Genomic DNA, 60,948 nt, shown 5'->3' on the forward strand with positions numbered 1-60,948 from the left:
CGTTTGCCTCTTATGTTTGAGGCGACATCACGACCCTAACGCACACTTACAGCAGGGACAGGACTGTGGAAGAGGTAGAGGGGACCAGGAAGAGGCAGAAGAAAGAGGCCAGAGGCAGGAAGAGAGGGTGAGGCAGAGAGGGAGAGGGCGGGGGAGAGAAAAACCGAGAGGGAGAAGCATTTAGAGGCTGAGAGATGGTAAGAGGCAAGTGGCAGAGGAGGCAAGAGGCAGGGGGGCGGCAGAGAGGAGGGCAGAGGCACAGGGAGGGCAGAGGCACAGGGAGGGCAGAGGCACAGGGAGGGCAGAGGCACAGGGAGGGCAGAGGCACAGGGAGGGCAGAGAGCCAGCAGCACTTGGGATCCTCAGGGGGGCTCCATGCTCCAAAGTCCCCTTAAGGATTTAAATCACCAAAATGGAGAGATGAACAGCCTGGCTGATTACATGTCTAATGCTTTCTGCAGCTCATCACTCTCTAATACCCAAGAGGTCCACACACACAGACACAATCATACACACACACACTTCTTCTTCCACTTTGGGTGCCACACACACACACACATGTGCACACACACACACACCCCTTTGTAGACACACTAACACAAAATCAAACCAACCTTAAAATCCAACACAAAGCTCAGCCCCATACTATCAATCAAGAGATCATGTCAACTGTCATTCAGAATGATGTTCAAGCTTCTCACCTGTCATCAGAGACTGAGATTGTCCGGCTACGATTATGAACAATTACATCAATGGATTCTGTATGTGCTTTTTCCCCCCAATCTATCAGCAGAATGGTCCACACGCTGGTGGACATGGGTGCTGGAAAGGACTGTGAACTGCTGCACAATGGAGTAGTAATTGGGTAATTATTCTGTCTGGTCACCATGCATCACTGGCCATATGACCCTACAAAAAGCCATCAGCCGCCAGGGGAAATGGGCTCCTCCTGCAATCAGGGCTGCGTCTAGTTGCACAACATCCTTCCTCCACAACAGCACTAAGAGTTAGTGCTGTTGTGGAGGAAGGATGTTGTGCAACTCGCCACGTTTAGGGAGAGAGGCTGCTCTTGTGAGCGGATAGATGCCATTATAGAGCCACATGGTGTCTGCATAAGAGTGTCAGCGTGTGAAGGGTTGTTATGAGGTGAATACTTTAGATGGAGCCTGGGATGCGTGTGCGACACCTGTGGAACATTGGAAGGTTGAGGGTGCAGTCTTGGGGGTTCCCATTTTAGGTTCATGGATTTTATGGGAGAAAAACGTACAAACAGACGCACGCATACTCGCACACGTATGCATACATAAATACACACAAAGACACAGACACACTTTACACACAAACAAACACCATTGCATGTTTGATGCTGTAGGTGTTGTTTGCCGTCCCTACCCACACACAATTCTCAACGGGGGATCATTTATCATTACATCTTAAAATCAATCAGGCATGTTACCAGGTTGCCCGGGGGGGTGTACGAACATGGCTGCAGAAGCAAGAATACCCAACAAGAATATCATCGTGGATCAAATTGAAAAGGGTTTGTACTCCATCAAGACAAACCCCTCGCAGCATTGCTAATACCATTATTGAGGTAAGAGCCGCCCTGCCAATAACTATGATTAACATGCGGCGCTCGGAAGCGTAACTCTGCTTCGACATCCATCCCTCCTACAGAGAAGCCCTCGAAAACAGGGAAGCCCTCGGCAACAGAGAAGCCCTCGGCAACAGAGAAGCCCTCGACAACAGCCTCGCCATCACTCTCCAGAGCAGCGGCCTGAAAGTCCGCTTGTCCCTTCCCCCTCAAACTGGAGCTCCCAGGCCCCAGGGGAGTTTTAGGGACGACCCGAGAGATGTGATGCAACATTCCAAATTCGAAACGAAATGCAAATTGCGTCACGTTTTCATCATATCCCATTAGCCACAGTGTGGTGATGACCACAAAAAAAAACCTCTTCGGTTCAACTTTCACAGAACAGGAGCGCATCTCAATTGTCAACCTGTACAGCGAGCGAATGCACAGATCGACCAATCAACCCCTGCCTGTCAGCTCCAGGGACGAGCTCGCGGTATGTTTTCCACGGCTGACTGGAGCTGCTAGTGAGAAGCATCTGTGGGGGTCCATCCCTGTTGATGACGGCCAGAGTAATGACCTCATCACACAGAGTGATTTCATCTCCCTCCCGGAGGCCCGCCTCGACAAAGCCCTCGATGAAGGCCATGAGGCGAGGGTGACCGGGGTGCAAGCCGTGGTGGAAAACCCCCGGCACTTCCTCACGCATCATCAGGAGGGTGACGCCGGGGTAGGGAGCCGCAGGTGAGGCGAGACGTGTTCCTGCTTTCGAGGTCGAGGGGGTTGGCGTCACCTTGGGAGGGGATTGTGTGTGGAGGGGTGGGGGGTGGGGTGTGAGAGGGTGTGTGTGTGGGGGGGTGGGGGAGGTGAGAGGGTGTGTGGGTGTGGGAGGCGGTGGGGAAAGTGATAGGGTGTGTGTGTGTGGGAGGGGGGGGAGTGGTAGGGTGTGTGTGTGTGTGGGGGTGGGGTGAGAGGGTGCGTGTGGGGGGGGTGGGGGAGGTGAGAGGGTGTGTGTGTGTGTGTGGGGGGCGGTGGGGAAAGTGATAGGGTGTGTGTGTATGTGTGGGGGGGGGAGAAGGTGGAGGCGGATGTTGACAGCTCATCCTCCATCTACTCATCCTGATCCTTCCTAGAATCCCGGGGTAAGGATCTGCCATGACAGGCCCAATCAGCTTGGACATAGCCAGCTAGCAGGCTAATAGTCTTTCATGTCCGATTAGTTTAGGTGGTGCCGCTGCATCTCCTAGGATACAGGGCTGTCATAGGCAGCTCCTACCACTTGAGAGGGAAGAGGCGGGCTGATTTGGGATGCCAGGGAGCTCCCAGTCTAAAACACCGTCTTCAGAGGGGTTACATTATTCAGACTCCCCGCCTGCCTCTTTGCAACACCTCATCGGGCCACAAAACAGCCGTGTGTAGAAAAGGAAAATTGAAAATGATTTTTTTTTTTCTTCCTTGAAACAAAATAGCCGAAGCTCGAGTTCACCGTCAGACTCCCATCTCTGGGTCTAAATAGCGGGGCTGCATTTCAGCTGTGTCTGAGACAAGTCAGTAGGGGTGATATGGCTCTGAAAATGCTTTGATAAAAATGGGAGCCTTGACCAGTGAGGCGTGTGATGCAAATTAAATCCCTCTAACAGAGAATCTGATTGAAGTCAGAGAGGAACTGGCCAAGCTGAACACAGACCCCACAAGCTCATCATCCCTGCCTCTGGCTCCTTGGACTAGCTACAAGATATCACCCGCCAGCCAGCCCCACGCGGCTGTGGCAGCCTCATCCGAACGCCTCACTCAGAGGGCCGCGCCGTCCTCATCGCACGAGGCAGGGCGACTCTCCGTCCTTGCAAGGAGCCTATCGTTTCTCGTCCCCCCTCACTTTCCACAGGGCTTAAGAGTCAACACGCCATGGCGTCCGTAGAGTATGTCTGCCTTTGTCATTTGAGCACGTGTGTGGAGGGGAGTGCCCACGCTGACAAGGCTGGGTCGAGGCACTGGTTTAATGGGATCACATGACACACGACAGAGATGGGGCATGTGCACTGCTATGCACTCAACACGGGGAGGAGGATGACGAGCTGGGCTCTGGAGGTAGAGAAGCACTCTGCACGGCACAGCGCTGGAGAGCATCACAGGACGGTGGGGGGGGGGGGGGCAGAGATGGACCAAACAGCTGAACAGGACAAACGAGAGCAATGCAGAACAGTACTGAACAGAGCCCTGTGCTCCATGTGACAGATAATGCCAATTCCCAGGCCCAGAGGTACATTAGCCATGCTTATTTAAACAGCCTGACTGAATATTGCTCTTTAAATGGAATAAAACAGTCCCATCAGAAGCGGCACACTCCAATCCCTCCAGTTATGGCTTCCCACTGCTCAAAACCTCCCTTCTTCCTGCGCTAGGCTGGCCGACTTGATTAACACTAAGTGAGGCTGACTCTGTGCAAGGCGGGAGGAAGATAATATGATAGTGTTGGAGGTTGGGTTGCAGGCTTGTGGGGAGAAGACAAAATATGGGGGATCTACATAACCTTTCATTTCCCCTCTTTTAACCAAAATTGGCCTTTCGAAAAGGAACACTCCGTCTGCCCTGTTTGATATTCCCCTCACGTCCTGATCCACTCTGCGCTGCAACACAGCCACAGAGAAAGAAGCTAGTTAGAATGTCCCCAAAGTGTACTGGCCATGCCCACGCCAGTATGATTAAATATCACTGATGAAATGGATGACTGCATCGGGTGAAGTGAACCACAATGTTCAAACTTGGAATCTAGTAAATATATATATATATATATATATATATATATATATATATATATATATATATATATATATATATATATATATATATTTATTTTTTTATCAATAAAAAGACAAATAAGAAAATAATCTTGGTTTTCCAACTGAAAATCAGAATGTGAAAGAATCCACAGCAATTCAAAGCTGGGCCAAAGTTCAGTTTAGCAGAAAGTCATGTTGTGTCAATGGCTGTCAATAAGTCAGCTGGTCTGAACTAGGCTTGACTGGGTTGAGGTGGACCGGTCAATTGGCTTCACCAATTGATTGCCAACAGCTTCTTCATATCTCTCGAGCCAAGTCACTTTGATTAGATGGGCGACATATATCTTAAGGCACTCTGAATCATAGGGTCAAAGGACATTCGGGACCCATATAGCTGCCTTTGAAATACTCCCTGATTGACACGTAGCCCTTTGGAAATTAAAGAAATATTTGACATAGAGCTGGGGTTTATTTTAGACACAAATCTGAACATGGCAACACATCGACCTGACGTGTTCTGAAATATGGAAGCACACAGCAGAGTGACACATATTTATATAATGTGTTATAATTCTATGGTGAGCGACATGCACTGTATTTTTGTTTGTGTGCACATGTGTATGGAATGTGTGTGTGTGTGTGTGTGCCTGCCAGCGAATGAGTGCGCGTGTGTGTGTGTGGGCCGGAGGAGACTAGCACCTCGTTACCACAGTTACGTTATATTTATTCCATGTGTCATGTCCCTACGGGCTGTGTGTGTCCCCAAACAATGACAGCTATCAGTGACATGACTGCAGTGCCACACACATTGGTGTGAGAGAAAGGGAGAGAGAGAGAAAGGGGGAGAGAGAGAAAGGGAGAGAGAGAGAAAGGGGGAGAGAGAGAGAGAGAGAGAGAGAGAGAGAGAGAGAGAGACTGTTGGATTGCATTGGGAGCTCAAAGTGTAACACATTCCTGATTGGAGTTTTAACCAAACACACCAATCACCTATTCAACCACTACTGCTGAACAGCACAGGAAGAAGGAGAAACACAAAGTGATTATTCTGCAAGGGTTTTATCACAGCCAGCGAGAGAAAAATGGAGAGAGGGGACGAGAGAGAGAGAAAAAGAGATAAAAGTGGGGAGAGAGAAACCGAGAGAAAGCGAGAATGAGAAAGAGTGAGAGAGAAAAAGAGATTAAAAAATAGATAAATATAGAGAGTACATCCTCATTTTCCTTTCCAATTTTCAGGAGCCCGATGGATACAGCCCTTGAGTGACACGCAAGTGGATGTGTCAGTGAAAAACGAGTTTCACATATTCAAATTGCGAGCACAAGTCAAACTCCAATAGTGTACTGCTCTGATCATGCACTTTTCTCATCTCTCCTGACAGATTGTAGATAAGTCCCACCTAGCCTTCAAACAGAGTTGACTTGAAACAAAACATTAGTGCTTTGTCTGGGCTTTCTTTCCTCCAACGGTATACATTGATTGATTGTCGCAATAATGATCACGCAAAAGGCTCTCTGAAGACCGTAATGCAATGAGAAGGTAGAGTTTGCCACACACTAAGCTTCACACGGCTAGATCTCGCTGCTCTGTCAAAGCAGCTAGAGGTTTGGCCTTGTGGAGCTGCCGTCTCCAGACGGGGAATCCTGATAGCTTCTCCTGGAAGCACATTTCTGAAGGCCTTTGAGGAGGCAGCCTGAGTAGAGCAAGGACTGCCTGGAGCCTGAAAACACAGCTCCCAGAGGGCCGCAGCCTCCTGTGTTCCCTGGCCAAGCGTCTGTCTGGGAGACAACGGTCCAGCATGGGAGTGGAGCTACATGGTCCAGCGCCCGCCCCCGGGGGGCCGCAAACCACCACAGGAACACTCCGGAAGCTCCCACAAGAACAGAACTAACTAAAACTGTAAACTTTTACAGGAGGAATCAATTGTGTCTCTGAAAACATTGTGTTTGTAAATGTATAGCATTGATGGGTATGACTCTTCAGCAAATCATTCTCTTGTCTCTGTCGGGTTCATTTTGTAGTGCTTGACTCGTCTGAGTGCTTCAGTAAAGCTTCCCAATTTACGCTAAGGGAGTGCAAAGATCTTTTCTATTAAATGCGTAACAATCGACAAAACCAATTCCCAACGCCAATTCCCCTGGCTTTTACCATTCTTCTGGCTTTTAAAAATCCACTTATTGTACAAGAATATTTGAAAAAAAAGAACAAACTACATAAAGCAACCACCAAATGTATCTTTCCATTCACCTCAGAAACTTAATATTTCTGAAAGTGGATATTTATTATTCATTTGTGGGGCTTTTGTATTAATTCCAACCACAACTCACTCTTCTCTGTCACATTCAGTTTGGCGTTGTTTGCTGCAAACAGTGCAAACACACTGTTTTCCCCTCCCCAGGATCACTTAAACATGATATATGCTGCATTTAATAATGCATGTCTAGCAGTTTAGAAACACAACATAACACAATGTTAAAGAGCCTGTTTTCACCAATAAATCTTTTATATAACCAACCTTGCTTTGGAAGGACCCAGAGCGCCGGCTCATTATGAACAAGATGTTGTTTCATTTTGGCACCTGCGGTGAACAACACTCACCTTGTTTTTCATGGCCTACAGCCATAGTGGATCTATCTTTGATCAATAATAGGGCATCAAGGTGAGACTGAAGCAGGCTTCCTTTTTTTATAGTACATAGCAGTCACAGGCTGCTCTCGCTCATCTCATGGAAAACAGTGGCTGGGAGTAGCTGAGGACAGCTAGTGCTGACATCATAGCGCCAGGAAGCCAATATGCACCATGGCCGTGGATAAACGTATACAGCAGGGGCCTCTGCGACCCCAGGGCGTGTTCAAAGTTCTTGTCTAGTTCCCTCTGCCTTGTGTGACTGGACCAATCGGTGTGTCCTCAGCATGTTTCTGTCTGGGGGGGGGTGTGTGTGTGTGGGATGTGCAAGCGTGTATGTGTCTGTGTGTAGGCGTGTGTGTGTGTTGTCAGCACGCATGTGTCTGTGTGCCTGTGTGTGTGCCTGTGTGTGTGTGTGTTTGCCTGTGTGTGAGTGTGTGTGTGTGTGTTGGCAGCGCGCGTGTGTGTGTCTGCGTGTTCTTCTCTCTCTTCGTCCACTCCTGTGAGTTCTCAGTGGCGTGCCTTGTGACTCAATTCCGGGGCTATGGCAGAGCACTGGTCTGTCCTGGGCTGTCACTTCCCATCAGGCCTGAGTCAGGGAGACGGCTGAGGAGAGGGCAGTGTGTGAGCAGCGTGGTGACGAAAGAGCCTCTGACAGGGACTGACAGACACCCTGCTTGGCCCCCCTGTTAGAGCCCTGTTGACTTGACGGGGAGCCCAGTCTGCCGGTGCTGCAGAGAGGGTGGCAGCGTGCTGCTCCAGACACACAGAGCGTCTGCCTTTCCACTCTATTGATATTCGTCCCTGCTGTGGCCTTGCTACATTTACAAGTCATCATAGGCAGCCTTCAGCCACCATGTATAATGGAATGCGGTTGCACTCTCGCTCCTCTCCTCTCGTCTCTTTTCCTGCCTCTCTATCAATCTCTCGCAAAGCTGAATAAATTCAAGATGCTCACACACACACACAAGAACGCAATCCTGCACACACACAAGCACAGAGAGGCTTGCACACCCGGACGTTCACACACACATATGCACACACAGTTGGAAAAAGATTCCCTAGAGATTTCCACTAAAATATACTGGTCAAGCAGGGACAGAGCTACATTATTCTGAGTATGAACTGAAAACACTTTTCAATTTCAACTTTCACTGCAGGAGAAAGGCCTCTGATGAATGCAGAGCACATACAATTTGAGGGTTACATAACAAGCCCCACTCTGGGATTATTAGACGTAAGGAAAAATGATTTTACTCTGGGTGTCAGCAAGATTCCTCATAACCTAATCTCTCACTGCAGTGAACCATCAGCATCACAACAGAATGAGGCTTACCACACTAAAGATTGCCCCCCAAGGAGGACGCTGGCACAAGGCTGTCAGGGAGTTTAGAAACCCAACAGCAATCTAGCAGTGAAAACTTGAGAATCCTTCTCATACACGACAAGATCCAGCCCTACATGGGCTCTCTTGGCACCTCTCCGCAAAAGCAGGGCTGTTCTGTGCGGGAAAATACCAATGTGCAGTGGTGAAAGAGATCCGAGACATGAAAAAGGGGGTTATTGAAAATCAGAGCGCGGAATACACATTCATATTCTCTCCCGGTCTTTGCTGTAATCCATAATGCGGAGAGCCAGGGATGTGAAAAGTTCACCAAAACCCTGAGCCTGCTTTCCTTACGTAACGTCCTTACAAATCCACCCTTAGCGACGAACGAGGACGCTTTCTGAAGGAGAAAGGGAGACATTGAAACTACAGCGGGTTGTTGTTTTGTTGCATGTGTTTGTGTGCACACGTGTGTGTATGTGAGTGTGTGTGAGAGAGAGAAAACAGTACATTTAGGCACTGCGTTGCATGCTCACTAGGATCGGGTGTATCCTCTTTAGAATGGAGGGGCTCCATGCTCAGCCACAACAACAGCGCTAACGCCAGCCTCTGAGAGGCTGTCTGAGAGGCTGAAAGGAACAGGAAGGGAGGAGGTCGATGTGGAGGGGTGGAGAGCTCTGTCTTATCGGGCCACACAGACCGGAGACCCCATATCCTTGCATTCCTCCATCCCACTATCGCTCCATCCCTTCAACCCTCAACCATTCCACCCCTCTTCTCTCCATCCCTCCATGCCTTCTCCCTCCTTCCCTCATACCCCCCCCCCCCATCCCTTCGTCCTTTGCTCCCCCAATGTCTCCATCCCCTATCCTATGTTCCTTCTGACCATTAGATACAGTGCCAGTGCCATCACTAGAGCTTGCTCAGTGCCATTCAGCAGGCCTGCCAGACTGGGCCAGGCTCCTGTCCTTGTCTCGGCATCACAGGCACAGTTATTTACGTTTCCATTACCACCGTGGATGCATTAATGTCTGGTTTCGGGCATTTAGATATTTTACAGCCTTGATCGCTAAACTGTGGTGCAGCAGGCGAACGGAACCCTAATCTGTTGTCTTGTTCATCTGTTTATCAGGACATGTGTGTCTGTGTGTGTGTTTGTGTAATATATCTGCTGTATCTGTGTGTCAATGCCTTCGCCGAAGCCACTGAGTGTGTGTGTGCTAGCATGCACTTGTGCATTCTTGTGTGTCCTTTGGCTAGTGTCTGTGTCTATGCCAGTGTGCATATATATATATATATATATATATATATATATATATATATATATATATATATGACCGGTCATTCGACAAATGGGTGATACAATTTTTTTTAAATAAAACCTTGTTCAGGCACACACCCATACAACAGATGGACATACTTACCCTACCAGACCCAACATGCACATGTGTTTGAGTACACATATGCACACACACACACACACACATACATATATATATATGTGTGTGTGTGTGTGTGTATATATATATATATATATATATATATATATATATATATATATATATATATATATATATATGTGTGTGTGTGTGTGTGTGTATATATATATATATATATATATATATATATATATATGTGTGTGTGTGTGTGTGTGTATGAAATGAGTTTGTTTTGGGAGCCAAACCTCATGTCAGCAACGGTTGAGAATGACAAATCTCCTTTCTTTATCTACAGCCATGCAGCTCCACTGCTTCCAAGCCACGGCCATGTTCTCCCTGTCTGTGTGACACCTGAGCTGGGTGAGCCTGTTAAACTGCCCTGGCCCCCAAATGGAGTTCTCATTTTCAAGGGGAATGGCTCCATGGCATAATGTACTTTGTCTTGGGGAATGACTTTTTCTGGCCGTTTGAGGCTCCTCGGGATGGACATGGCTGGCTGCCTCCAGGGAGACAGATGGAGGACGCTGGCGAGGCTGACACATGTTGAGAGGCTGTGATGAGTCAATGACTGAGGCAGGAGCCCAAGCACTTTGTCTGCCTGATGGTGGGGTAGGGATGGGTGCAGGGACCACGGCAGGGATGGAGGCCTGGGTATGACCCAAACCCCCAGTACAGCACAAACCCTCCTCTGGCTCCTCTCTCCGGCCTGAAACGTCTTAGAGGATGTGGCATCATCTGAGCCAGGGCTCGCAACTCACTTTTTTTCCCCTCACTGTCCCAGTACCGTCCCGAAGTGCAAAATGAACCGTCCCAAACTGATCTCGACCTGTCCCTATATGTAAATTATTGTGCATCCATACAGTCGTGGGGCTCAAATCAATTTTGGAATTTCAATGTGAATATTTACACAACAGTCCCCGGGAAGACGAGACACTGTTCATGCCGAGCCTTGATCTGAGCTGAACATCCCCCAACCAGACGATGCTGACTAGCTGAAGCCTCTAACCACCTTTAAAATGCCTACATGCTGACTGCTCAAGAACCCCCCCCCCTACCTGGAGAGGTGACTTCACACCCCAGTGTGCCCCCCAGCAACCCCCCGCCCGCCCCACACACAAACACACACTACCTACACCCACGCAAATACACACACACCAATCCCGGGACCACTGCACCATGGCAACAGCCCCCGGTAATGGAAACAAGGGCAGCAGTCGACTTCGGGGCCCGGCTGAATAATTTAGCCTTACGGGTGACAGACCATATGCATATTCATCCTTTTAACGGCGCGTTTTAGCTGCGCCTTTCCTCCATGTGCCGTTATCTCCACGCAGACCGTCAGGACACACCTACCACTTCAAACCCCGGGAATATCTGCATCAGGTAATGACTCCTCTTGAGGAATACAAAAAAAAAAAGAAATCATTAGGCAGCACCTGAAGGCCACGTTGGGTTTGCTGCAGGAATTTATTAAGGACGTAGGGAAGGAACATAAGCATTGGCTTCACACTGTATATCGGCTGACGGTTTTCTATATGATTAAAGCAAGATTGATATCCTTACAGGCTCATACAATAGGGTGCCGTTTTAAAATAGCCTACTGATTGTGATTTAGAAGAGTTTCAGGGAACGGATCCTGACACAAAATGCCAGTAATGAATACGTGCAAGGCCATGCATACATAAAGGATAGTAATACACTCATTTATATGCATAGCTTCATAGCTTTTGTGTGGACTGACAGCTTTTCCGATGATTTCCGAAGATTCACAGAATCTTGCCCCAATTACAAGAACAGTCTCATTGTCTGATTGACACGTAGATTAGACCTTTTTAACAGCAACACTTGCTCAACTATGAGGTCATCAACCAAGCAGCGTGGCACTTGCCACTCAGTTCTACAGTAATGAAAAATACATATAATTTACTTTCAACTTGTCTGAAGCAAGTTACTAAACAACAAGAACTCTCAAGAACATATACTGTGCAGAGGAAATGGTAGTCATATATGCAAAGCCGAACAGCTCTAAAACTACTGTTTACCACAGGTGGATGGCAATTTTCAGTTGTTTACCACATCATCAAGGTTTCCTTAAATATGTTGTAGTCTATTTGCTCGTAAACAGCTTTTTTTTACCCAAGGCAAATAGTCATTTTTGTCTTTTAAAGTCATTTCTGCCCCAACCAGGTCCATTCCAAAGCACCATTAGCGCCAGCAGAGTCAACAGTGGTCATGCCCATGTGGGAGAAGGGGGGGGAGAGAGAGAGGAGAGAGAGAGAGAGAGAGAGAGAGAGAGAGAGAGAGAGAGAGAGAGAGAGAGAGAGAGAGAGAGAGAGAAGAGAGAAAGAGAGAGAGAAAGAGAGAAAGAAGAGAGAGAGAGAGAAAGAGAGAGAGAGAGAGAAAGAAAAGAGAGAGAGACAGGACAAAGATGTAGCGGTAGCACAGATGACCCACATTTGTGTGACTCCCTGTGAATGCACAATGAGGCTGCTAGGCTTGTTAGCACTCTGCTGGGGAGCTATGGCTGATGTGAGCCACGCGCTGGGCTATCTCTGCTAACCCCTCCGCAATTCTATTACACTTGTTTATAGCTCCTGGCAAACGGCTCACCAAAGGTACTCTGGCTTCTGGGAAAAGGGCAGGGTTAAAGGGGGACGGCTACTTAGCATCTCACAAGGAAACTGAGAGGGCTTACAGAGACAGAGAGAAGAAAAGTCAAGATAAAAAAGAGAGAAGAGGAGGACAGGATATAAAGAGTGACAAAGACACAGCCCGGTCAATGCTAATACTAACATAATAAGACACAGCCCGGTCAATGCTAATGCTAACATTATAAGAAAGGGACAAATGTACAAATACAACAGAAAGACTTTGAGACAACCCCTGTCCCCATGCCACCTGCAACCTCAGACAGAACAATAAGTGGGCTGGTTGGTTTGTCCCAACCAGCCCACTAAGGTCACCTTTACGCCAGTGAGAAACATGGGCAAAAGTTTGGCTGTGGTTCCATTTTTAACTGGCCTGAAAAGAAGGGAAACAAGCCTGGAGTTGGAGCCCTTTTCCCCTTCAGCAGTGATCCATCGGTCTCTGTTTTACTCTGTGAGTGTATATCATGGTTGCTCATCTGCCTCAAACCAACAAACTCATGCACACACTCACACACTCACACACACTTAGACACACACACACACAAGCAGCCAAATACCAAAAGGTCAGTGAGAAAGAGGGTGGGGTGTGATTGTAGGAATGTCTCGGCCTTTGGGCTTGTGCTGTCCAGTGCGGGAGGTCTGGAATAAAGTGTAAACCAGCATAAACAGGTCATGAGTCCGGCCACGCATGGCTGGCAGGTGCACCTCTCTCTTCCAAGAGACCAGGAAAATAACAAATAAACCCAACTGAAGAGTTGCGAAACTTCTAGTGGCAACTTTGGAAGCAAAACTAATGGTGTGTGGACTAAACACAATTATACTTGGATCCAAGATGAACAAATCAATGGTGAGTCTTTGGTCTTTGCAAACAACTTGTGTGATACTGCTGGAATATAGAACAATATTTACCTCCTAGTCATTGTGGGCCTTGTAATAAATGACGCGTCTTCTGAACATTGGTTGTGCTGAACACACTTCACTTCTGGCAGGCTGTTTATACAAACTAGCTTATTGTTATTTTATTCATTACTTCAGGGAGTTGAGCATATGATTCTGCATGTGGAAGTGAGAAGACTCTCTTACCAAAAACTCCCATCATGTTGTTGGCATATGAATACAATTTTTGTATCATGTAACTATAAATATTTGAGTGAATATCCTCAATATCCACATGAAGCAACTTTTCTGAAGGCTTCCAACTCTTTAAATGTGGTCAGCTCACCATTTTCCTCATGGCCGAATAAGAGCCCCAAAAGCATCATGTCACAACTACACAACAGTGCCACACAGTGGAGAGGAGGGGGAATGCAGTGTGAAAAATCAATTAATAACACTGCAATTGCACCATACTGTTCTGGGATTTTTTTTTAAATACACGTTGTCTTCTTGTTAACATTCCTATGGTATTCATGGAAATACTACTAATAGGATTTATTGGAGCAAATCATTGAGGATGTGGGTCTTTGTGGAAGTACATCCTTGTCTACCATCTTCCTGTGTGTGAGAGGATTGTGGGGGAGGAGGAGGATAGAGTACCTGTATTGATCTTTGGTACTCACCTCTCTCAGGTTTATTAGAAAATATAAATCCTCCACGCTTCCCGAGCCAGGCAGAAGCCTATGGAGACACATACACACACGGCAAGAGGAGGGAATTCAGCCCAAAAATGACAATTCTTTTTATAAAAACAAGGATCCTCCTGATATTAAATTAGTAGAGAATTATATCTCAGTGTCAGGTAATCAGAGACAGTCAAATGCAAGTCTGAGTCTATCGCTTCAAGTAGATACTGTGAGAGACTTTCACTTAAGGAACACGGCTTAGTACTCTACACACCTAAGTGTGTGTGTTGTGTGCTTGTATGTGTGTGAGTGTGTTTATCCTACTAGAAAAATATTACGTTCTATAAAACTTCACCATAAACGGTTGGGCACAATAAATCCAAAGACGAAATATTAGGAGGAACCAATAATCTTTCTGGACTCCTTCCAATTTTCTAGTAAAAGCCACTAGTCAGGATGACCTGACCATTAAAGATAAATATTATTACAGGGGGAAATGCTGCAATTCCCCACAAATGAATGCATTTTTGACTGGGTACCATCTTTAACCCAAGCGAGCATGTAGTTAGATATTGGATCATTTTGCAGACTGATACTGTTTTATAAGTATAATGTATGAACAGCCTTGTAAATTACAAATAATCAAATCAAATTATGCATAAAATATGATAATGGGTAGTGTCTTTAGGAGTGATGGCAACAGTTAAAATAAACAGTTAACGCATCTAGTGAGATGCATGTTCAACAACACCTTTATTTTTAGAGAGATGGTTGTTGGAATAATCTTGTCTTGGATCAAAGTCAGGCCAATGCATGCACACACACACACTAACACACAAACACTTAACATACCTCACATATCTCAGGTATATAAGATATAATATACATTTAGAAATCCATACCACTTCTGGGGACCATAGGCCTAAATCTATCTTACTGATGTTTCTCTAAGGCAAACTCCATATTTTATTAATCAAAGAAAATACACAAAGGGATATATCTCCAGCAGAATTTCTCCAATTAGCCTGAGAGAGAGCCGGTTTGGGCTGGGAGATCCTGGCAGTTGAAACCACAGAGGTCCTCACACCATGCTCATCGACACGCACGGTCTACCCGATCTGAGTCCACACTGCTTCTCACTCAACAATTAAAGAATGCACACCGCCTCAGGCTATTTCATGCGTTTATGCACTAAAACCCACTGGAAACCTTCATCCTTTACCAGAAATACGTCATTATGAATTGCTAAAAAGTTATGCAGCACAGGATCTGCTTTTAAGCCTAAAATCATATTAGAATAATTGCCTCTGGAAGGGTTATGCTGCATGCTGTGTTAAAAACATCCTGAGGAGCAGGAAGAAACAAGGCAGGCTGGCCCTCCCTGCCTCACACTCCCAGATGAGGTCATCAACCCCAACCTGCCTCTATGGTAATGATGCAACAGAGAAGCTTTTTTGGACACCCCGTCCCTTGTGACGAGAAGGCCTGTGAGAGGGAAAGGGGGGCGGGGGGGGGGGGGGGGTCAGGGGAGGAAAACCTCACCCAGACGAAAGGGAGAGAGGTGAGGGTGAAAAAAAGAGAAAGAAAATAAGGAGAGGGAGAGAGAGAGAGTGAGAGAAAGAGGGGTCGGGAGCGTAAAGGACAGATAGAGAGCTATGGAGGGAGTGTGTGTTTCCAGGCACAGGGGACTGAGCTGGAGCTGTGTCTGTAGCGCTGTGCCTTTAAAGCGGCAGGCCCCTCCCTCCCCACAGCAGAGCGGAGAGGAGCAGAGCGGCAGAGTGTTGCTGGCAGGAGCCTGAGCCTCATGATAAACTCTGGCATCAGCCTCCCTTCATCCGGCAGTCAGCGAGGACACTCCAGGGCGCAGGGGCCGAGAGACAGGGACAGAAAGCGTGAAGAGAGAGCGTGCGTGAGAGAGAGAGAGAGAGAGAGAGAGAGAGAGAGAGAGAGAGAGAGAGAGAGAGAGAGAGGAAGGCGAGAGAGCAAGAGACTGGCAGGAGCCTCCTTGGTTGGACAGCGATCCAGCGCTCTTCTCCACAGCTCCGCGTGCAGTATCTCAGCTCTGCAGCCCAGGTTGGTGGCGCCTGCCCGGCAGGTCGGCTTTTTCCCTCCCAAAGCACAGGCACTGGAGCGACCGTCGCAGCCAGGGAGACAGCCTCAGCCTCCACGTTATCTTCATCCGGATCCCCTCCCCTCCTCATGCCTGGTCCTGTACTCCCACCTACCCTCCTCCTCCTCCTCCTGCTGCTTCTCTCTCTCTCTCTCTCCGCTGTCTCACTGTGCTATCAGGGCCATTCCTGCCGCCCACCTACCCTTCTGCCTCATCCTTTTCTTTCACCTCCACATCCCTCCATCCCCCACATTCCCTCCTTCTGCTCCTCCATGGCTAGTGAATGAAATCACCCTCTGACTGAAGCTGTCTCCTCTGACAAGACAGTAAGTGAAAGGGGGAAGGCGGTGAGAAAGAGAGAGACACAAAGAGAGAGCGAGAGAGAGAGAGAGCGAGAGGAGTGTGTGGCAGCGTGCATGTGTGAGTATGTGGCAGAGAAAGAGAGAGAGGGGAAGAGGGTGTCAGTGTGTGCGTATTGGTAGCGGGATTGAGTCTGCTGAAGAATTAGCAGGATATGTGTCCTTTGGATGAGCCTGATGTGCGTGCAGGCAGTGCTCAGCCCCGGGCACAGCAACACAATGTAAAGGAAAAGGTGAGTGTGTGTGTGTGTGTGTGTGTGTGTGTGAGGGAGAGAGATAGTGTGTGTGTGTTAACGAGGAGAGGTGGAGCAAGTCCTGCTGAGACTGGAAATGCATTTTCACAGCAGCTCAAAACCGTCAAGTTCCAGCACCGCAGTTAATTCCTGTCTCTCTCTTTCTCTCTCTCTCTTTCTTTCTCTCACCCATCCTCGCTCTATCGCTGTTGTGCTCTATTTGCAGTGCCACTGAGCCTAGAGAGAAGAGAGAGCGAGCGAGAGACGGAACGAAAAAAAATGGACTGCTCTCCACGCCGATCCTCCAGGTGTCATGTGTGATTGGCCGACTTGCCCTCTGGCAGTAGTGTCCTCCAGGATTCAGCGTGCGTCTCTCTCTACCCCAGCCTGAGCAGAAGCCTTCCCCTGGGATCTGCTCATGGGATTTATCTCTTCCTCCTGGATAGCGCAGGGGTGTCTGTTTTTTAAACTATCCAGAAAGGGAATCGTACACCGCACAGATAAGAAGTGCAATAATGAATCAATCAACACGAGCAGGAAGACTGGATTCCCTTAGCAACAACTGAGAGAGAGAGAGAGAGAGGAGAGTCGTGCCTGTTTCTGCCCCGTTTTTTTTTTTTTTTTTTTAGGGAGTGGGGAAACAGCCCTGCAGACTGGACCTACGATTAGGAGCGAGCATGAAGAAGGCCGCTGCATGGGCACCAAGGACACGCCAGTTGTCCTAGCGCCAAGGGAAGGTCTCGGCCTTCTGCCTCCTCTCTACTCCACCGACTCATCACCACCATGTTGATTTGTCATTCCTCCTCAGCAAATTCTTATCATGAGTCACATGCGGCTCGCTTAGAAATCAGTTGATTCGCCCTCCCCTGCCACCTGGAATAAGCCCTGCTGTGGAGGAGATTGGACGGCGTTCACACACGCTCTCTCCCAGGCAAACAAGCACACGCTCACAGACTCCCTCACTCCTCCCACCTTCCTCCTCACGGACAGAAATGAAGGACATGTTTCGGTCATCATCTGCATAGGGGGAAACGGATGTATGCTGAAGTCCTTTTGATGTGGGCTCCTTCAAAGATTAGTCTTTCTTCTTCCTTCTCATCAGAGAGAATAAATATAAAGTCTGTGGCACAAGACACTGGAGGATCTCTTGTTTTGAAACGGGATTTGTGTTCTCCTCCCTAAAAACAAAAGCCCCTCTGAGGGATGACATGTATAAGGCTAAGCTTGTACTTGCTGGCAACCGATAATGTAGAACAAGGCCGATTAAAAATTTAGATACTGCTGGAGTTGTATTTTTCTATCATGCTTGGATATCCTGCTCCGCGGCAGTGCTCCATATGAACCGTTGACTGTGAAGGTTGACACTCTTAGGAGCTTTTTTTTTTAACGTACAATACACACAAGGCACGATTCAAAGGTTAAAAGTCACTGTGCAGTACCGCGTGCGTCGCTTGTCAAGGGGAAGTGGAATTCAAAGAGAGGAGCCTGAATAGGAAGGCGGTCCAAATTCAACTCTTCAGAGACCGACCCAAACGTATCCACTGACACACACGATGAGTGGGCTCTCCAGCCTCAACACTGTTACATAAGAAGTTTTCACACCGATTTATCTCACGGTTTCTAGTTTTTTTTTCCTCTCCTGCCGCTCTGTGGATTTAACACGATATTTTTCCCTTCCATGTTTCGTTCCACCGCATTCTTGGTACGTTCGACCAGAGGGCATGGCTGTCGGAGGGTGAGCCGGGGAAGAGCCTGCGGGCCCAGGGAAGGTCTTTTGGCTGCCCGGGTGCTTTTAAAATGTTGAGGTCTCCCTGCCTGGCCGGGGCCCTTGTTCGGATAAGTAGCACTGAGGCTCCTTGCGGCCAGAGACATGGACCCCGACTCGGCTCCCCCAAGCCCTCAGCCCGCTGGCCGCTGGCCCCACGTCGCCCTGTGAAGGATGTCCCTCACCAGAGCTCAGGACCGGGACACCTCTGAGACGCCCAGCCCCAGAGAACGCATCCGCAGCCACATGAAGATGGTGATCAACCAGCTGGAAGGCATTCTCAAAGAGCTCAAGGATGTGGCCAAGGAACTCCGGGAGGTGAGGCCTGGGGGGGGGGGGGGGGTGGAAGTGCATGCGTTACTCTGCCGGCTGGGGTTGGGGCCTGGGGATGGGGGAGGAGGAGGAGAAAGTTAGGAAGGGAGGGCGGGGGGGGGGGGGGGAGATGGGGGTGTTGGGGGCGGCTGGTGGGAGGTGGTAAGCATGGGGGAGGAGGGAATGGGGGGGCGAGAGGGTGAGGTAGGTGGTGAAGATGAGAGTGGGCTGGGGAGGTGGTGTGCACAGGGGGGGGTATAGAGGGGTGGAGGTGTTGGTCATGGAGGCGGGATTTGGAGGGTCGGGGGAGGGGGGGGGAGGCATGGCGAAAGGTGAGAGTACTCCTTAACAGAGTCTGCTCTGGATGAAGGGTAAAACGTTGTTTTGCTGTGCGTGTGTGTGTGCGTGTGTGTGTGCGTGTGTGGGGGGGCTACTTTGATTTCCAATTTGAATTGAGATGAGATCCCTTTGGCTTTGATGCACGGGGCAGCAGAGAACACGAGATGCTTTCGGAATCTGCAATCAGCCCCGTTGTCCTGACTCCAATCAAAGGCAAGGGTATCACTGGGGGAACACGAGTGTCATTCAGCTGTATAGCGAGACACCTTCATCCGCTGGGGTGACTTCATAAAGAGACGTTCCACAGGCTGCTAAAGAGGCCAAGCCAATCTGGGCTGAAACCCAGAGGTGGGCTGAGGCAAGACAGAGGACTTGGCACTGCAATAGTTATGTAACCACTTCATTATCAGCTGGGTGCCTACTGTATTTTCACAACTGTCATGGTAACGCGGGGAAAAAGATTTGAGAGTGCGTACGTGTGTGTGCGTGCTTCAAAGGGAGGGGAGCAAAGCAAGATATTGCGTGCGTAAGAAACAGTGTGTTCCTCTATGTGCTGTACAGGGAATTTGGGGGGGGGGATGCAATGTGTCAAGGGTTTGTTTGTGAAAGTATGTCTGTGCATCTAAGTGTTTGTGTGAGTGCGTATGTGTGGGAGAATGTGTATTTAAGCGTATGTGTGTGTGTGTGTGTGTGTGTGAATACAAAGCCATCCTGACCATCACAGTCACAGATAGATCTCCCCCCTGCAGTGCCATCACTGTGAGCTCCTCCTGCAGAGCTCCTCACATACACAGAGGGAGAGAGAGAGAGACAGAGAGAGAGAGAGAGAGAGAGAGAGAGAGAGAGACAGAGAGAGAGAGAAAGAGAGAGAGAGAGAGCTCTAATTAAACCCTTCCTCCAGAGTATGTCCTTTCTCTCTCCCTCACTGAAGAGTGGAGATCTGACACCATCCCCCCACGTCTTATCTCCACCCCTCCAGTTATTAACTACGAGCTTACATCTGATCAGTTGTAGCCCAGGGAGGGAGGGAGGTGAGGGGGAGGGGCCGGGAGGCGGAAAGGGGGAGGGAGGAGGGGGGTGCACACATTTTGACCAGGACTCCCATGGGAGAGTGGCAGACCAGGGGGTGGTAGAGAGGGTCGTAACTCACTCCATCACCTCCGAGCCGTTCCAACCCTACCCCGCTCAGACTCCAGTCCCTGGCCCCCGCCCAGACTCCAGTCCCTGGCCCCCGCTCAGACTCCAGTCCCTGGCCCCGCTCAGACTCCAGTCTCCGGCCCCCGCTCAGACTCCAGTCCCTGGCCCCGCTCAGACTCCAGTCTCCGGCCCCCGCTCAGACTCCAGTCCCTGGCCCCCGCTCAGACTCCAGTCCCTGGCCCCCGCTCAGACTCCAGTCTCCGGCCCCCGCTCAGACTCCAGTCCCTGGCCCCGCCCAGACTCCAGTCCCTGGCCCCCGCTCAGACTCCAGTCCCTGGCCCCGCTCAGACTCCAGTCCCTGGCCCCCGCTCAGACTCCAGTCCCTGGCCCCCGCTCAGACTCCAGTCTCCGGCCCCCGCTCAGACTCCAGTCCCTGGCCCCGCTCAGACTCCAGTCCCTGGCCCCGCTCAGACTCCAGTCCCTGGCCCCCGCTCAGACTCCAGTCCCTGGCCCCCGCTCAGACTCCAGTCCCTGGCCCCGCTCAGACTCCAGTCTCCGGCCCCCGCTCAGACTCCAGTCTCCGGCCCCCGCTCAGACTCCAGTCCCTGGCCCCCGCTCAGACTCCAGTCCCTGGCCCCCGCTCAGACTCCAGTCTCCGGCCCCCGCTCAGACTCCAGTCCCTGGCCCCCGCTCAGACTCCAGTCTCCGGCCCCCGCTCAGACTCCAGTCCCTGGCCCCCGCTCAGACTCCAGTCCCTGGCCCCCGCTCAGACTCCAGTCTCCGGCCCCCGCTCAGACTCCAGTCTCCGGCCCCCGCTCAGCGCTCCCTCTTCCATGAAACGACACGGAGGGGGGGGGGTTACTAGGGGCACGTGCTCACAAGGAGCCCTACCTCCCAGTAGAGTCCGTGCACCAAACCCTACGGGTGCCATAGTGATTGATGATTATGGGATGCCAGCATGAGGAATAATGCTGGTTGGAGCTATTTATAAACAAAAACAGAAGCTCTATTCTGCCAGCCCATATAACCATTTATATCCCTATAGAGTAGAGTCTGTGTGCTGCAGCCAGAGCATATTCCTCACCCCAGAACAAAAAAAAACTGATTGCATTAGCCAGAGTAACACTAGTGTCAGTAGTACCACTATCAAGCAGTTAGCTTCTCTGGCCTACTGCAGACTGTATCAAAGCAGAATGCTGGGACTGCATTAGTGTTCAATGTACCATCAGATTCATGAGCACCTAATGTTCCATAAAATCTCTCATTCTTGGCCACGTTAAATGAATACATACAACCACTGTCGTATAAATGAATGATACGTCTGCAGTCGGATATATTGAAACGAATAAGTGAATAAGTATGTGCGGGCGGCGGCGCGTGGCGTGTCTGCGTGTGTGTGGAGGTTCTGCGGGGCTGGGCTGGCGTGGCGGCCGGTGATGGGGAGGCTGAGATAGAGGGGATGGGAGAGGATTATCCCCCAACGGTGACCAGGGAGCTCTCAGGGTTAAAGCTGGAGCTGTGGTTCACGAGTGAGTGACACCACGGCAGGCAGAGCTGCCCTGGACACGCCCAGCCCAGGGGTGAACATCGGGGGGGGGGGTTTATCTCCGACATGCTCCAGGGGCTGGGTGCAAGGAAGGCCACCATCAGCCAGTCTACAACTGCTGAGGATGGGGGCGGGGGCCCACTAGCTAGACCCCACAATGCTACACAGGCTAACACACACACACACAGGCTACACACACGCTAACACACACATAGACTCATTTGTGGTTCTGAAAGATGGCTCTGGCACTTGACAGTCGTGTGTAGTGTGTGCAGTGACAAGGAGCAACGCAGGTAGATAGATGCAACGGATACAGATGAATTTAGTTCTAGTGTGCTACAGTATATTGTATTCTGTTGGTTATTTACGTCAAACTAAATCAAAGCGTAAAGAAGCCATCACTACCAACAGTACATGAGGCAGCCGCATCATGGACTTCATAGATCATATTTACATGTAAAGGAGAAACGTATTATTGAGCGTACTGGTAGTCTTTCAAGATAGGAGCTTTCAAAACCACATTACCATTCAAATGTGTCATATTTATGAATCCCATTACTCATGTGACAGATAGACTGAAGGAGATGCAACAGGAAAGACTCGGGTGAAATACATTGATAAAGTACTCCAGGCTGGTTGTAAGGGGATGACTGCAGTGGCAGCTGTGGTAGTTGACTCATTTGGGTGTCACGTCATTCTTGGCCTCAGTATTTCTCTGACAGTATAAAATGGCAGCGAAAAACAGCCGAATCGTCTTCGGCTGTTTGCTCGTGTGAGATGTTTTATTTGTTCCAACTGAATCCTAATGATAAAAGCAATTTTTGAAACGGCTGAGCAATGGCAAGTACGGGAGAGCCCCCATATTGGTTATTAAGGAGATACAAGATTGGTAAATTGAAAGCATTAAATGAGGCGGTAAGGACAGCAGAAATGAGAGCGTGGAGAGAAAGAAGCGGGCGTGGGGCAGGAGAGGAGCGTAGGGGAGAAGAGCCGCAGTCTTTATATAGAACCCAAAGGCAACAGGGAACTGTTATTATGTAGAGGTAGTCATTATGTGGAATCATAAGGACAGCCGTAACGTCGGCTAGAGCGTGCCACCGGAGAGAAATGAAAAACGGAGAGACCGTCAGGAGAGACCAGGAGAGACCGAATTAAAGCTGCTACTAATGAGATGAACGAATGAAGGCCGAACAAAGAGCAATTATCAGAGCCAGCTCGGAGTACAGCCTGTGCTTTTCCACCAAACCCCACCCCTCCCCCCCAGCTCCCTCCCCATCCTCTTGACTACCCGACCACCTGCCTGCCCCTCAGTCCAATCATTTGAGCGAGCAGGACGTTGGACTGGCTTGTCCCAGTCCCAGTTAGCGAGAGGACGTCTCCTCTCAAGTCTGGAGAGGAGTGTCTGCTAAAATGACTGAAGTCATGCAGACTGGCTGGTCTCTACGCAGCTGTGGCAAAAGCCCAGACAGGGTAGGATTGCATCAGCAGCAGCAGCAGCAGCAGCAGGAGCAGCCCTACCAGTCCTCCCCCCCAGGCTCTTGTCTGTTTCTGAAACCAACTGTCCACGTCGTCCTCCCACCAAGCCAAGCTCACTCCTGTGTAGTCAGGAAGGATTCACAAAACAAGCATCTCGGTTTGTTGTTGTTCTCTGTTGCCATGGTTAGCATTACAAATCTGGCGAGATCAAGGTGTTACCTATGGCTATGCACACAATCCATCCAGAATGATCCAGGCTGTAATGTGAGCAATCATCAGAATTGTTAAATGTGTCCATTATTATTTTTTTAAATCATTTTAATGGTTTGATTAGAGGGTTTGTCCAGGGGTGGGCTTTCATGTGCGTGCCTGGCGTGCTTAAAAGGAGCTCTGTTGCATCCCAGTGTGTGGGTGAAGGAATACACACAGCTGGCCCAAGATCAGTCAGCGAACCAGCGGGCCTCATGATCCAGTCAGGACATGGATCCAGAACCCTGGCCCTGCTCTGCCAGTAGGGGAGAGCAGGCTCTCTGAGCTCAACACAGATGTAGCCGCAGGGAGCCCTAAACCCAAATCAAAGGCTGTTGTTTCTGCAGGGGACGTTTTTTCCTCCTCTTCCTCAACCGTTTCTCTCTCTCTACAGTGCCACCAGACAAATTCCCCTATCTGGGAGCTGCACTTCATGGGATGGCCACTAGGGACTGCGTATTGTCCTCACTAGCATATCATACGGTATGTGTGCCGCGGGGGAAAAAGGCAAACATTGAGCGGATACATGAAAAGGACCCACGTATTTACTGCTCATGAGTCATGACACCAGTATTGTTCCATAGTTGAGGGAGCCTTTTTGAGCCTTTTTTTGAGGGAACCAGCTTGAATCCAAGTCTGGATTCAAGCTGGTTTCAATCGGTGTAAAGATGCAAATAGCTCTCGGGTATGCTAATGACTCCATCAGTGATATGATGAGCAGGTGTGCCAGTGCAGGGTCTTTGTTAAGTTCCTCTGTTATCCATCCTCTAGGTGCTCCAAAGAGGCCCTTGTGGTCGCTGACGTACCCCCGGAGTGGGCTACGTTGCTTCTCTTTAGTCCACCTGAGTGCCCACTTATCAGAAATTACAATCAGTCTCAAAGCTGGGCCCTGGTGGACCATTTCCCAGAAAGCGAGCCTTTCCAACGGGCTGCCAGATTCCTGGGTTGACTGCCCAGCCCTCCTCAGTCTGTCTCCAGCTCCCCTCCCTTGCTCTCCGGTGAGGGTGCCCCAGCCCGCTGCTGGAGAGTCCATTTACTGCAGATGAAGGCAGGATTTGGCCAGGCCCTGGGCCTGCAGACATGCTCACCAGCTGGCCCGCGGGCCCACAGTAGCCAGCAGGCCATGCCGAGGACGAGAGACACCCCCCCCCTCCCCCCCCCCAACACCGGACGCTGAAGCTGCCCATAGGATTTTGTTTGTGTGAAAGATAGCTGCGAAAAATGAAGGCGATATCTACCAAATTGTACCTTTCTTGTCTGACCTCGTTTGTATGCTTAAATTAAATTCTCCAATTAAACTTGGTGACATGCCTCCAGCAGAGTTACGTATTGCGCACAAAAACAACAAGAACAAGGCACTTCAAACTAATAGAGAAAAATACCCCCAATCTCTATACGCATGCTAGACTTGAAATTAATATTTGACGAAATTCTTACGAAAATCCCAAATCGGGTTTTAATCGCCTAACACAAAATGTCACCACCGTTTCCGGAATTAGGTTTAATCTCGGAAGGTGATGGAGAGAAGGTGGGTTGGGGAGGTAGGTGACAAATAATGAGGAGGAGAGAGAGGGAGCGTAAGAGAGAGAGGGAGAGAGAGGGAGAGAGAGAGACAGAGAGAGGGACAGAGAGAGGGACAGAGAGAGAGAGACAGAGAGAGAGAGAGAGAGAGAGAGAGAGAGAGAGAGAGAGAGAGAGAGACAGCAAAGCAGCAATAAATGAAGACCATAGAGCTGAGACTGTAGTGGCATCTAACCTTGAGAGAAAAAAAAAAAAAAAAAAACTCCAGAAAGCGGTGGTGGTTCCCCAGAGCCTCTTTGTGCTGTGGAGCTGCACTGCTTCTTCAGTATGCAGGGTCCAGCATATCGACTAGACCATCATGCCTGTAAGACCCAGTGGATTAGGCAGCCCTCTTTGCACTGCCTGCTTCCATGAACCTTGCTCCAAGAATAGAGCGTAATGAGGGTTTCTGGTTAAAACCCTGCCAGTGTCAACACCTTGCGTGTTCTGCTAATATCAATAGAGTTCTCACCACACGGCCAATCTGCCTTTTTCTAGATACAGTAGGCTATTTGCCTGTCTGTTCCTGGGTGGAAACAAAGAGCTAGAGATTGGAGAGCTGCACATATGTATTTGTACATAACATAAAGGGCCAACCCCTTCCTCATTGGCAACAGGGGAGAGAGGAGGGTGATGATGAGGAAAGTATAGGTATTTGAGAGGCAGAAAGAGAAAAATTGGAGGGAAGAGAGAGACCGAAAATGAGAGAGAAAGAGTGAAGATAAAGAGGAGGGAAGAGAGAGACCAAGAGAGAGAGAGAGAGGGAGGGGGGGTGAAAAGATAATGGCTCCCTCTGCCTGTCACTTGTACAGCCTGGCGACAGACTTGCTGGAACAGCTCCGATCAATTGTTGCAATTGTGCTCGTGGGCGTGTTTAGAATTGTTTTGGCCTATCTTTGTGCTGTGAATAAAGCCAGTGGGCTGTAGTTAATGGTGTGAAAAATCCACCATTGAAGTGTACATGCAGGCCCCAAGAATAACTACATTACACTACTGTGTCAGACCCAATGGTATATACCGGGCAAAGTATGTAACTATATTTAAGGTTAAATCTATCTGCGTTTCCAGGTCCAGCCAATTGAAAGCATGCCTACTGTTAGTGCCTTGTACAACAAGCCACCCAAGATAGGAACTGACCTGGATATCCTTTTTTTTCTTCTTCATTGGACGTTCTGTGGCAGGGAAACAATGCTCCGGGTAACATGCAGCCCTCCAGCATGGCTGCTCACTGTGAAACTGCAGTTCCATCATCTGCCATCCGCCCTGGCGCTCATTGGAGCTCTGCTCTGATTGGGTGTCCTGCTCGACCCAGTTAGGAATGATCCTGTAATGGGATTGTTCTCGGTTACCCAGCAGTAATATCTGAAGATTAAACCAACAAGGCAAGCAACCATCTGTGACATCAGACTCTTCTATTATTGGTTCTAATACAGTAATACTTCAGTTTTTCTGGTATTGACGTAGGTCTTGCATTTCAGTAGGAACATTCATGCTTTTGAACTTAGTCAACAAAACAACTACCCTAATCTCCTCATAACACAAAAAGAAATTGAGATAACGCAATTTCCAAGTCCTCAATCCTGGTCCTCGGGCCCCCCTGGCCTGCATGTTTTAGATATTTCCCTGCTCCAACATACCTCATTCAAATAAATGGACCTGATAACAACCCATTCATTTGAATCAGGTATGTTGGAGCAAGGAAACCTCTAGAACAAGCAGGGCAGGGGGGCCCGAGGATCAGGATTGAGAACCACTGCTCTAATTGGAGGCAACTAGTCTGGGGTGCATTTTACACAGGAATGTCATTAATTACCTTGTTTGTGAGAAGCCTGACCGCAAATCTAATGAAGGTCTCAGACTGTTTGCCACATGGGGTTGTGAAGTTTGTGCCTGGTGGTTTTTCTCCAATCTAATAGAGATCCGTCCCCCGTCTCTCTCTCCCCCCCTCTCTCTCTCCCCCCTCTCTCTCTCTCTCTCTCCCTCTCTCTCTCTCTTTCTTTCTGCTGTAACCTTGCACTAGCAGTCACACTCTGCCACCTGCTACTGCATGGATGACTGCCACCACTGTCATTGTCAGAAGCTGGCTGTGATGCGGACGTCAACCACCGGGGAGGAGTGTGTGTGTGTGTGGGGGGGGTAGGGTTTAGAAGACACGCATGCCAAGGGGACAGAGTTATTCAGGACAGAAGCAGACACTGGTGGAGGGGGGGGGATCAACAAGCAGCTTTGAATGATTCATATCTTTGTCCTGGACCTTTAACAGTTGAGGTGGGGAGGAATTGATGGAGGGTGGAGGTAGGGGTTAGGGTTGCCTTTCAGCTGACCCTCATCCTGTTGTCTGTGCTCACCTTCACCCTCAGTTCACCCACCCACCATCGCCCGTCCTCGGAATCACAACACAGTCTACAGTATCTACAGTCCAGAGCGCTCTAGTGTGACGTCTGCTCTCACAGCTTTACAGATGGGTGAGCGTGTGGGCTTCTTGGTGACATGGTTGATTTTGCTTTGTTTACATTTAGTCATTTATCAGACGCTCTTATCCAGAGCGACTTACAGTAAGTACAGGGACATTCCCCCGAGGCAAGTAGGGTGAAGCGCCTTGCCCAAGGACACAACGTCATTTGGCACAGCCGGGAATCGAACCAACAACCTTCTGATTAATATCCCCACTCCTTAACCGCTCATCCATCTGACCCCCCTGTTAAATACGCATTCTGTATCATTTTCCTGGAAAATGTTATGTTCCTGGAGGGAGGGGGGGTGGGGAGCGACACGCACACCTCTCAGGCCTCCGCATGACTTCCTGCCGCAGTCACATCGCTATTTGTATGCTTCGTCGTGAGGAAAGTTGCAAAGGGTGAGAAGACGGTGACAAGAAAAGCGCCTTCACTGTCCTCAGTTCAACTGTGACTCACAGTTGTGCAGTTGCTAGTTTAGGCGCAAAGATTATGTGTTGGAAATAAGATAGATGAAGGAGAGTCTTCGACTGTTCTGCAGGAACAAATGAGTAGTCCATGCACTTTTCTGGATTGGAGGCCGGTTACATTCCGATCCTAGTATACGTAATCATGTCTTCACATGTAACACAGCCGTTGCATAATAAGGCAGTATTTAATCAGTGTGTAAATGTGTGAGGAAAATGAATAGATGCTGAGGCCCCAGTAAGGGATGATGGAGTTGCAGGGGTTTCATGAAACTGAAATGACCCTGACAGAGCTAAATCTTCCCCCACTGCCACATAAATCCCAGGCCCTGACCCATAGCTTTCACTCTGGTATTAATCCGGTGGGCTCTTGTCACTTGCCAAAAGGCAAACGACACAACTAATTGGCGGAGTGTTTAACGTCTGTCCTTGTTTGGCTAAGAGCTGCAATTGACATGGATTATACGGGGAGGGGGGAAAGGAGGGGGACAATGGGACGACCTTCATGGAGGCCACCAAGGTTACGTGTTGAGTTCTAACCTTAGTATCAGCTGTTACTGTTGGCAGGGAGAGGGCAGGGTGATGGACTGCTTTATCCAACGTCAGTGCTTTTGGAGTGGGGCTAGGGGTGCAGCCACACGGGTCATCCATTGCTGTGTTTGGGTGGGACGTTCGGTATCAGCACAAAAACAAACAGGGCGAAAGACAAAAGGAACAGGGGCCACTGCAACCTGTACAGGAGGGTCACTGGATGTGTGTGCAGTGTGTGTGTGTGTGTGTGTGTGTGTGTGTGCAGTGTGTGTGTGCAGTGTGTGTGTGTGTGTGTGTGCAGTGTGTGTGTGCAGTGTGTGTGCAGTGTGTGTGTGTGTGTGTGTGTGTGTGCGATGGGGTACAGTGACATTTTGAGATACCGTAGGACAAAGAGAGGATGATGAGAGAGAGTCGGAGACAGGAGGGAGGGGGGCAGGGAGACACTGTAGAAAGTCCCAGAAATGGTGAGCGAGAAAAAGGCTACCAGTGAGAGCATCTGCAAGAGAGAGAGACAGAGAGAGAAAGAGAGAGACAGAGAGAGAAAGAGACAGAGAGAAAGAGAGAGAGAGAAAGAGAGAGGGCGAGAAAAACAACACAAGGGGGTGGAGGGAAAGAGAGGAGGAGGCAGGACAGAGAGAGAGACAGAGAGAGAGAGAGAGAGAGAGAGAGAGAGAGAGAGAGAGAGAGAGAGAGACAGAGAGAGAGAGAGAGACAGAGAGAGAGAGAGAGCTTATCTGGTAGTCTGCAGGCAGCAGTTTCTTCCCAGAGCCCGGCATAACACCGGAGGGAGGGGGGTCTGTGTTCTCCTCCAGGCGGAGGGAGCCAGAGGGTCAGGGGTTCAACCCTCACGTCTGTGGCTGGGAGTCACTGACAGATGCAGGACAATTAAAACAAAAAAACAGGCTCTGGCTATTAAACACCTGTCATTGCTGTGTCCACTGTCCGACAACACTGCGACGTCTGACTTCTTAATGTCAGCTTCAGTAGACCACAAGGCTCATGTGGAAGACTTGCATGAACACCTCCATCCAGGGATCAAAGAATATAGATTGCTCAGGAGTTTAGCATTTGAATGCAGATCAAGAGATTGACGGTTCACGTACATGTGTGTTGCTATGGATGAAAAGCATCTGCAAATTGTTTATATTATTATCTTGGATGTGCCTGTCCATGTTTGCAAATGCACAAGACTTCTTTTTTTTGGGTGGGTATTTTGTAAAAAAAAATACTTCTACAGTTAAATACCCTTCTGACACTTCCAGAGTCTTTGCTTGCGCTTGACACCTCATCTCTGCTGAGCTGCAAACCCACCTTACTATCTAACATCTTTGTGGTGCCAATCAGACCAGGCAGAAATAGACCCAGGCCCTGCATTTACACACACATGTGCCCTGTACCAAATTGAGGTCACAGATGTTGCTGTTTAAGGAGGGAATGTGCAAAGATTTTATTTGAATGAAAAAGCGACATTAATATTAATTTACCAGTGAAACCTTCACAACACCACCACCGCATTACTTCATCAGGTCGACCAAGCACGCCTTCCTGACCTGCCAGTTAAGCTGTTGACATGCACAGAAATCACAATCAGAATTTGTTTTTTGAATCTGGTTTTTGAATTTGTTTTTTTGCAGTGTAAGTTTACACAAACACTGAATTTACTGTGGCAGGAAGGTGCATACAATAAACATATACAGATCTTAATTGTAAAAAAGTAGGATGTATACATAAAATTTAAAAAGTCTAATACTAAAGAACTAAACAATATGTAAGATATAAATGTTACAAAATATATAAAAAAGGGCAGCAATATGACATGCAAATAGGTGGTGGATGGACTTCTAATTAAGGGTTAGGGTTAGGTTAGGTGTAGGATTAGCATTCCGTAACATACTCACATTCCCCAAGTAATTTATGAATTTATTTACAAGCCTTGATATGACGCACAATATTATCCTCTCCCCATTGCTGTGTAAATGACAACTTTGTGGTGCTACTGATCATGCCAAATGAAGATCAATGAGAATCTCTATCGAAGTCTCTTGTCCTGGGAGCAGGTCCCGCAGTGCCTGGAAGGAACCAAAGACGCCATTTTGGTCTACTTTGATTTCACCACAAGGCATGGTGATTTCCTCCACAAAGACCTTTACCTTCCATTAATTTATTTTTTAATTGTCAAATCAAGCTTACCTGGGACGAAGGGCTGCGTGCTAGCTTGAGATGGAAGTGTTTGACTGTGGCGTGAATGAGGTCATTGCTGGTGACTTTGGTGGGCACCACTTACATTTTCACAGAAAAACAAGGCACGGGGGACTAGGAAGGATGAGGGCTGGATCATCACACTACTGAATGCTTCAGAGAAAAGTCGGGTCTCTTTTTCCAATAGCTTCTTTGACAGTCCTTTACCTCCATCCCATAAGGAGACACGATGGCCCTTTGCACCTACAATATCTGTTGACGTCTCATACATAGCTCTCCACAGCAGCACTAATTGATGCCCATGGCAAAATAATCTGCAAATTTGTTTGACACCTCAGCGTTGGGTCTCACTGGCACTCAGAGTACGGTCACCTCTGGGGCTTCCTTTGTACGCTGTCAGACGCTCGATCGCTCTCTCGCTCTCTCCCTCTTTCACTCTTTCACTCCTGCATAAACCAGAGGCAGGACAGACAGACAGACACCTGGAGGAAAGTGACACCTTCACCCACCGTCTATTTCTAATAGTTAGGACAGAATTTGTCCCCCGATTGAAAAGTTTTCTGAGCACCAGAAGCTGCAGAGTGAGTGTCAGAGGTCTGCTAGCAGTGCCCCTCCCAAGTTCATCCCAGTCCTCCCCTTGTGATTGACAGGCTGATAAAGAGACTCCGTTCTGGACTCTCCATGCTGCCAGACAGCGGGGCCGGAGGGGGCGACAGGGGCGTAGGAGGTGACGGGTGACGGGTGGGGGGGGGGGGGGGTGAGGGTCAGTGTGCCCAGCCTCAATGGGGCTCCGGGGAGAGCTGGTTTCGGGCAGAGGAGAGGAGAGGAGCCCAGCTCAGGAGATTCAGTGAGCCTGGTTGGTACCAGGCCATAGTGAGGCGGCTGGTGTTCAGGCAATTAAATAGACAGTGTGCAAAACACAGCCTCATGCTGTTCTCAGCCTACTGCTGCTCGCCCGCCCGCCCGCCTGCCTTACCCAGCGCTATACATATGGATGAGTCAAGGCTGAAATAGAGGGAGAAACTGAACAAACCATTCAATAGGACAAACTATTTTCAAGTTTCTTATTGTCTGCGGAATCTCAAACACAAGTATATTAACGGTTGATCATGTAGCTAAGTCATCTGGCTTTATAAAGCCTGCATATACCTAGTAACATGACCTTATTCATCCTTAGTTTGATTTTGTAATGGTTTACGCACACACACATATGCACACACGCAAACACACACACTTGCACACTCCCACACAGTAGTAAGTAGCCTGACTCTAATCCTACCCTTTTGTTTGTTTGTTGCAGCATTGTAAGGAATAGATTTGGACACATAGCTTCTAAAATGGTAAAAAGTGATCATGATCAATATAGCCTACTTTTTAATTCACAAAAGTGTTTTTTTTTTTTTTTTTTTTACATCTGCAGCTACTGAAGTGCAGGCAAAATATATATTATTGATATTCAACTCCCGGACACCAGAAAATATCCTTGAGAAATAACAAACTATGTTAGAGCGTCAAAAGTTACTTTCAACCCTTAACTTTGCAAGGTCTTATAACCACGTTTGAAAACATCAAAACCATCAGTACAACTTGAATAACGAATCATAGCCAAACAGCATCAAGCCACACACACTCTTAAAATCTTTACATAAAATAAACATCAGTCACAGAAGCACAGCCAGTGCTCGAGCTCTATAATAAATCGTGTGGCTACGGTTTGTTAATTCAAAGGAGATTTGTTTTGTGCTCGTCCGTGGGCTGTAAACTTGCTGCAGCCAACTGTAAAATGGGCAACAGCAGCTAAGCCAATACACTGTGTGGAACACTGCCTCTGGACGCCAGGGGAGCGGTGTGGCCAGGGCAGAGTTGTCCATATGCTACAGTAGACACCCACAACTTCAATCCATAGAGCCTTTTATTGTATTTTATCCGCTTCCTACTTCGCATGTAGATATCTTATTATCTATTCCCCTTTGTTTTGGATTGACAAACAAACAAGAGGCAGAGAAAATTCCAGTCTGATAATCAGCCCCCCCCCCCCCCCCCCCAAAAAAAAAGAAAGGCTCACAAAAATGGGCCTAAGGCATCTCCCTGTCTCTGTAAGGGGCATTAAGCCATTAAAGGAGAAAATGAGCTTTAACCCTTGTGTGGTGTTCGGGTCTGTGGGACCCGTTTTCAGTTTTTATCAAAAGAAAAATCATATGATTAATTATTTTTTCAAACTGAGACTCATTGGCCTTGGCTCATTTTCTGTGAAGAACACATATCAGAACACATTTTCAATGACCACACACTGTACACCCCCCCTACACATTTATATTACATACGGAATGTTCGGGTCCACTGGACCCAGGGCTGATAAGAGTGTGGAAATTGTGTACATTCACTCTGTCCTCCTCCTTTCTGGGCCTGTTGTTAGAGTGTGTGTGTGTGTGTGTGTGTGTGTGTGTGTGTGTGTGTGAAAGAGAGAGAGAGTTTTGTAGTTCTGCCCCTGCCGTTCCCGCACAATGTTGCAAAATTGTTGACAGATTCAAGCACCGACACCTGTCTGCTCTCACATTTTACTGTCTTGCGGGAACCAATCTTTATTTCCTCATACTCTATCCCATCTGCAAATTGGGGGTGGGATAATATAAATATAGCTTTGCCAGTGTGATTAGTTATCACAACTGATCAAGATGGCCAAAAGAGTCTCTGCTCAGAGGGCCATGCAATTGATTTTGGAAGAGAGAGAAGCTTTTGATGATGATGTAGAGTAATTTCTGCAAATTCAGAGTCGGACAGTGACTTTGAAGAAGAGGATGAGATTGAGCATAAGCTAGTTCCAAAACGAAGACGAGCCCCAGGACCAACCGGTCATTAGTCAGCTCAAGGACCACCCCATCAGCAGCCAGCACCACGACCAGAACAAGCCCGTTAGATAGCAAGTGAAGAAATATGGATGTCAAAATATGATGAAATTGAATGGCCTTCTAGCCCATGAAATGAGCCACAACGCATGGCTGCCAATGTGATAAGGATGCATCCAGGGCTAACACATGAGTAACAACACATGGTGCCTACTCATGTGCAGGACATCAAGTCTTCTTTTGAGCTTTTCATCCTAGATTCCATCCAGAAAATGATTCTGGATTGCACTCATTTAGAAAGAGGGCATGTTTTTGGAGAAAGGTAGAAAGAGATGGACCAACCCCATTGACATGTCTACTTTGGGGTTCTTATCCTTGCTGGACTTTTCAGGTCCAAATGGGAATCCACTGAATCCCTGTGGGATGCAGAAACTGGCAGATAACTTTTCCGTGCAACGTCTCAGGAAAACTTCCACATAATTTCCAGGATTATCCGATTGGATAACCGAAACGACAGACCAGCTCGATGGCAGAGAGACAAGCTAGCTGCCATCAAGACAGTGTGAGACAAGTGGGTCACTGCCTCCCCCTGTTTTACGACCCTGGGCCTAATGTCACAATTGATGTGTAGCTGATGCCATATAGGGGCCGCTGCCCCTTTAGGCAGTATATCTAAACCTGCAAATTATGGTATAAAGATCTCTGCTACCTGTGATGCCACTTCCTCATATGCTTGAAACTTACAAGTCTACACAGGGAAGCCTGATGGAGGAAAAAATCAAGGAATGAGAGTTCGGCTTGTGTTGTGTAAACTGACTTGAATGGGTTACATTTCTAAGGAAATTCAAATTGCCTAAATACAAATCTATAGTTATGAAAAACCTCCATCATTTGTAGATTTGTTGACTGTTTTTCCATTCTGAATTTGATTATAACTGATTTCTTTCTTTTTTTACATGTTACAAACAAAAAACGAGTAGCACTTTAATTCATTCATGTAATCTAACAAAAGTAAAGCGCAATTTTTAACAATATATACTGTTTATATTGCTTGTAATTGGGATGAAGTAAACATCTGTTGAGTATTTTAACTTAAAATATTTGATTGTGAGGAATTAAAACCCCCAAAATGCAGCGGGTCCACCAGACCCACGAACACTGGCTGAGTTACTAAAATGTGAACACCGCACAAGGGTTAAAAGAGAGGAAAAGGAGCAGCTTTGACACCAGCAGCCAACTCATCACTCACAACCCCTCAACCCCTCCCTCCCGCCCCCACTCGCTAATCCAGCCCCTCACCCACCCCTCCCCTCCCCGTATTAGATTGTCAAAATATCTGTCAGAAGTGTTTCACGCTTCAGGACTGCTGGTGAAATGTTCGACTTCCTGGTGGGGTTGCCTGGTTTCTTTACAGTGAGAACAATCCCCTATCCAAATCTGACATAGTGTTCAATTTAGAAATAACGTTTATCAAACAGAAGAGGGTGCTTTAACCGTCAGTATCAAAGTCATCAAAATCCTAAAGATCTCATGAAAGGCTCCCTATTTTTGGACAGTAAAGGAATTATTCTAATGATTAACCTTCAGTAAACTTTTGACAGCAGCTGGCACAATTTATAGTCCTTTTGTAGCTTATTGGATTTTCTTCGGCTGATCATTCATCTGCCATTGCTGTATTTAGTGTTGATGATCTCCAGTGGGAGAGAGAACATAGGCCAGATTCACAAAATGTACCTAACACACACAGCTCCATGTCATCCGCTTGATGGATGATGGACCAATGCTACACATTTTCCCCCCTTTACTTTAGAAGGCTATCCTTTTTCTCTGGTTTCATTACGTTGAAGAAAGTGGTGATTTTCTAGAGAGTAGCAGGGGGATATCTTGAGGCTCATTTTTTGGGGTGGCTTTCAGAGTGTGGGACCATCTGCCTTCTGCTGCCTCAGGACAAGCAGTGACACGTCCGCACGAGGAAGGGAGACAAACGAGGGAATGAGACTCCACTTCCTGGAAATGTATCCAATCAGACGCGAGCCAATAGCCTGCCAGACAGTCCCCGCTCCCTCGTTGCATCCTTCTTCGCTAGGAGCAAAGTTTGTTCCCCTTTTTGTTGTTGTTTACTTTTCCCACTCCATAGATGCCTCTCGACTCTTCACCAAGCCAACTGTTTGTTTGCAAGGGGGCGGGCATGTTGGGCTCTGTATCTTAGCCATGTCAGGGACGTGTTGAGAATGTTGAGTCAAGAGTCTGTACACAAGGGTCCTTTAGATAATCATACTGTTGTCAATATGGAGTATATTTGTGCCACACTGATTAAAGAGCTACTTACTGCCGTACAGTGGAGCGAGAAGTGTCCTTGACAAGGATGGCCAGAGCTGGTGTCCTCTGCAGCAGCCTAGCGGTGGACACAGGTAGGGAAACAGTGCAAACCTCAAGCACCCTGCCAGCAACACCAGTCAGGTGTCTGAGCGGTTAAGGAATCGGGCTAGTAATCTGAAGGTCGCCAGTTCGATTCCCGGCCGAGCAAAAAAATTACGTTGGGCAAGGCACTTCACCCTACTTGCCTCAGGGGAATGTCCCTGTACTTTCTGTAAGTCGCTCTGGATAAGAGCGTCTGCTAAATGTAAATGTAAACACCAGACCACGCCATCAGCAGAGCCTAATCAAGCCGAGACAGTGCAACGCTCCCAAAGCGCCAACATAGCTGCTGGAGGCAAGAGCACAGACATGAACCCCCCAGCAGGTAGGGCACCCTTCAGGGTTTAACTAGCTAACCCCCCCCCACACACACACACACACACACACACAGCCCACCTCTCTTGCAGGGCTACGATAACCCAGCTCCATCTTCCATTGTTTTTACTGGCTATATTTAGACCAGTCTGCTCCGCTGTAGATAGAAAGCTAATCAGGCCACTGCAACACTAGCGCCCGTGCTGTGTGAGGACGGACTAGTTGCTTGTGGATCTAGTTCTCCTACACGTCCAACACAGTGTGCTCCACACACTACAGTACACTACAGTACACTACAGTACTCCATCTGAGAAATGCTGTTCTCCATCTGATGCACCAGCCAAGCACTGTGGTGGAGCAATAGAACAGACAAGAGGCTCATAACATAAACAATTCTTATATACATGAGCAATGTATTTCCTCTATGGTCTCCTAACAGGTTGGATCTATAATATTATTTCTATTGAATAATATGAGGCCCGGCTGCAAACGTAGCATATTATTTATTATCCTTTACTCATCATTACTCTCCATTATGTATAAGAGACAGTAAATACTTTAATAACACGTCAAATGGATTATTCATTGCATCTTGAGTGCATTGAGGAGGGTGTGGGGGGTTGAATCTTTAGCGCCTGGCTCCCTTGGTCTCTGACCAACAGTGTCTCTGTTGAACAGGGATAACACACAACTCCTCTATCCTCAGCAGCCCCAGCCAGCTAGCATCCCTGGCCCAGCTCACCACAGCCAGCGAGCTGCTTCCCTCCGCTTCTCGCTCTCTCTCTCTCTCTTTCTGTCTCTCGCTCTCTCTCTCTCTCTCTCTCTCTCTCTCTCTCTCTCTCTCTCTCTTTCTGTCTCTCGCTCTCTCTCTCTCTCTCTCTCTCTCTCTCTCTCTCTCTCTCTCTCTCTCTCTTTCCGCCCTCACTTTTTCCTCTCTATCTTTCTTTCTTGAAATGAGACCAGATGCCAAATGAAAGTGCTTAAGCAGAGCAAGTGCTGAAATAGGAACAGAGCTGTAACAGGGACACAGTGGGTGAATTTTTAGAGCAATGTACATATTTTAGCACGTCATCTCATGTCATTCCAGGTCACAGCTTATTAGTCGTCTCCGCGGTGATTTTTTCTTCTCCTGATTCGAGAGACTGCATGGCCTTGGGGCTGAGAGAGGGAGAGGGAGAGAGAGAGAGAGAGAGAGAGAGAGAGAGAGAGAGAGAGAGAGAGAGCGAGTGAGCGATGTGTAGCAGTGCCAGTATGCTCTCTTGGCTCTGGCCTATACTCTCCTGCAGGGATTCAAATACACAGCATTGTACAGCAGGTGTTATCATAACAGAGTCCAGTTCTTCTTAAACTCCATTTATCTAACAGACATTTTCTTCTGGAGTCAACTGGAAGAGAGGGGTGAGCGAGAGGGGGGGTGGGGGGTGGGGCGTGAGAAGGGGCGTGAAAAGGGAGCTAAAGACAGAGAAGGAGGGAGCGTCCGCGTGCTTCATCAGCCTCCTGTCACAAGCGCACACCAAGAGGCGAGCGGAGCACATGTCCATGTGCAATCTGCAGCCTCATCCAGCAGGCTGCCAGCTAGCGGTCAGCCTAGAGACATCAGGCCACAAGCGTCTATCCCAGGAGCAGCTGGCCTTTCTCCAACATGGGCTTATGGCGCTTTTAATTGCGCTTGTGTTCGGGGTGGGGTGCACTTCGATGCCATTTACATTTTGATCGCGAGAGAAGATCTCAATCATGCTGGGAGGTGGTCAACCTCTGGACAATGTTGTTGATAAATAACAAACTCATCACAGAAACCTTAGACAGAAAACAGCCATTAAGGCATCTTAACTCGATGAATTCAACAACAAAATGCTTGCAACAAATTGGATTCGGAACGCGTCATAAAAACCATGGTGATATGTTAAAATGTTATGTTATTTTCTCTAATTTAACATCTGGTGCTCTTCACTGCGACTCGCTGGGTCTTGGCAATGCAGCAGAATGTGTAAACTTCTGCATAATACAACCAAAATAATTTGCTTGTCGCCTGCTGTTCCAGAGCGGATGAAACTGCTCGCTGCTCTCCTCCTGAACACAGAATAATCATCCTGGATTTATGCTTCCAGCTTGAATCAAATTAATCGTGCGTAGAGCAAGGAGAGGTCAATAGAATATCTCCCAGAAATGGATTTCACCTTGTCATCATACAATCGCATCAACTAAAAATACACTATTTTTTCCAATTGTTTTATCTCAGTAATCTTCCCTGGGCCAGACTGTATGACTGTGTTCAGTTTGCTATCCTTATACAGCGTTTTCAGGTTCAGTGTGACGAGAAAAGGGCTGCTCGTCCTTGAGGAATGGAGAGATTTACATTGAAATGCAAACCCCTGCCTTCAGGACAAATATAGAGCCATACGTTTTCAGCAGGGCGTTTTTTTGCCGAGTAAACATTTTGCATTTCGATACAGAAATGAAACATATACTTTGTGTTCAACAAAGAGACATTGAGCTTGCTGAGGAGACAAGTTGGCAATAGATAGCCACGCCACTTATGGAGCAGACTCTGTTTTCTGTCACAGTCTATTGATAGAATAGAGGGAGAGATTTTGGCAACACACTCTGCCTTACATTTAAGCCAAACATTTACAACAAGAGAAGCAACAGGGAAGGTGGCTTTGAAACATAGACACTTTGGAAGGGCTATAAGGTATACGTCTACATCCCAGAAGACATTGTGTGGGCCAGAGTTGTTGCTGACTGTGTCCACAGACATGTTGACTGAATGGCTTGTCACATCGCATGCTGAAATATGCGTGGGAGAGATTTGGAATGTCCCTGTGGGTGTGAGTAACTCAATGTACCCCTGTCCAGAAATGTATGTCAGAGCATCCAAGTGCCTTGAACAGAGTAAGACAAATAAGGCAAACATACAAATGTTTACAACCCCAAAAAATACTCAATGGATGCCTCCATCTCATAGCCTTCATTGTAGTTTCTAGGATTTTTACCCGAATGGGGACCACCTTTGATGGGAGCTGGCACGTAACCAATATATTTACCCTCCCACCATTAGTAAACAAGAATTTATTGCAAAACTATTTCACTGTTTGTGCTCAGTAAGCATTTATCCCTAGATGAATAACGCATAGGTTTGACATGACCACATAAAGCATTCCAAATGATGAAAGTGTAAATGAGCCCTGTAGCAGGTAAATATGAGTCAGAGTGCTGTTAACAGACCCTTTAAACAAGGCGTCTCCAACCCTGTTCTGGAGCTGCCCTCCAGCAGGTTCACACTCCCTAGCACACCAACCTAACACACCTGATTCTAATATCCAGCTGGTCGATGTTGAAACGGGTTAGCTTCAACCGGGGGTTGGAGCAGAAACCTACTGGAAGCTAGCCTCTCCAGCAACAGGGTCGCAGGCTCCCGTTCTGAAGGGTTAGCGGAGCTTTGAGGAGGAGAGGGATGTGGAGGATCAGGGTTTCCTCCGGAGGAGCGTGTGCTGCAGTGGAAGACAGTTCCCATGGAGCTAAGCTGGGCGCTGCTGCTGGCTCAGCCCGGGATCACACCGTACGTTCAAGCTGTTCACTTCTGCTCCCTGTCTTCTAAACACGGCACGGCCAGCCCACACACTCCTGAACACAGCACCACGCGGGCGAGGAATCACGTATGCGCAAGGACACACACACACACACCACACACACACACGCTTACACACAGGCACAAGAGGAACACGCACACGCTTACACACAGGCAAGGGAAGAACACACACATACACTTGCTCAAAGAGGATCTCAAAGTCAGACGGTGAACGTGTGCTTTAGACAAAGAGCCGGCCGCCATGACAGAGTCCCATAATGAGAATGATGACAACGTCACCGGGACGGGAGGACGGCGCAGACATAAAGGAGAGGAAACAGACGAGCGTGCCGCGTTCACCATGGGGACTGCGTGACAGTAAACCCTGTAAATCCATTGGGTTTTTCAGACATGGAGGGAGAATGGAACTGACAACGGCTTGAGAGGCCAGTGTTCCACGGAGTGAATAGCAGAGCGAGAAAAAAAAAAAGAGAAAAAAAAAAGAAAAGAGAAAAAAAAGAGTAAAGAATGTGTCACCAAGTGGGAGGGGGCCAGACGCTGTCAGAACTGTGCTGCTGTCGGCAGATTAGATCTGGTGCTATTTAAAGAAGGAGAGCAACGCCCCCCCCCCCCCCCCCCCACACACACACACCCCCACCATACGCCGACGCCCGTTCCGACTCTGCCCGTCCACTGTGACGTCATCAGCGGTCAGCCGCCCCCCTCTGGATCGCAGGGACGCAACATGGAAAAGACTGGCAGGACAAAAGGGGCATATCGCTTCCCGTTACTGGGGGCATGCAGTCATACGATCCAGTGCGTGCATGGTGCATCAGTGTCTTCATCGCGCACAGTCCCTGGACAGAAAGCCAAGGTCACACATATGCTTGCTGGATGACAAATAGGACGGTGGAGGCAATGCGAAGCTACTCGGTAAATGTAGACATAGGATAGGTCAGCAGGAAACTGGGCCGACGCAGAAATAACTTATAAAGCGCTCTCAGGATGCAATAAATACGCCGCCACCCCCTTCCCGTCCAATAAGATCTCCTCGCATCAGGATCAGCATGAGTCGAGCAGGGCGACGGTGTCTGCCCGCCGTATCGAGGATGTGTGAATCCGCGTGCCTTCACGCAACAGTATGTGTCTACATGTAAGTGAGCCTGTGATTGATGCTTGTGAGGCATGTGTGTTTGTGTATCTGCCAGGAAGAGAGAGATTGCTTGTGTGTGTGTGCTCTGCTTTTCCTCCCTCGGTAGATTGATTAGATAGAATGCTGTCAGCAGGCCCCTGCTGTGTGGTAGGGTCACATCACTGAGTGGTGGTTGTGTTTCTCTGCTTGGGTAAACTTACATTTGCCCATCCTCGCCGGCCTCCCATAAATGGACCTGGGATGCCGTAACGAAGGCTTCATGGTTCTGTTTCAAACGGCAGGTCCTCGATTACCCGGTGAACTCCTCTCCTTTCCTTTCCTCTAATTTTCTCTCCCTTCCTCTTCTCTCCTCTGCTTTCCACCACTCTCCTCTTCCTTCGGGCTGAATGAGACTGATTCTCTGACTGACTCATTCCCAGCTAGTCAGTTATCTCTCCATCCTGGCCCCAGATTGCCTCGCTCTCTTTGTTGTCATCAATCAGAGCCAGCCTGGCACAGCCCCAGATGAGAGCCGCGATCACCGAGAGGTGTCAAAACACTGGTTGTCTAAGGACCAGCATTCGAAGGTTTGCACTGCGTTTACATAAAGCATGGACATGGATTCCATGGATTATTCATGCAGCCCTCTTCAAATATTTCTCGAAAGGGTGTGCTGAAAGCGTGCAGGGAAGTATAACAGAGACGTTTGCATCGGTGTGTGCTTAGAGATATGTAGGCATTGCGTCATGTGCATGGGGAAGGGGACAGGAAGTGAAGCCTGGGTTTCAGAGCGGCGTTGCCCTGGCAGCATGACGGTGGGTGAGGGCCATGCAGATCAAGATAACTTTATCGTCTCGAAACAAGGAAGGTTTGTCTCGAGAGCGTCACACATTTCTTCCACACAGATGGCGCGATGAAGCCTTCATTCAAGCTCTACCTGCTAATTAGACTCTGGCCCTGACTTTTTTTCCCCAGCCAAAACCGACTCTATTGTAGCGATGAATATAGTACGCTGTCCACAGAACAATACATCTCCAGTTTTTTTTTACTCCAATTTGTGTCAACAGCGAAGTACAATAGCCTACTGTTTGTGTACCAGTATTTTAAGAAAGAAAGCCATAGATGGGAGTGAGAGAGACACAGAAAATTGCTTCTCCAACCTTTTTTTTCCCCCCAACCTCCACTGCGCAATGCTTATCTTTCTGTGTTAATTGCCCACTCTGACATCCATAGAGAGGACACTGTAGGCTATGGTAGCAGAAAAACTCCAATGCTACGCCTTCTGTTGTTATCAGTAATGAGGAGAAAGTGCCTACTGTCCAGACACAGGCTTGAAAGAATCTGATGGAGACACACTGGCCTGGAGTGAGGCGGTGGAAGGGGCTGTCGGAGGGGCTGGTGCTCGAGTGTCTTTCCTCACCCCAGAGGCAGCTGCACGCCCCTCCAGTCCGGCACTGCCCAGCCATCCATGTGGAGAGAGAGTCAAGGCTGTCTGCCGGCTCTTCCCACACACACCACGGCAGCAACCACAGACGTCCACCCCGTTTCGCCCCCTCCACTAGTCAACCTCCCTGCCAACTTCTGCAGTACAACCTGCAATTACCCGCACACACACACACACACACACAAAAACAAATCAAGAGAATTGTCGAGAGAAATGGGAAAGTGGAGCTGTGTAATTAAGCCGGGTTTTTTTTCTGTCTTCAGAACAAACTGTGTACTGCATGCATGTTCAAAAGATTTAAAGTCCACACGTAATCAATAGGTATCAGGTCAGAGTCTCTGCCTGCATGTTTTCAATATGTAATTATAGGAGACTGATTGGATCCATACCGTGTGCAGGAACTAATGGCTCTCCTACAATCAGAGGCCTCCAAACACGACCAAAAAAGGAGGATGTTTCAAAACTCCAGCGTGCAGAGCTGTGCCAACACATCTGGGCATACTAATGATTCATTTCACATTGGAAGGCAGCGTTATACAATGGAAATTTGTTCGGATAAATGTTTGTTCTCGCTCCACGAGAGGAACCTTGTGATACACACAGGCACAAGTTGGACGAGGGAAACACAGAATGAAGTGTCGCTGACGCTAAAATCACGTTGTTTACTTTAGCATGCAGTAACAGTTGTGGCACACGAGCGCTGGCATTTTTCTTGATGTTTCTTAATGTAAAGTAGAAGTTGACATCACTGTGCTGGTTCACTGGTGTCATGCGAAGGCACCACTTTGAGTTCATGTTCTAAACAACGCTTAAAAAGCGGCCAGACATATGGCTTGATTGAACAATAGGAATCATGTTTGCACGTCATTGTATTTCAAGTCACTGCTTCTTGGCGGAGGCATCATTAAAGCAGCACCATCTTATTCACGGTGAAGGTTGGGTTGTTCAATAACATCATCATAATAGCCTACACAGTACCTCATCCCCTTGAGACAAGGCATTGATTGCACATTGACATTTCTGACAACCCCGAAGATGGCTTACAAGCCTACATCCATGCACCTCCCTCGCGAAATGATCATCGGTTTGATTGTGTATATTGAGCTCCACAAGCTAACTTCCCCCTACATAGCATCCAACTGTAGTCATTCTGCTTCTACCTCCAATCCTGGGTGTTCGACGGCAGGAACATCGAACACGACTAAGGCAGGTTGACATGGCGTGTATGCTGCAACGCGGTCTGAATGTCCTCAAGGTCAGACAGGGACCGTCTGTATAATGAAGAGTATAGTTCATACAGCGACTGAGAAACGACATGGGCGTCGCTTCCAGAAATGACGTGTGATCCTCACTATTGACATCGGTCATCCCGATCGTCGTCGTCCTGAAGGACGTCCCGCTGCTGGAGCTGAGCATCCGTCGCTGTGCGGATGGAGACGGGCTGGGTGTAGTGGAGGCGGGCTGGGTGTAGTGGAGGCGGGCTGGGTGTAGTGGAGGCGGGCTGGGTGTAGTGGAGACGGGCTGGGTGTAGTGGAGACGGGCTGGGTGTAGTGGAGGCGGGCTGGGTGTAGTGGAGGCGGGCTGGGTGTAGTGGAGGCGGGCTGGGTGTAGTGGAGGCGGGCTGGGTGTAGTGGAGGCGGGCTGGGTGTAGTGGAGGCGGGCTGGGTGTAGTGGAGGCGGGCTGGGTGTAGTGGAGGCGGGCTGGGTGTAGTGGAGGCGGGCTGGGTGTAGTGGAGGCGGGCTGGGTGTAGTGGAGGCGGGCTGGGTGTAGTGGAGGCGGGCTGGGTGTAGTGGAGGCGGGCTGGGTGTAGTGGAGGCGGGGGTGGTGTGCGGGTGACGCTGAGAGAGACGGGTATACGGCAGCCAGATGGTGCCTCACGGGGGCCGGCAAGATGTCTTGCAGTGATTTTGTTTGCAAATAGCCCTCTGCAAAGCCTCCTGTGTCTTGCCTCCAACTTTCCCTGCATTTCAGGGGGAAAGCTTTGGGACATGCCGGGTCTGATGAAGGTAGAGCTGTTTCAAAGACATCCCGCCACTCGCCAAAGAGAGAGTGAAAGTGACACGTAGTGACAGGTTTTGTCACTCTTTGAGGCGTCTGCCCTAAAGATGGTCTCAGATAGAAATGGCAGAAAGCGGAAGGCAATGACAAACTGTTATGGGGGAGATAAAAGTAAGAGCTAGTCATGCCAATATCTGTGTGTTTCTTCAGTGTGCTGAGTAGGGAGTGCTATCGTTGACAATTTCTTTCAGCAAGCTCCCATCATGCACTGATGTCTGATGTCATGACCTGACAAGAACCCATCTATGACTAAGACATGGCGGTCTGCAGTCCTTAGACAACCAGTGTTCACATACAGATGTGGTGCTGTATGGGTCCAACTATTATCTTATCTTTAGCCTTAAAACTAACCCTAATCCTACCCATAATCCTTACCTGAAGCCAACATAAACAATATTACATAACACAAATTCAGTACAATTACACAAATTTGCAATATATTTTAACAATTATGAGAAGTATATTATGACATATGAAATGCAACACAAAAATGCAAAATGATTACTCGCCATCAGAAAGTATACGCAGTCTAGGCCTATATAGGATGCTGTGCAATTAAGGATCACCCTATACAAACAGCGACCAGGAGAGGTTTAAAGTGGCTATGCTCTTTGAATGCCTGCATTGGAAATCATTCGAGAAATATAGAGATTTTTCCACAGTCTTCTGACACAATATTCTATTGACTGAAGGATGTTCCTGTAAAGTGCTGGGCTTATAATGACTACAGAGACCGTTCCATCAGGGAACAAAACAAAAAGAAATTAGATGGAATAGCAATGGATTCGCCACATATCCTCCCCCCTCCCCTATAAACACTGCAGAGTGAAAACTAAAAAGAAATTGCATAAATTGTTTTTTTTTCTCAGGGCCTCAATATTTCCACTTGGTATGGTGGAGCAGGCTACATCTGTTGTGCAATGATATATGGGGTTCACACAATAACATCAAATGGGAGTGCACTCCCATTAAGATAAGCGCTGCAGGGCCAAGGAAACCTGGAAATGCCAGAAGCATATTGATCGTGTGCCCCTGTGTCACTGGTAGAGGGCACCCCCTCTCTCGGGTAGGGGACCTCAACTTGCCCTGTTGCCCAGAACAATGAGAACCAATACAAATCACAACTGTTAGCCATAGAGCAAAGTAGCATAGATATTACTGTAGGTATGTTTTAACATGGATGAAATGTGTGTTATGGTCATGCCTTGGCACCTTCTGAGTACATCGTGGTGACTTTGACATTCAGTGCCGTAATTAGAGGAAATGTTTTCGTGGTGCGACTTGATCTTGAATTGCTGTCCAGCTGTACATAATGATGTACTGTATCTAAGCTTGTATGTTCTAAAGCTTGGCCACAAGTACTCGCGCACATATATACATGCAGACGCACACGCGTCGAAAGAGCCATTAAACTAATCCTGTTTTGAGATGGGGCTGGTGTGGATGTGTCAGCTCCCAGGGTCAGTCCTGGTGTGGATGTGTCAGCTCCCAGGGCCAGTCCTGGTGTGGATGTGTCAGCTCCCAGGGTCAGTCCTGGTGTGGATGTGTCAGCTCCCAGGGCCAGTCCTAGTGTGGATGTGTCAGCTCCCAGGGCCAGTCCTAGTGTGGATGTGTCAGCTCCCAGGGCCAGTCCTGGTGTGGATGTGTCAGCTCCCAGGGCCACTCCTGGTGTGGATGTGTCAGCTCCCAGGGCCACTCCTAGTGCGGATGTGTCAGCTCCCAGGGCCAGTCCTGGTGTGGATGTGTCAGCTCCCAGGGCCACTCCTGGTGTGGATGTGTCAGCTCCCAGGGCCAGTCCTGGTGTGGATGTGTCAGCTCCCAGGGCCAGTCCTAGTGTGGATGTGTCAGCTCCCAGGGCCACTCCTGGTGTGGATGTGTCAGCTCCCAGGGCCACTCCTAGTGTGTATGTGTTAGCTCCCAGGGCCAGTCCTGGTGTGGATGTGTCAGCTCCCAGGGCCACTCCTGGTGTGGATGTGTCAGCTCCCAGGGCCACTCCTGGTGTGGATGTGTCAGCTCCCAGGGCCAGTCCTGGTGTGGATGTGTCAGCTCCCAGGGCCAGTCCTAGTGTGGATGTGTCAGCTCCCAGGGCCACTCCTAGTGTGGATGTGTCAGCTCCCAGGGCCAGTCCTAGTGTGGATGTGTCAGCTCCCAGGGCCACTCCTGGTGTGGATGTGTCAGCTCCCAGGGCCAGTCCTAGTGTGGATGTGTCAGCTCCCAGGGCCAGTCCTGGTGTGGATGTGTCAGCTCCCAGGGCCAGTCCTGGTGATGGTGGTTCTCTGCCGGCAGGGTGGGGGATTTAGCGCTGGATTGGCCTGAGCTTCTGTCTGTTCCCAGTCAGAGACTTTTTCCTTCCTTCAAAACACCACACAATCTTCTCCCCTCCCCCCCCCCCCCCACACACACACACATCCTCCCCGTGCCAGCACAAACAGTGCAATTGCACACACAGTGCAGAGAACGCGACTGCAAAAAAACCCTCCTTAGCAGCAAAGTCATCACACAGTGTCGCCGACGCCGTGGCCTGGCTGTACACTAATTTTCCATCCGGCGCACACCAGTGTGACCTGCCAACACGTGCCGGCCCCAGCCTGACGCAGACACTATCTCAGACAGCCAGACGGGTTCTGGAGCCCCCATAGCTGTGCTTCTCCGTCTAGTGCAGGTCATAATAAGCGCAGGCTCTCTCTCTCTCTCTGTCTCTCTCTCCATAGGACAATCTCAATACATTTACTCTCCATAAATCCATTTCAACCTTGTTCCTTTGTCACTGCAAGTGATGTCCGTCCCAGTAGACACATCCAACTATGTTTACACCCAGGGGTGCCCAATTAGATGGCTAGCCACCAAATTGCAAGTGGTGGAACATGCCCCCCTCCCCCCTCCTAAAATAATGACCTGAATTAGGCAACAGTAAAGTGTCTGTCTCGAGTCTGATTTGTTTGCACCCAGGACTTTCTAAGGAGCACACCCCTGATGAACTCCAGAGGGACTGAATGAGGCACATTATAAAGCCCAACTTTGTGATGATGTTTTTGATTACTGACTGCAGCTCCTGTTCTCATCACAGTGTTGTTTGTGAATTTGCGCTGCACTCGCGTGGCCTCCATGAAGATGAGTGTTTTTCAGGGAAAGATGAAAAAGCAGGAGGCGTGTGCCTAATGAACTCTCAGGCTTACAGTCCCTCTCATGACAGAATAATTAGAGCTAACACTTCCACAGAGCACTTCAAAGACGACGCTCATCCCCTCGTCGACGCCCAGTGACATGTCTCACCAATCAGGTTGGACTGACTTAAATATGGTCTTCCTTCCCTCAGCCCCACAACTCCTGCCCCCCCCCCCCCCCTCCTCCAGACACGCACTCTCTGTGTCAACAAATGCATAATTCCATTGAGAAAATGTTGGTAGTGCAACGTGGCTCAAACACATTTCACTACCACTCACAGCATGTGACAAGCTTGGCAACAAGCTTGAATTAACAGGTTTGAGTGAACAATTGTGGTCCTTTTAGAGAGAAACTGACTGTGGTATATTGGGTGTTGTAAATTGTAGCATAAAGAATGCAAGTCTCTCTGATACTCTCCAATCTTTGTCTGAAGGAGAGCCAAATTGAGTGGAAAGAAGCATGGGGTTCAGAGTAAGGAGGAGCTGGCTAGCTGCAGGAGCTAAATACATTAAAACAATATTTGCAAATGTTTTACTTCAGAAGCTGCATGCAAGGCCATTTTGGTAATTGCTGAGGCTTTCTTAGTGACATGATCTGTTTCCAACTCTGGAAGTGTCACACAGGGGTAGGCTTGGAGCCCATTGTGACATGTGAAGAAACAGCATTGAGATTTGTTTTAATGGCTCTACTGAACACATAACAAAAAATCCTCTGGAAAAGAAAAATCTATGCCAGAGGCTTAGTGTTCCATATTTAACGAGCGAGTGCACCAACATAATCAAAGTAAACTTTGAACATGAGGTGCCACGGTGGAGAAGGGCACATGAACATTGTGTGATGATAACTATTCCACATTAAAGATGATTTATCACTGATAGAAAGCCAAAGAAAGACATAACTTATAATGCATTAAAAAAAATATATATATCGTTTTTTTTGTGTCTTATTACATTTGGACTCCATTGCAGGATTACCATCATATAGTACAACTCCATTAGCCTGGTCCTAACCAGACCCTCGTACATTTCATTTGTACAGAGGGTCTGGGATCGCTCCATTGACAAAAAGTTAACTTCCTTGAAGGTGGGTCCTCTGTTGAAGTTTAAAACTATTGGATCTGCCCAGAGCCACTTTGATTTGCCATAACCAATCGCAAGCGTTCGCCTCAGCCAACTCCTTCACCACTACTGTAACGAAGCAAGCTGCCATAGCTAGAAAATCAAACTTTTCCCAAACCCCGTGGGGAGGAGGGCCACAACATCATGGCCACCAACAAAACTCAGCAAGGAATGTTCTTGCTCCGGCTTTAACCTACGGATATTCGGCAGCGATGCCACAACCGCAGAATAGTTTCGCTCGCATCTTTCTCCGCCGCCATTACTGAACTACTCAAACTAGTGCACGACATTAACGTCATCGTTCTCAGCCACTCCCTCTGTTCGCTGATTGGACCTACAAAAAATGTTTCTGGAAATCGACTTCAGAGCAGAGCTCCCAGACCTAGTACAGAAGCTAAATCCAAATTCAGCGGAAGTACGTGGGAGGGCAGAGCCAGGCTACAACTCCATGGCATTGCCCTGAAATACCAGTTTCTGCTTTAATTATATTGAATTGTGTAAAGCAGAGTCTGTAAAGAAAATTAGACAATGAATATGGCATTTCTAGACTTGCAAATGCTATGGATTTTGTCAGTTGATAGACCACTAATGAGATGTTTCTGTAAGGTCATCAATGCTTACCAAATCAAACTTCCCTCATTAAACATCTGTTTTAACGTCAATGAAGTGAAAAGAGCAGGAGGTGAAATATCCATCTTTTCATCAACAGGCCTCTCAAACATGTGTTGCTATTCACCCCCATACAATGTTCTTTCAGTGCATGAAACACAGAGCGGACCAAGTAGTTAAAATTAGGATTACTGAGGGACAAGAGCTCCAACACAAGGTTACAAGAATCAAAGATATTGTATAGGAAGAAATGAATAAATCATTATTCTCTAGTAGAGGAAGAGCCTGCAGAGGCGAGGTCTATGAGAGGACACAAGTGAATGTTATTCAGAGATCCTTGCTGCCTTGTCTGAGACACTGCGTCGCAGAAATTCCTCACCGAGGAGCACTCTCTTCAAGTAAGATAGCCTGCTTCCAGCTCCCCACCTGACTGTACTGTTCTGACACAGACTGTGTTCCAAGTGCTCCCCTTCACTCTGACCCTCAATTACCCAGTCCAATCATGGACGCCGGAGTGCAGGTGGTAAACATTGCTGGCATTCGCCGCTCAGCCCCACCACCAGAAAGTGCCTTTGAGCACTCCAAAATGACTAGGCTCAGCACTGAGTGGCGGACACAGTTGTGTGAGCATATGCTGTGACCAGGGCTGGATGTCTTGACTCATGGTTGCAGAGCGCTGTCCCGTCTGCATGAACAGAAAATGGGTAAAGTGAGAAAGTGGATGCCTCGTGAAAAGAAAGAAAGCTTTGTGTTCATGCCTGTATTTACTGGAGTACTGACACCGCCAAGCTATGTCTGCGCTTTAGCCAAGAGAGGATTTGCAGCAGTAATTTAGTGTTCTGCGGTCGACTAGAGTAGTGTAGCTGAGTCTATTTTCTACTCTTTTGGACATATTGCTTAAAATAATTGAACTCAGATTATCAAGAACGTCTTTCCCATTTACCAGTATATCTATATTTCTATTGTCTTATCAGGTGTTATGGCAAACAACATTTAAGAGTTGATTTTGTGCCATGATCCAGCTGCAATCTGATATCATGAGCTTAGAAACTCAACAAAAGCAACGTGATTCGCTGGAAAGCTTGTAATTACTGTTGCACATCCTCATTGTGCTCTTTCCTTTTTCAAGCACAGTGTGTCCCTTGCTAATGACTTGCTCCTGATGTGTCCATTCATCCATTTACGCTCAGGCAATCTGTTTACCCAATAATTCACTCCATAGCCCGCTCATCGCACATTCTCTTCCTGGAAGAAAAGATTGAGATTACTGCTCATTGTTTCTACATTGAGCCCATCAGTGACCGAGATAGATGAAGAAGACCCTAGCAGCTCAAACTGTTATCAAGCAGAATTAGCCTTCATAGTGGGGACTGGGCCACAGTTACTTAGCAAGTTGGGAGAGCGGTGGTAACCCTAGGGAAGGCTTCTTATGACGGGGAACATGCTGGGTCATCACCTACTCAAGAAAACATAAAGGAAATTTCAATTATGCTTAACGACCATAAACATAATTTGGGCAATTTCCAAGTACCTAGTGGATAGAAGGCAAAGTGACGGATCTAGGAAACAACAAGGTTTTGGCAGTCAACGTCTGTCATTTGTAAATCCTTTTGTATTTCATGGGGGATTTGTTTAAGATGTCATGACTAGGAATGGCATGCTTCGCTGGTACTGAATGCTTTATTAATTGATACCCAATAAAAATTGTTAAAGTAGGTCAGTGTTCGGATTGAAGCAGGCCTGTGAAATGTGTCTGACAGACCAGACTTTTCTAAACACATTGATTGAATTAAATCCCATTTTTCAGGATGACTAATCAACTCAACAAAGCCACCGGGCCCCTCGGGGTCTAAGAACCATCTTGGCATTAGCAGCACCACGCAGCACAATGTCTGCAAATCACTCTACAGGCAGGTTTACCCATTCAGCTCACCACTGAGTTTACCTACAAAGCCTCAGACCCACACAGCCGCCAGCCAATAGGGAAGAGGCAGAGTATGTTGAGGTGTGCCATTCTGGGACTGGCACACTCACACTGGAAGCAGTTCTAGAAACACATGCCATACACGCAAGCTCAGACTGCCAAAGCACAGATACGGCACCAGTGCAGGGGGAACTAATGACGGGAAGCAGGGGAATGAGGACGGACGCTCCAGGAAAGGTTCAAATGCAGATGGTTGGGTCCACTACGACAGTACGGTCTATGTTTAGAACAAAACACCAGGGGGTTGTATAAAATCTGTCATTTTTTTTTGCCTTTTTTTGTACAAATTTGCATAGTCATGTTATCTACCCTTCCATCCTGCACTGGGCTGTAGTCCCACAGAGACCTACTCGTCGACTCCATCTGTGAGCCTTTAATGGTGACGACGAACAGCTTGGTGCTTTTTCCGATATCATATGCATATTTATGGGCGATTCTCACCGTCATGTTTGCATGTCTGTGTGAGATCATCAGGATCTTTGAGCGGAACGCCTCTTGTTTGCACTGAAAATCACCTGAGCAATCAGCGAGCACATCTGCTGAAAGATACTTCCTTTTAATCAGTGTGTTTGTGTAGTCAGGTCTTTGGGAACTCCTAATTGCTCCTTTAAAGTCATTGTGCCGAAAGAATGAATTTGGATTTTTAATCCCTTCATGCAGGCACTAGACTGGTTTTCTTGTCTTTTTTTTTTCTTCTTTTCTGATAATTCTCATTTGATGTCACAACATTGTGCTGAAAGCAAACAGAAAAAAGGAAAATTAGAGGCAGAAAAAGGATCATGTTCATGAAATCTCTAGGTGGAGCAAACACTTCCACCACAGTCATTCGACAATTATGTCCCAATTCAACATGCACATGTTCTGAGGAAGCATTTTCGAGATCAAAACACAGAGGCTTAATTGTTAAACGGTTTGGGGAAATGTATCTTTTACAGGCAGCACAATTTCAAAGTGGTTTTTCATTTTACAATAAATTGCCTTTGAGAGCGAGCGTGTTGATTAAAGGTGCTCAAATGTCAAGTGTGGAATTTTATGCGCCATCAGCAAATCAAGAAAATCAATTGTGTTTTGGGGCTTAAGAGCTTTCTAGTGAGGCCTGTAAACACCCACTCTGGGTGGATGCTGATGGAGAGTGATGAGGTTGATTTCACAAAGCCGAGTACAGGACTTTGCCTGTTATTACAATGTTGGGCATCTTTTTCTGTGTTAGAATTAAAAGGAATTTTGGCCAACATGTAAAGCAGGCAGAAACACTAACCAGAATCTCAGTAGTGCAACAGCGTCTAAGGAGCCACATCTTCCACATCCTCTAACCACTAAATCTTCTTCCTGTCTCAGGTGGTGGGTCAAATCGACAAGCTCACGTCAGACTTTGACTTTGATTTGGAGCCGGATGATTGGACAGTGGCCACGGCGAGCAGCACGTCGAGCAGCGAGCGAGGCCTGGGAGACGCTTTCCGGCTGGACTTCCTCAATCCCGACGTGCTGTCAGACAGCTGGGACTTCTGCAGCTACCTGGAGGCTTCTTCCGCCGCCGCCTCCACCCGCAAGCCCCCCGAGCACTATGGGGAGGCAGGGGCGGAGCCTGGGCGGGGAACGATCCCTACCCAGACCCAGACGCCCACCCCGCCACCCAGCACTGCTTCGGCTTACTCCCAGATGAACGGCGGGCTGCCCATCCCTAACGGACCCCGCATCATCACGCCGGACTCATCCAGCGAAGAGGCCAGCAGCTCGACGCACAGCCACAAGACGTCGCGCACCTCGGGCACCCGAGAGAGGGTGCGTTTCAGCGACAAGATCCTGTACCACGCGCTGTGCTGCGACGACGACGAGGAGGAGGAAGAAGGGGAGGGGGGCGGAAGAGGAGAAGGGGGGCTGCGCGACACCAGACACTGACAGTGAGGAGCCCAGTCTCCTGGCCAGCTCACCCATCCCCCCTCTCTCCTCCTCAGAGCGCTCACTCCTCCATAACTGCCTGGACCCTTCCTATGTCCCCTCCCCAGGGAAGGCCATGGCAGGGGCTCATACTCTGCCCAGGAAAAGTCTCCTGAACCCCGGCTGCAGGAAAAAACTTCTACGGAACAGCAGCACACAGACTGTCTCAGACAAAAGCACCCAAACTGTACTGCCCTATATTCCAGCCAAACAGAAAACAAAGGACCCCTGAGAAAATATTACTTTACAACAAAAGTACAACAACAAAAAAAAGGACTGTGTACTATTTAATATTAAATACATAGATCATAGATTAATACACAAATAAAAAAATAATTAATTATTAAATGAATAAATGATATATGGGAAATCACTCGACTACCTAAAGTCATTCTGAGGCTCAGGGAAATCAAGTAAAAGTGATGAAAGGCAGTTCATGACGACAGGAAGTAAAAAAGGAAATTGGAGGACCAAAAGGCCTGTGCCTGCTAATGTTCATGTATAATAATTTGCAACACTTACTGAGATAACTAAAGCAATCTTTTTTTTCTTCTAGGAAGTGTTCTGAAATTGGAAACTAAGTGTTCAGAGACCCCACCCCTTATCGTAAACCAGAAAATATTATGCCTGTTCTTACAATGTGGTTAAAACGCTGCACATTCTGTACACTGAATCTGTATAAACATTGTATTTTTCATGTTCCGATTATTTCAAATGTCAAGGGGATCTCTGGTATGAGCATGAGACGGCGTCTGCACGCCGACGTCAAGCCCTCTCCTCTCTGATGGCGTCACCACTGACTAAGGTTCTGATGCAAGACTGTTTTATCCGTCCTTTCATTTTATAAATCATTTCAGTAACTGATCTCCTGGTCTGCGGCAGAGACTTCAATGAGAGGTGCTGTAGACAGAAAACTGTTTTTTTTTTTTTTTGTCCGCTCTCCACATGGTGACATTTCCACTTTTCAGTCTTTTCCTTCTCTGGCAGGGAGCAAGGTCATTATGGGTGAGAACTTGAATAGCAGTGCACAAAGCCAAGATGCGAAAGGTTGTGTCTTTCCATTCTGTTGCCCAGTGGGGAATTGAACTCAATAGAACAGCATTTTATTCACAAGGATTATGCCAATAGCACTGCTGATCAATATGGCCAGGGAAAGTGCTGTGCGAGGTTTCTGTTCTTTGCAGGCTGGCCCTGTTCCTGGGGTCCGTTAACAAAAACTCACAGCTAGACCTCTCTTTATTTACTGGGGGAAATTGAGACACAGAGCCTTCGAGAAATTGACATTTAAAAACTGCCCAACAAGAGTAAAGTGGGTGACAGAGAAGAGAAATCTGAAGCACTGGGAAAAGAGAGAAAAACATGCGTCTAAGCATTCCTTTCAGATCACTGTATGTCGATTCATCAACACAGACAGGGTGTTCGGTATTATTTTACATTCCTTGTGAAAGAGCTACACACAGAGCTACACAGAGCTGCACACAGAGCTGCACACAGAGCTGCACACAGAGCTACACACAGCTACACACAGAGCTACACAGAGCTACCCAGAGCTACACAGAGCTACACACAGAGCTACACACGGAGCTACACAGAGCTACCCAGAGCTGCACACAGAGCAACACACAGAGCTACACACAGAGCTACACACGGAGCTACACACAGAGCAACACACAGAGCTACACACAGAGCTACACACAGAGCTACACAGAGCTACCCAGAGCTGCACACAGAGCAACACACAGAGCTACACACACAGCTACACAGAGCTGCACACAGAGCTGCACACAGAGCTACACACAGAGCTACACACAGAGCTACACACAGAGCTACACACGGAGCTACACAGAGCTGCACACAGAGCTGCACACAGAGCTACACACACAGCTACACACAGAGCTGCACACAGAGCTACACACACAGCTACACAGAGCTGCACACAGAGCTACACACAGAGCTACACACACAGCTACACAGAGCTGCACGCAGAGCTACACAGAGCTGCACACAGAGCTACACACAGAGCTACACAGAGCTACACACAGAGCTACACAGAGCTGCACACAGAGCTACACACAGAGCTACACAGAGCTACACAGAGCTACACACAGAGCTACACACAGAGCTACACAGAGCAGAGACAATGAAGTTCTCTCGTCTGCCGTATTGTCCTTGACAAAGCGCACCCACATATTCCCCTCTTTTTTTGTCACAGAAGAACAATCTCTACCTCCATTTTGGAAATGTGTGTTGATAACCACCTATTAAGAAACAATTATCTTCTGCTACAAATAACCCAAGGAAGTTGTGATCAGAGGGAAAGTGTAAGGTAAACCATACTGATGTCTTCAAAATGTGTGGTGAACCAAGAAGAGTTCAACTTTAGTTTGCTATTCCCACCAGACTGGGAGTAACCAAGCGTAATAATCACATATAATGGGAACAATATCATGCTGTTTAAAAATGGCACCCATTATAATACAGTCTCTGACAAAAGTCAATTAAAATAATTGTGTATTAACTCATTATACTGCACACAAATGTCTATGCAGTATTTGGTGAATCAGATGAGGAAGCTCTTTGAGTATAACAGACTGGAGGTGCAGGAAAGGTTGGAAACAACATTTTATCTAATAAAACTGGGAAAAAATATATTTATCACATTTAATCTGAAAAAAATGGGTGTTTCAACTTCAGGTACAAAACATTTTGTACTTGGTTTAAATTGAGAAAATCTGAACCACTGCGCACTTACCACCCAATAGTAAACACCAACTGAAGGAAGGTGACAGACACAGCTTGCTGGTGGGCTTTCCTCCATGACAATCTTACCACTTGGACAGATTTCAAACCCACTTGACACCCGGGAGAGAGATGCTAGTGACGAGCAAGACATGAAATGAGCCTCTCAAATTGGGAGGGCTGTTAGGACCAAATGTGATTCTCAGAAAACAATTCTGAGGAACATTATGCATCAAAGATATGGCCGGCGGGAGCCAGCTTTGTCTTTGTGGCCTGTTTTCCCTCACTTTTTCATCTCCATTTGTCTTGCTCTGTTAATCCAGGAATAGTCTCTGTGAGAGAGATGCATTGAACTGAGATCAATGGATCCCTCCCCACAGCATTGGCTGCCATTTCTCTGCAAGATGAAGGACCAACAGGTCATCAGTGTCATTAGCATAAACAAACAAAGCCACGGCAACACGCAAGAGAGGCATCAATCAGAGGAAAACAAAACTAAGCCCTTATTGTGATGCCTGTGCAGCCGCCAAACATTACATTTTCCTAGGCAGTTGTTTATTTTTATTTCTGTTTTCCCCCCCATCCTTTATTTCCAGAGGTTTTATAAATCATATCCACAATGAGATCGACCCTGCAAGTATAGCTGTTTGGCTCTGCAGCAGAATACATTATCATTGGGAACAGATTCTAGATATTTTGAGAAAACATTAGCGATGTCTTTCTTGCCAATAGCCTCATTATTCATCTCTAATAGGGAAAATCATAGTTTTTGCTCTAGGACAAACATAGAAGACTTCCGAAGGTTAGTAAAACCTGCACACATCTTACAACACTGTGGCCTCAATATACAGGTAAGTGTGGCAGAGGGGTGTGGATGCATTTTAACAGCAGTGTTTATATGTGTGTGTGTGTGTGTTGACATATGCATGCACACACAAGCTTGAGAGAGACATCATGTGAGAGCCAGGGCAAGTGTGATCTACTAAAATATCATTATGTAGCATGATTACCACAGCAATTCTGCTCCAAATGAGAGTGTTCAAAGCCATCTCGTCCCAGGCCATTTTCAAGGCTTTTCCAGTGGACTGGGTTCTTATCTAGCTTTCCTCAAACAGGTGCTAATCCTGCAAACCGCAGGACTCTTACTCCATCCCTGATGTGACGCCAGTATAAGACCCGTTTCAGCTCCCATAGCTGATCAATGCTCTAATCACTGCCCAGAGGGCACGGGCGAGGTAGGAACAAAGACCACTAGCTCGCAAATTAGCAACGTTTCTCCAGTAGCCAATACATTGTTCAGAATAGCCTCTCGGAGGTCATTATAAAAAGCCTGTTGCAGACGACCTCCAGTAGATGCTATGAAACATTGCAAAGCAAACAGAGCAAAGGCATATCGTTGCATGCTCAGATACTGTATAGAGATTCAGCCGAGCGGACACACCTTCGGTAACGCCCGCCTGACTCATCCGCTGAGCAGAAGAAAATGGATGACGGATCAGTGTTTTCGCTGCTGATTGGTGAGGGTCCATGAAGCAGAGAGCTCAATACAGTCACACTGATCACTATGGATCGTCTAACGGCTGGGGCTACTGAGGGATGATTTGTTTCATCTCTGTGTCATTTATTTCCTGCTGCTCCCAGAACAAACTCTCTATTCTCATCTTCCCTTCCTCCCTCTTCGCTTTCTGCCCACCCATTCAATTTTGTGACATCTTTGGACTTGGCACTCAGTCACCACGACTACCACCCTAAAGCAGTGGTAAGACGATGATCGAGTCTGAAATGTTGGTCAAACCAAGAGAAAGCTGTGCCAGTGGAACAGGTGTCATTGCGTAGCTCGTCAGTGAAGCTTGTCCATGCTGGGATTCAAACACGGGGCCCTCTGACTCGCAAATGTCAAGGAACCACCTCCGTAAACCTCATTTCAACCAGCTATACCACCCCAAAAAAACGTGCTCTTCAATTGCGTAAGTGGGAGGTATTCATACCGAGTGAGTTGAACCAATTCAACTCAGTTACACCAGTGAGTTTATGAGCCACCATCACAACAGGAGCCTTTACAGGTCTTTTGAACATCCGGAAATCTGGTCCACAGCTAGGCCAAGGACTCAGGCACAGACCTGCCAACCATGGTGGGATCCATATAGTGGCCAGCCAACTCCAGCCAATACTCCTGCCAGCCAACCAACACTCCAGCCAGCCAGTTCAGGCAAAAGCCCATACCTCCAGAGGGGAACACTGGACAAGGCCACGTCGAGCATCACTCACCATCTGATTGGACTGTGGGAGTGATTAATGGAGAGGCATGGAGCAGCCACAGATAAGATTAGACCTTCACAGGTGATGAAGGACAGCGCCTGGGGCCAGAGAGGGCGGGGCTGTGGACGAAAACACTGCTACTAAATGGATTGGAATGCAGTTTGTTTAAGTCAATGAGAACACATCTCTTTAGAGTAAAAATAAATTTAAAAAATAAAACTTTGCCTGAAAATATTGCTGAATATGCAGAACAAAACTTGAATATTTAAATCCAGCCATGAGCAACGGAGGGGCTGCCAGGTCACCTAATCTAGATTCTCACAGCCTTGGCAGTACATCAGACCCACAAACTCATCCAATCGAGTTCTGTCAGACAGAGCAGCAGAGCCCGGAGACAGAGGAACAAGCAACTGCACCTCAGTACCCCGCCAATCAGGTCAATATTGTACTTGCAATAGTTCATGACAGAGCAATTAGAACTTCTAACAACCAGACTTCAGAATGTATTCTGGAGCCTCGTGGAGTGAGGCTGGCGATGGCGACAGTGTGAGTCTTACTTCAGGAGTTTCCAACGACAGCAGGAAAGGCTACTTACGATTCGATCTAAATGTCACCGACAGACTGTCTGCAGTCGAGGATAAGTATGTAAGGTAGGGAAGAATGAAGTCATTTCCAACGTTCTTGAGTGCACTCGGGGGTTGGGCGGAGTTTGTAACAAAAGTGTATAACGCATCATAGCCTACGCACAAAACGTGTGAAATAACATTAACCATCTCATTTCTGAATTTGAGGGGTGAATTTGTCCTGGTAACTAAATTGATTTTCAATAGGCAGAGCAATGGATGATTAAGGATAAAACACAGTGTCTCCAGAAGTGTAGCAAAGTGCAGGTGCGCCTGTAATTCGGACAAAGCACCACTGAACTCATAAAAGACACAGCAGTTTTTGTTCAAGGCAGCCGACTCGGCTTTGGCAGACTGTCAGCGTTTTCATGGCATTAACAGGCAAAGTCCAAGAGGGCAGAGAATTGCTGACATTTTTCTAAGACCAGCAAATAAGAGTTAAATGATGATAAAGACAGGTGCTAGGTTCGAGGCATCTCCCAGGAGGCAACTTCATCCAAGGCACAGTCTTTTCTCATCTTTTTTATGTTACTTCCGAACCCAACCTGTATTGTCTATGTACTTTTCTTACTACAGTTCTGTATCCGGAATCATCGCTGACTTCCACAACAAGCACACAGTGAGACGGGTGAGAGGCCCTGGGGCCGGGAATATTTATCCTAGCAGAGGAGGAGAGAGGAGGGGTGGAGGAGAGAGGAGGGGTGGAGAAGTGGAGGAGAGAGGAGGGGTGGAGGAGAGAGGAGGGGTGGAAGGGAGAGGAGGGGTGGAGAAGTGGAGGAGAGAGGAGGGGTGGAGGAGAGAGGAGGAGTGGAGAAGTGGAGGAGAGAGGAGGATTGGAGGAGAGAAGAAGGGTGGAGGGAGCTGGGTTTGGTGCTACCGCAGATCTGAGACACGGATGATTGATTGCAGTATAGATTAGGCCTGGTCCTCATTGATACATTTTAAGATAAGACTGGGTCCAGAGGAACATCCCTGAAACAAGCCATGATTACAATAATTACTGCCCACCTAGGGGCAAAGAGCAGCTCCTACAATAGCATTCAACCCTGCTGTGTGCTTATCTAATTAAAGCAGCCCTTCATTGGTTTAATTTGGTGTTTTTTTGTTCAATTGTAAATGTAAAGCAGGTCACTAGACTGACAGGGGTCCCAGCGTGTTGTGTTCCGCTACTGTGCACAGGCAATACATTAGAACTAGTGATCACTCTCAAATGAAAGCAATTAGTCAAATGTCAGGTTGGGTTCACACTCTAGCTGTGGCTTGCTGACAAAGTAGCTCAGAGGTAAGTCCAAAGATTAATGGCTGTGGGATTCCATTGAGTCGTCCGCTTGAAAAGAATGAGTGGAAATAAACAAAAATTAATTATTACTTCAGTTCCTTCCCTTAAGAACCTTCCATAATGAGGCATTGAGCGCAGACATGTGGGAACAGTCAGAGGAATCGACCTGTTCCAAGTCTCATGCAGCCACAGACAAAACAACGACTCTCAACACTATTACATCACACTTTTATATAAACTGCAACAAACGCTTAAATGGTAATAACCATAATACATACATACACATTATCATTTCATAACATGTCATAACATTTTCCTTATAACACGTTTCCCACTAATTGGCAGGACCTGTTTTGGTTGTTTTAATGAAGCCTGTTTTAATGAAGGCTTTAACTGTAAGAGGGGACAACTAAGGAGAAAGGGCAGTTGTGCTCAACCTTTGTGAATATATATTTCCTTCACTGAAGCATGTAAATAATTAATTATAGGTAACCTTTTTGAAACTTTCTGCCTCGTTCTGTTTTTAACCTCTTGAAGTACACAAAAGCCACCTCAGGGAAAGTGCATTCAGCTGGCAGGTCTAAGTTATCGTGCCTTGGCACACTGTCAAATGTGTGGACTGGAAACGTGGTCAATCAATGCTCCCTTTTGCTTATGTTCCTGGGCATACAGGTCCCGGGTGACGCACCTATAAAACACAGCCTTTAAACGCCTGTGTGGGGCTGCCCTGCGTGGCCTGGGGTTCGTCAGGGGTCTGTGCCACC

At 47.8% G+C, this 60,948-nt stretch overlaps 1 protein-coding gene across 1 annotated transcript; it reads left to right on the forward strand.

The window, feature by feature from the left end:
* Positions 1-17,385: 17,385 nt before the first annotated feature.
* insyn1 (inhibitory synaptic factor 1) lies at positions 17,386-53,878 on the forward strand. The gene is given in 3 exon segments (XM_084682322.1): positions 17,386-18,734; positions 52,685-53,200; positions 53,202-53,878. Coding segments are annotated over 3 exon segments (975 nt in total). The 5' UTR covers positions 17,386-18,590; the 3' UTR covers positions 53,517-53,878.
* The last annotated feature ends 7,070 nt before the right edge of the window (positions 53,879-60,948 follow it).

The sequence above is a fragment of the Hypomesus nipponensis genome, chromosome 19, assembly GCF_054491055.1.
Source record: "Hypomesus nipponensis isolate SF chromosome 19, ASM5449105v1, whole genome shotgun sequence".
NCBI classification, from domain to species: Eukaryota; Metazoa; Chordata; class Actinopteri; order Osmeriformes; family Osmeridae; genus Hypomesus; species Hypomesus nipponensis.